Genomic DNA, 72089 nt, shown 5'->3' on the forward strand with positions numbered 1-72089 from the left:
CTCTATGATGTCAACTCTTACTTACAACAAAGATGCAATTTGAAACTTTAATGAATTATCTCTTGGTTCTGGAAGTTAACCAGAGATAACCGATATTCATTCTCTTGGTTAGCAAAGCAAAGGAAACACACACACAATCATACACAATTTTTCTTTTTTCTTCCTGAAGTGATTACAGAAACTGCTATCAAAAAGAACTGGAAATTAATAAAACTCTTTTGTGTCAACCATTTATTACTTCTATCTATTTACATATAGAATGATCTACCCATTTATCTTCATGTGTACTTATGTATAAAAAATTAAATGTGAAAATATTCTCCAACACAGTCATCCTTCTTTTGGGAACTTAATATATAAGGAGAAAGCTCAAGAGGAAGAAAAAAATAGAAGGTGACTATTTTTAATATAGCGTATGTGTAAAAAAACTAAATGAAAATGATAAGGTGCTAGTTAATGAGTTTTGAAACATAAGCACAGAATAAAACTGAAAAGCAGTAGGCAAGATTGAAAAAGTCTGATTTGTGTACGATGGTTGGGGTTAAGGACATTTTTAAATTCTATTTTCTTTCAATGTTATTATAAAGTTAAAACTAAATCTTGAGAAATTCAGAGACATTTGCAGCAAAGAATGTTACTCACTCTTTGGGAGAACTGCTCGAAACTGGTTCTGTCTCTGCAGATCCAGTGAAGATCAGGTTGTGACATAGATATGCTGCAGCCATTTGGCCATCCTGAGTGAAGTCCACCTGTAGGATGAAAATGACACGACGGAGGGATAAGCATGGGGATGAAAGGAAACTAGCGTTTTTTGTTTTTATTTTTATGCCACTTTATCAAAATAATATTGAAGAATGGCAAACATCTTTTTGTGGATTATTCAGGAGAATTTTAGTTTATTTTTAAATTTTTTACTTAGTTTATTTTTTAAGCAGAGGTTTTGACACCACTCCACGTTCCACGAATAGAAACAAATTTACACCATCAAAATAGAATAAACAGGTATCTGCCCACCTTCCCCCAACCAGCTCTGGACACTTCTATGACAATGGTAATCAGTTTAAGGATAAGTGAGGTTAACAATTTAGTCCAATGAGAAATGAGAAATGTTTCCTGGAAGGTGCTTGACCTCTGGTGTGGTCTCAAGCATTGCTTATGAAGTTGACTGAGATGCCAGCTGCCAAGTATCCATCAGCCAATAGGCGAGCCCTGGTTTCCTCCAGTTGGGTCACATCAATTTTCTTGGGCCTTTTCCATACTTTTTTTTTTTTTCCTCCTGCACTACTTCAAATGCATGTGAGTTTTCACTCTTTATAATAAAGAGTGTGATTCTACTCTCTTTTGGATTGACTTTGATATTTCGTCTCCTGCTGCTTCTTTCCAATTTGTCTCAGATGTAATGCTCTGAAGTGATTCTGAAACTCGGCTGCATTTTGCATTTTCCTGAAGTAATTAAATATAAAGCTGTTGATTGTTGCATTTTTTATTTCATTGGTTGGGTTGTGGACTGAGCGTAGGGATGTTTCAAGCACTCTAAGCGCTTGAAGGTAGCACTACTACCCTACTGGAACCTGCTTCAGTGTTCTACGGATAGCGTTCCCTTCTCCAGCTGGGGAATCCTAAACAATGTGGGAGATTCGGACTGTAGATATGCCAAAGGACTTGGCATGGGATTTAATGTTGTCCTAATGCTTCTATGGAAACCATGACTGGCATGCATACTACTAGCAGTATTCAAGACAGTTTTGCACACACAAGTAGACAAATACATAAATGTACAAATACATAAACATACAAATAATTTTGGTACTCGCACACTTACTTTAAGATATTTATTAAAGTATTCACAAATGATTCCAAACTTGTGATTTCACTCCATCATAAAGGAGCAAGTTAACTTTCTTATTCTAAATTTCCAGTCCTTGTGATTGACAATACTACCCACCAGATGTTCAAGCCTGAAAAATGGGTGAGATCCACATGGCTTCTTTCACCATCTCTCACAAAGTCAACAACTGAGCGTTCTTGTTGATTCTAACTCCTTAGTAACTTCGTAATATGTATCCCGTATTTATTTATTTACTTATTTAATTTTATTTTTCTTATTCCCACTTCAAGGCTTTTGTTCTCATTCTACCTATAGCTAAAATAGCATCTATATTATCTTCCTATCTCTGATACATAGATCTTAAATTCTCTCTCACAGCCTGCAAATATCATTTTTCCACCACTCAATAATAGTGATAATAAATCATATTCCCCTCCTGTTTAAAAAGCTTTGTTTCTTCCCCATAAAATTTCAATCAAAAATTCAAACCTTTTCTTAAATTCATATACAAGAATTTTAGAACCTTTCTTACAACTTTAGCTTCATTGCCTGATACTCTCCCATGCAAACTCTTGTCTCTAGACATACTACCAAGCAACAGTGCCCTTTGTGAAGATGACTTTTCAAAGTGAATTTTTCTTCTTGGGTCTTTACCAACCTAAATGTAGAAAGTGGCAGCTTTGGTGTTTATGAAGAATAAAAAAAGTCGCTCTGTCTCAGGAAAGGTGATAACAGCAGAGGGTCTCTGAGTTGGATTTGAAGCTGACTGATGTCAGGGAAGGGAAGTGCTCCTTCCTTGGGCCTTTGACAGGCATGGCAACTTTCAGCATTGCATGTTCGGAGCCAGATGCTGCCTTCATCTGTTTGACAGAGGCAGAGAGAGACTGTGGAAGGGCTGCCAAGTTTTTAACAGAGGGGCTTTCAGATCCAGAGCAGGGACCCTCAAGGGCTAGTGGGCCTAGTTCGCCAACTTCATGCCCAAGGACTTGGCAGGCAGTGAGCTGTCCTCATTAAAATCCAGTTTGGATCATGGCACTTTTTCATGCCCACCCAGCTGGTAGCCAAAAATAAATAAACAAACAGAAAACAACAATAACAACAAAAAACCAACCCAAAACAAAACAGGTAACAGGAGATAACTCACATCTCCAATACACACACACGCGCGCACACACACACACATACTGCAAACCAAAATGTAAACTGGAAATGGGCAAAATAATAATCTCATTTTTAATAGCTGTCAGTGAAATACTATCCAGGTAGCTCTATGCCTCCAGATCCTTCCTTTAATCATCTTCTGGTTTCTTTCTTTCTTTTTTTTTTCTGTCTTAATTATTCCCCACTTTTAATATCCCCCCACTGCCTTTAATTAAACTTTCTGTAGTTGCAGCCTGTTTGCCAGGCAGGTTCACTTTCACTTTCAAAGCCCAGCTCAATCCTTGTGTCCAGGCAGTCAAGGTTATCAGAAAAGTTTGTCAGATCCTGGGTTCCTCAGGAGCTTCTCTCATCCTTGCTCTGTGATTTCTGTGATGAGTCAATATGAACTCAGCCCAAAGGAGAGGCTCTGTTTTCCAAGATTAGAGAGGCTGAGGCCCTGCACACATTTTCTCCCTTGTCACTTCCTGTCCTCATTCCCTACTAATTGAAATGTACTTTCATCACATTTTGATTTCACAAAATCTATTTAATCTTCTATTCAGTCTTCTGTGGTCTTTGTACTCTTGGAGGAAATATCTGCAATGAGCTCGGGGATGCCGGGTGAGCTGCTGAGGCCTTTGGGAAAGTGAGAGTTATTTTTATTATTGGCACAATGCTATTTTGCTACCTGTTTACACTCATTATAATGCCACAATCACAAAGCTATTGCTAAGGTCATGAAAGGTGTTCCATTATGGAAACTACATTTTTAGGTTTTATGTTCTTCATCAAGTAAAATCTTCTAAGGCTAAATTCTAACGGGGATTGTCTCGTGATGAACCTATCTTTCTTCAGGGGAGTTGAGGAATAATATCTTTAGGGAAAATGTTGATTGTCAAATGAGAAAAAGAAAATGTCTTGCAGTTTTTTGTGGGAAACATTTATTCATTTATTCATTCAAAGTATATTTGTTAAGCATTCCAGTGGCAGGCACAGTAATGGGCATTAAAGTTTGAGAATATGAAACCATTCCTCCTTTCAGTATGTTCACAGGAAATTGAGAAACAGATATGTAGACACATAGTCACAAATGGGTGAGGTAGGTACTGAAATAGATGCAAGTAGATGGAGACAGCAGAATACTGGAGGTGAGAAAGGTCAATGAACCAGAAATCTGGGGAGTTTATCTGAATGATAAAAAATTGATGGGAACTAATGGAAGTGAAGAAATCATAGTCTCAAATATTTACCAGAGAAATTTGGTGTAGAATGAGTTGTGTGAAAGAACTCTGACCCTACAACTAAGAGATTGTGAAGTAGGAGGTGTTAAAGACAATAGGTCCAAAATGGAGTCACTTGTGTTCAGTCCCATGCCACCAAATTGAGAATTAACTTAATTACAGTGTTGGTTCTTTCAGAAATGGCATCTTAAGCCAGTCAATCAGGAATTACCTGATAAGTATTAGTTTTGTAATCTGCCTGATAAACCCTTGTCATCTCTTATGAGGAAGATACCCCAGTAATAATAAAATATGCTTTTTTGCCTAGTACAACATCCTTGTTTATACTCCCTCTGCCTATAAAATCTCTTGCCTTATATAGCTCTTTGAAGCTTCTTTTTATTTGCTAGGTTAGATATTGCCTAACTCATGAATCAGTGAATAAAGCCAATAAGATCTTTGAGATATACTCAGTTAACTTTTTGTTGTTGTTGTTCTTTAAGAGAGGTAATGGGACATCCCCTGAATTATTAAAAAGGGGCTTACTCAGACAACCACCACTGCATTTTCCTATGACTTATGCAGTGAGTATGGGCCCCGGGACGAAAAGGGCAGGACAGTGTCCCAGAGGAGTAATGATTCCAAGGCATATTGAATCTTTTCATAAAGAAGAAAAAAACCACTGGAAGACCACTTTCCACAGTACCTCTACAATCACAAGACAGACACCACTTAATACAGCACAGTAAATACCCTAAAAAAGGGTATTTTCAGTGAATATCTTTGAAAAAAAGAGAGGGATAAGAGAAGGCATAACAGAAATATCTATAAAAATTAACTATGATAAACAATATTGTTGTCAGACACACAAAAAGTATGGAAAAGGCATTAAGTGGGAAGGCATAGAATATTTTTAATTGCTAAAAATTCAATACACAAAGAAGATATAATATCATTGACTTCATTTAAATTTAATGGGTTCAACACATCAGAAATAATTTTTTAAATGTATATTTCTTCTTAACATACCTCTCTAAAAATTCAATAGTTCAGATAGAACAATAATTGAATAAGAAAATAAGATGTGGAACACTCAAATAACTCAACAAGATTTACTAATATGTATGTACATATGTGATATTCATATATATATTTATGCATATAAATAAATTTGAACCATATGTAATCAGGTAGCATTTGTTCCCAAACTATATATATATATAATATATATATATATATATATATATGCAATATTTTCAAATACACATGAAACATTACCTGAAAAAAATGGATCATGTGGATTCCATTAACAGAAATAAATTCCAAAAAGCAGGGAAACACAACAAAAGAGTATGTTATGTAAGCACGGAAGAGAGACAGCTATAGCCACTAAGGATCAGAGAGGGCAACATGGAAAGGTGGTTTTGGAAGATGAAGGACAATGACAAGTGGACCACAGGGGAAGGAATGTCTTAGAGAAGGCTGTTTTATTCAGGAATTTTTCAGCTTCAAGCAACTCAAACTCATTCAAACAAGCTACAGAAAAAAGTGACAGTTTTTTCCCAAGGAGAGAGGGATAATTCTATGTAGGTATGGTTGGTACACAAAGACAGGTTTCCTATAGTCAGGAGCAGCAACTGAATCAAGGGCTAAGATCATCCCTGTCTTTGTCTTTTTCCCTTTTCCCCATCTTTCACCTTATGGTATCTCACATTTTCTGATCCTTATCTGTTTTATTGGTTTCCCTTCCCTGATTATTTTCCCTTGCTTCTCTTTGCAGAGAAATATCCCATAAGTCTTAGAGATTCTCTCAAGACAAATACATAACAGGGAAAAAAAATTTCTGAATATCAATTCTAAATTTTTGAAAATCACGTATGGTTAATTTGGGTCAAGGGCTCATTCCCAGTTGAAGAGACTATGGGGACTCAGAGAGGGAAACAAGGCCCCTACCTATTTAGTAGATGCTGTGAGGATAAATTCTTTGGGGGGGGGAGGGTAACAGTAAATGTGATTTGAATATGGAGTAGAAACAAAATCGTTACAGACCTTGGTTTTAGCCACCCTCCCCCCACCTTGGGTAAAAGAATACTTGAAAGATTCCAAAGCAGAGATATGGCATTCCTAGGAGCTTAGAAAATGGAAGAGAGAAGCTAGGAACTGAGAAATACAGAGCATGTAAAACACTAGGGATGGAAAGAAGGAATCATACTCAAAGAACATTTTTCAATCTTTCAGGCTACCTTGGGGCTAATGACTAGGACCCATTTGGCCTGAGTTATCTAACAGTAGCATGATGACCTGGCTCATTCAGGTCTTAAACACCTACAACATGAAAAGTAAAATACTGATAGTGAGCCTTTTAATCTAAAAATTTAGATATAAACAATGTGAGTTATTAGGCTGATTATTTGAATAACTGGAATGAGTATTCGCATTCCTGGTTATTAACCTTGGTTATTCCTCCTTGAATTTGAACTGGCTTATTTTCTTGTCAAAATAAACGTAATGGGAAATTTTGTTTCATAACACACTGAAACAATAAAAATTAGCTCCTAAGAAGCTACATTTACACTTATTACACTTCTATGCAGCTTTACATTTTTTTTTCTAAGTCACAAGTTCACAGTGTTTTCCAACACAATGGCCTTTCTTTCTTTATCCAAGGCAACTCTTAACTCCGAAATTATAAATGTTAAGACCCCAGACATATTGATAAGCATCCAGTATCCAATAGTAAGCCCCTTTGAAATACCTTTGTGGTACATATGATCAGAGGCATGTAAGTTACTGTATCCCCAAGAAGTTCACTCCATCTGAGAAGTTCTGACTCAGAACAGTTTTCTTCCTACTGGACCAAAATCAGTATTCTTGCAAAATGCTGGAAAATTATTTTTCTTGAATAATATACAATGATCAAATATTAAAATTTTATCTGTCTAATGAAAATGATGGGTTTTTAAATTATACTAGTTGAGTCTACTTTTCATGGACTCCATCCTCTATCTCATTATCTATTCTACTACTGCTTACACATCCCCAGTGACTTCAGCAATCCTACTGAACGTTTTTTTCCGAATCTCTCAGGATGCTAATTCTTCTGTTACGGACATATTGTGATATTTCAGCATTCCCTTTAAGGTAGGATGCTCTGAACCCAATAAAATTGCAACTGCGCATTTAAGTTTGATTCCAGGATTTGATGAAAGCTTGTTCTTTATAGTCCAAAAAACTTTCTAGTTCTGAAATTCTGTGATTCCATGACAAGACCAATAGTGTCACTCTAGTGGCCCTTGACATGGCTTCATTTTCAACATGGAACAAACTCATTACTCCACGATATGTAAACATAACACCATGTCAGGAGACATCAGCTGTTGCTTTTCCACAGATACGGGTAACAGCTGTTTGTCTGACAATGTAGAAGACTGTCTGCCCTGTGTGGCTCTGGAGTCCTGAAGCAGCTTTCTGTCTCGAGCATAAAGATGACTCTTTACCCTTTGGAGATTCGGATGACAAAATTTCATAAGGTAGAAACGGTCAGCCTTCAGAATGATGATAATTTTGAAACACTGTATTTCCTTTCCCTAGCCTGGTAGGTGGAAACCACCTGGCTATTTGCTTCTCTGTGCTATTGTTAAAGATTGTTCCTTGAGTTAGCTTCAGAGGACTTTTATCTGGTCAATTATTTTTATTTCCTTTTTAAATCTCAGGCATAAATGTTTCTTATTGTGTTATGTCTGTGCAATGCTGGTGATTCATCTAACCAAGATATTAACACATGACATTGTGATGTTCTCTGATAATCCTGTGGATAAGGTTAGATAAACATTGGCGAGATTCTTAATCCTTTGCATGATGTGATAGTTAATTTTATGTAACAACTGGACTAGATGAAGAGGTGTCCAGATATCTTGTTAAACATTATTTCTGTTATGTATCGTGTTCCTGGATGAGATTAGCATTTGAGCTGGAAAGCTGAGTAAAGTGGATTGCCCTCCCTAACATTGGCTTCCAATCCATTGAACTAGAACACAACATGGAAGCAGGGAAAATACACATTCTCTCTACTTTGCTGTTGATCTGGGGCACCCATCTCCTGTCCCTGCTACTCTTGCTTCTCAGACCTTCAGATTCAGACTGGAATCTACACCAGCAGCTCCTAGTTCTCAAGCCTTCCAACCATACCACCAGCTTTTCTGGGTCTCAAGATTACAGATGGCAGATTGTGGGACTCGTTGGCTTCTCTAGTCATGCCTTAAAATAGCTCTCATACTCTCTATCTTGAATGCATTTCGTTTGTTTGTTGGTCCTAGAGAACCCTGACTAATACAGATTGCTGGTATAAAAAGAATGCTAGTTAATCACTCTGTATATATTGTAGGGAGATTGCCCTGCAAAGTTCTTTACTTAGAGAGTGAAATAAAGAACTGTTGTTATTTATAGAGAAGGCAAAACTTGGGTCAACTGTCTAGTTGTTGCACTACACAGAGACACCAACATCAACAACTCATTAGAACAAAAGAGGTAGGAGTGAACACCTATGAAAATCAATTTTAATAAGAAAAACTCTTATTTGTAAGGTTTTCTCCTTTATTTTCCTTATCCCATTTCCTATCTTTCCTTCATACAGCATCATTTCCAGTAAAAGCATCATGTGGTTATTTTGTTTCTGTGTCTTTTCTTCACTCATTCCTACAACCTAAAATATCCTTCCCATATTGTCAAATAAATGAAGTGCACTCACCTTTTAGAACTCTGTGCAATGTATGTATAAATCTGTGTGTATACACATACATGCACACACAGACACACACATGCAGTGTAGTGCAGATAGAGTGGGCAAGAGAGATCTGAGATCTCTTTTGTATCAAAGTATTCCTAACTTCCTCAGGGTATATTATATGAAGTGTGTGAAAGAAAGAGTAAGCAGAATGTCTCCTTGATGCTCTACTTGGACAACTAGATAGATGGTGGTAGATAGGTGGTGGGGGTGCAAATCAAATTAAGTTTGAGATACATGTAGGACTATCTCAGGGCAGACATAAAGTAAGAACTCTAGATAAACACATATGAAAATCATAGAGATGTCTGGACGGAATTTGTAAATCTGGAAGTAATTAGTGTTAATGATGATGTTTGAATCCTTGGGAATTAATGAAATTATTGGGAATGGACAAAGTGTAGTCTGAAAAAGTGACTAAAACTAAGTCCTGGGGAAACACAACATATAGTTTTGAAACAGAGTACAGCCAGCAAAGGAAAATGAGAAAGAAAAAAGCCAAGGAGTTAACAAGTGAATGAGTAGAGAAGGGAGTTCTAAAAGTCAAGATAGAAGACTGTTTCAAGAAGAAAGTTATGGTTTATTCTTTAGAAAGATAATCAACAATCCAGTGTGATGAGGACAGGGAGAGCCCCTTCTTTGTCAGTAAGGAAGAGTTAAGTGACTTCAGTGAACGAATATGGCCAAAGTAGATCTGAATGGTTTGAAGACTGAGTAACAAGGATGGAAGCAAATGGAGAGAGCATGTGTACACACATACTTTTGAGAAGCCCGAATATATCAGACAGCAGCGGGCACTCACAAAATAAATGACATCTAAGCTTAAACTTCTGGATTGTATTTAGACAGTGAACATATAATGGGCAATCTAAACAGAGAAAACAGAGTAAGGGAGCAGTAAGCGAGAAGGGTCTTTGGAAAAATTCAGATTTTGATCATTCAGAATCATAGATCAGAGAGAAGACCTGTGATGAGTAGTGAGTGGAGACAGGACAGAGAAGGCTATGAGTACATATTTAGCAATACTAGAGGAAGCAAAAATATATCTATCAGAAATCAGCTTAACAGATTAGACGGGGCTGTGGCCTTTTGCCTTGAAAAGCACATCTATCTTTTAAAAATTCTATGTTGAGTGTTTTGTGGGTTTCTGTTCCAGTGAATCTGTTCCTCTCCTTTTTCTTTCCTGTAGAACTGATCTGAATAAAATTCCGCTGAAGGAACAGATTGCAAAAGCCACCTTTAGCAGCTTCAAACTTTTCAAGACTTGCAAAATTTTCATTTTCTGGTGACCAGCCAGAAAGCATTTTATGTCTTAATCTTGAAGAGCAATAACAAATTTCCACTTACCTAAGAAGAGGAACTTTGTTCCTTAGGACGGATATTCAAGCCAACATTGAGGGGAGCCTGGTATCCCAGCAGAAAAGAACTCCTTGCCAATCCCGAATGTCTTTGCCAGAACAGTACTATGCCATTGTGATAGGGGCCATGGAAATAAGAAAGTGATGCTTTGCAATCCCCTAAACTCCAGAAATAAGCTACCTATTACATAAGTTACAGCAGAGATTAAGAAAATTGTAGTAAACTTTATCAAAGTTCCTAGGTAGTGATGCAGTCAAGAGTTAATAAATGCATAGACTTGAGCTTTTGGTATGGCTAAATTTAATTATATGGTACATGCAAGCATTCAATTTTATGAAGGTGAAAATAGGATACCTTGCAATAAAATGAACATTGGCATCAAAGTGTTCAAATTTGCAGATTTAATGTGCTTCAAAATAGCTTCATTTTATCACCATTCAACTGAAAAAAAATCAAACTCATCTAGGAATTAATATCTAGTATAGAAAATGACAACATGAAGCTTTCTTTTCTATTTCAGAATGCATGGCAAGTAAATGGATGTAAGAATGATCATATGAAATTTATTTGATGACAGTTAACAGCCTCTCCCCAAGTGGTCTTTAAAATACACACACACACACACACACACACACACACACACAGATATCATTTAAGATATCCCTAGATTGAGAAAAAAGAGGTGCTAAATTACAACAGAAGTAACTCATTGGGGCACCTGGGTCTGCCTTTGGCTCAGGGTGTGATCCTGGCATTCTGGGATCGAGCCCCACATCAGCCTCCTCTGCTAGGAGCCTGCTTCTTCCTCTCCCACTCCCCCTGCTTGTGTTCGCTGGCTGTCTCTCTCTGTCAAATAAATAAATAAAATCTCAAAAAAAAAAAAAAGAAGCGACTCACTTTCCAGCCCTTTGACCTTCTTCCTCCCACTCCCCTCATCACCTAACCTGCTACTTAGTGTGTGAAGTTCTAATTCTACCATATGCTCAAATGCATAACACATGATCTTTGAAAGTGGTGAAGAATCAGTCTATACATGAGCCAAAATAATATGTGATAACAAGCAAATATTATTTAAGACAGAATATCCAAATGGCACACCAGGTTGAATAAGAGATAATTTAATGATAGGCAGTTGGATGTGGCTAGGCAGGGCTCAGTGAAGAATCTGTGATTATCCAGTTCCCTCAATAGATGCAGACAACCAAATCAAAATTTCAGGCCAAATAAAATTTATTTTGAAGCCTTACTGCTTCACTGAAATTAACAGGATTAACCAGATAATTGGCAAAACTTTGTTTCTGTTTCTGTGATGTGAAATGGTTTCAGGTGACACTGCTTTCCCAGGTGTATATTAGACACAGCTGGGATACCATCTGTGGTCCTCATTGCCTTGTTATTTGGGTTACAGAATCGGAATCTATTTTGGTTTTCTAAGGAAGTATATGGCATCATTTTAAAGATCATATTTGCATCAAACTGTTCTGGGTTTCATCACTTGAGACTGGACAAGATTCTTAACCCCTGTGGTCTTAGTTTCCTCATCTATAAAATGGAAGAAAATAATCATGCCAAGCTAATAGGGTTGTGGGGATAATTAAATGTGTTGTCATATGAAAATCACCTAGTATAATCTTTTGCATGCAGTCAACATCCGGTGTATTATTGTTAATACATCTGTGAAATCTAAGAACTCTCACACAGGTTGCTGAGTTCCCTATTAGATGATGATCCTAGGGCATTTAAACCACCAACTAGTGGATGATAGGAATCTAGCTAATTTGGGAAAGCAAGTCAATACTTTTTAAATGAAATTAAAAAATTTATTGATATCCTGTAAATTGGACTATTTAGTGTTTAACTATTTTTTTCTTACTAAAAAAGACATGTCAAGTTAGCACTTTAGAGAAAAATAAACTAATTCCATACTTCAGACTCAGTTTTAACAGAGAGATACATATATAAGCTTCATGTATCATGAACATCTTTCTCATCTCTACATATCCCTCTATAATGAATGCTTAATTTTTAATGGTTACCAGAAAAAAATGGAAGAGTTTTGAATGGAAACAAATGTAAAACACTACACTGAAAAACAAAAAAGAAAAAAAGAAAAAGAAGTTGTTAACTTTCTAGCATTTATTACTGGACTAAAAAGTGAAAGAAAACCTTGTAATAAAGCTTAGTCAGGGCCTCTGTATGAGTATCTTTTGTGCCTTTGGGTTTATTCCTGCATTAGGTGTTTAACAGAGAGATGTAAGTCACTCTAAAGTTGACTCGAGAATCAGACCCATTCTTTCAATTTGTTTATGAGTCATTCAGGACCCTGAAACAGAATTATTAGTGACTTCAATTAATGCTAAAACTTGATTTTTACTTATAAGTCTTATCAGCCTTCCACTCAATGTAATGTTTACTTTTGACCCCTAAATGTGAAAACATTTCACGATCTTCTGATTTCCTGAAGGGGGAGCTTGGATACGGACCATCTGAATAAACTATCTCTGGAGAAATTATTTATTTTCTTGCTACCAGCATTTTCAAAATTTGCTTTTGCCATCCTTCTCTGACTTTGCCTTAAAATTAATTTGTTGTTTTCTTTTTTCTCGTTAACTTTTTTTTTTTTTCTGATGGATCCAGATAAAACCTGTGGCTTAGAAACCAAACTGGTTTCCTTTGAGGAGGAATCAAATTCATTTGTTTTTCACAATTAAGAAAATATGAATATATAATATGGGCACTGTAATGTTATGATCTAAACATAGCTAAACGTGTATCTGGAATGAATCTGGGAAGCAAATAGGGAAATGCCGAAAGAAAATCCTAACCAAGTCTTTTTTCTATACTGAAGGTTAATTAATGCACATTTGGCTAATATCTCACCTCAACTGCTATGGTATATCAGTATTTTGAAGAATATATATATATATATATATATATATATATACATATTTATTTATTTATTTATTTATTTATTTTAGAGAGCAGCGGGAGGGGAAGATGGGGGAGGGAGAAAAATTTCAAGCAGACTCTCTTGCTGAGCATGGAACCAGCCAGACATGGGGATGGATCTCAGGACCCTGAGATCATGACCTAAGCAGTAACCAAGAGTTCGAAGCTTAACTGACTGAGTCACCCAGGCATCCCTAAAGAATATTTTTAAAGATATTCAGGAAACATGATTTTTTGCTTTAGAATCACTCTTCACATTTTGCATACAAAACTTGAAAAGTTCTTTAAAAACATAAAGAATGTAAACCATTTAGACTTTAAAATTTGCACTTAATTAGAGAAATATAAATCTGATATTTTAATTCTTCCTGATTTGTAATAATGATAATCAAATTCCAAATCCGATGGTCAATTGACAATGAAAGCTAGAGAATAAAAGATGATCTGAATTAATGTCATCCAGAGACAAAACCATTTTTGATATATTTCACAAAATGAAAAATTAAGAGTATTGAAGGAATCTTTTAGGGAGATAGTTGAATATGTTGTACATCATGAAGAACTGTCTCTGGCATCTGCAGATTAGAAATTTGGGGCTCAGATAAGTCAAGTGACTTGCTAAATGTCATTCTAGTTTTTAAACTATAGCTGGGTTTCACTTCTATTTTCCTTAACCCCATGTCTCAGGTATTTTAATTTGTCTCCACCCTGTCACGATACTGCTATTTACTGATTTCTAGTATTTAAATGAAAGACAACTTCTGTATGGATCTGGGGAGGGGAAGTAAGGAGTGCTACCATTGGAGATAACATTTCAGTGGGGTAGGGCAGTCTTGCCATTGTCCCAGCTCAGCTTGTCTCATGTGGTCCTTCCTTGGACAAATGAGCTCTTCTGTTCCACCCACCTCCACCATCACATTCAGGTTACTATGTGGTGGTTGTGGGACATGGCTCGTTGCCTGGGTGAAGGTATGGTGCTTGCAGTTCAAGAGGTGGGAGAGGAGGAAACACACATTAGTTAATATTTTCAAGGATAACAGTATGGATAAGCAGTACCACATGCTGGTACATATAGGAAAAAAAGAAACTCTTGGACACTATAGGAGTATACATCATGCAATCACTTTAGAAAAGCACTTGACAATATCTACCAAAGTTGAATGACACTAACCTGTGTGACTCTCGATTGCACCAGGAGCTGTAAAGCCAAAAGAAATGACAGAAAGAGGCAAACACTAGAATGTTCACAAGATGACTAGTAAGAGCCCCCAAATAATAGCTACTCACATACCATTCAGAAGTAGAATAGTTTGTGAAATATTCACATACTGGAATTCTACATATATAAAAAAAATCCTTTATATACAATGTAGGTGAGTTTCAGAAACAATGTTGAGCAACACCGACCGGACAGAAGAGTGAACCTCGAGGCTTGTTTTATGTGAAGCTCCAACACGAACATTAATCTACGCTATTAGGTGACAGTATGGTGATTACCCTTGAGGATATGGGGTATGGGGTGGGTAATAAACAGAAGAGGCTAGAAAGGACTTTCTGAATGTAGGTAATAGTCTTTTTTTTTTTTCTCAGTTTGAGGTGCTGAATAAAAGGTGTATTTACTTTGTGAAAATTCACTGAGCTAATTAAATTATGATTTGTGTACTTTTCTGTATGCCAATAAAATTTGTAAAAATAAAAACAGCTCCCCCGATTTCGGTAAAATGAGGTTTAATTTTTATTATTATAGAGAAATGTTCATTTATTTTTTAAACTTTTTTCAATCTTGTTTTCCCTCTCCCATTTTTGTATTTCATGCTCTAGATTTAAAGCTGCAATCCATTCCTCTCAGCTGATTTCTGATTAGATACATTTTCCTCTGGCATTCAGGTTTCTTTTGTAGCTCTGTCTGCCCCACACATCCCTCTCCTAACAGGTCTCTGGCCCTCTGGGCAGGCAGCCTATTCCTGCATTTTCCCACCCACTGCCAATCAGTGCCCTGTCAATTCTCCTGCCTCCCATTGTCATAGCGGAGCGAAGCTTTCAGAGCCCGCCATGTTGGCAGCCTTCAATGCTTCTCCCTGGGGTTTTGCAATCTCATTCCTGTGATGGCCCCAGGGCCTGCCAGGCCTGGGTCATTTCCAGCGCCTCTCCTGTGAGAGGTTCCCTCCCTCAGCATTGTCCAGCTGGGTTTGTATTATTATGATTATGGGTAATGGGCTTTCCATCCTTCAGCTGTCAAAAGCTCTCCCCACACTTTAGTCCCACAGTCTTTTAATTTTCACTTTGTAACTGAAAGCAAAACAAAACAAACAAGAGGTTTATAATCACCTCAATTTAACATTCGTAGTGACAAAAAAAAAAAAAAGAAAGAAAAGGAAAAAGAAAAATTGGCAGTATCTGAGGGCCTTTGAAAGCCTCAGCTGCCTGTTGGCTTCCCCTGTTTTGTTCTATTTTCCTCTTTATCCCCTTCCCCAGACTGCCCTCCCCCTTCCTCCCTTCCTGGAGCCTGAGAACTGTCCACGTGGTGATAGTTTTCAATACCACTCACCCGAAACATTTAACCATGGGTTTTAACCTCTGGTTTCTAGCAGCTTGGTGCACCATTAAATCAGTAGTCTTGTCGCAGCACCAACCAAGGGGTTGGAGAGCTATTAAATTCAAATAATTGTTTTGAAAATTGTGATTGTATGCTGTACCCACTACTGCAGTCATAGAGCTTTAATCTGTTTTTCCTTCACAACCAAGTGTTTTGCAGAACTTTGTAACTTGGCATATTGCATTACCCAGGCCCAGTACTAGATAAGAGCTTCATGTAAGAGAAGTTATGAAATATTCCTTACACTTTAATATAATCAGGAAAATACACACTCAAATGTATAAGGAAATGGGAGCTCTAAAACTGGAGTTAAGTGTTTATTTTGCCTTCAAGTAAATATTTGAGACTCCTTTTAAAGGAAAATGCCTTGACCAATGCCCAGAATTTTAGGGAAGCACAATTTTAAAAATTGCGTAGTAATGACTATGATAGGCAGCCTCCAAGATGACTTCCAACAACCTCCACTTCTTGGAATTCACAACCCTCGTGCAATACCCTCTACTAGAGTGTGAATCATGCTCAATGAAGTCTCCTAATCAACAGACTACAATGAAAATGATGGTATGACATTTCCAAGATCAAGTTACAGGGAGACTGTGGCTTTTATCTTGGATACCCTCTCTTGCAGTCTTGTGTGCTTGCTCTGAAGGAAGCCAGCCGCCATGTTGTAAACTGCCCTATGGAGATAGCCACAGGACAGAAAATGGAGGATGGTCCCAGGGATAACAGCTAGCAGGAACTGAGTCCCACGCCAACTGCCTTCAAGGAAATGAATCCTGCCAATGAGAGAGTGCATAAGCTTGGAAGTGGCTCTGCTGTAACAGAGGGTAGAGATTGCCGCCTTCTAAGATACTTGGGAGCCAGAGAACTCAGCTAACCCACACCCAGATTCCTGGTCCACAGAAGCTGTGAGGCCATACGTGTTAATTATTTTAAGCCACTATTTCTTAAGATAATTCTTCATTCATCAATATAGTCACTGCAATAGGAATATTGTTACAGTTATAGAAATTGTTATAATTGTAACAGTAAAATTATTACCATGCTTTGCATAGCGGTTTATAGCTTCACGTTTTTAATGTATATTACATCATTACATAATTTCATCTTCAAAATAAACATATAGGATAAATAGCTCATATCACTTTTAATTTTTTAGGAAACAAAAACCGAGACTTGGAAATATTAAGCAGGTTGCCACAGCTCACCCAGCTTGTAAGTGGTAAAGCTGGAGTCAGAACCCTAACTGATAACTCCGAACCTGTGTTCTTTCCAAAGGAGAGTACTTTGCAAACTGTAAAATTTATTATAAATGAAAGTAGAAAATGCCAAAGATTACAGACATTAGAAATTCTACCAACAGAGCTTGATGTTTAGAATGCAATGCTCTGAAACCTTTGATAATGCAAATTTCTCAGAGAAATGCATTACTTTTAATTCCATCAATTCCTGGCATCTCAGTATTAAGGAAAGAGTTCATTTGAAGGGGAAAATAGGCAGATAAAGAATAACAGAAGTAATATTTTATGAAATAAGGATGAAGGGGAAGTAAAGATTCAAAAGTTTTAGAAGCCCATGCCATATCTCACCTACTAGTTAAAGGCAAGTAACATTTTCAAACATTTTATGGTTATGTATCTTTTTAAATTATGCCATAAATATTCAGAAATGCCAATATGTATTAATAAATAACTAAGATTTACACCCACAAGAGAAATTTGGGTATTGTGCTTTCTACATAGTACTGGAAACACACACACACACACACATTCATACAGACCTAGGACTGTAAATATATATTTTTTAAATATTGAAACTGAACTTGAAATGCTTATTGCAGAAGGTTGTATATATGTAATGGACCACAGGAATGTGTTACATTATTTTGTTTTATACAAAGTGGCTCATGTTGCTCAAAATAATACATTATGTGTAGATCTAATAATCACCATGGCAACCAAAATATGTCTCAATGTATTATTTTAATAACATTTAATATTTATAATCCATAGAGGGTTGATAGCTTGAATCTTTGTCTTTTATTCACTTTTAGACTAATTTAAGAAGGGATATTCTTTCTTTAGAGATGGAGACTGGGACCTGTATGAAACTTCTATTTCTGCTATAACAAATTACCGCAAACTTAGTGGCTTAAAACAACACCAACTGTTGAAGTCTGAAATGGGTTAGCAGGACGATGCTCTTTCTAGAAGCTCTGGTGATGAATCTGCCCCCTTGACTTTTCCACCTTCGAGAGGCCGCAGGTTCTCCTAGACTCTCACTTTGTTTCTGCATCTCAAAGCCAGCAGGGTAGCTTTAAATTTCTCTACCTTTGCCATCTCTACTTCCATGAGCACATCTCATATTATGACGTTGGCCCACACCCCTCCTCATAAGGTCCCTTGTAATTACATTATGTCCTCCAAATAATCCAGGATTACCTTCCTATCTCAAGATCCTTAATTGAATGATATCTGTAAAATGCCTTTTGGCATACAAGGTAACATATACACAAGTTCCAGGGGTTAGGGTATGAACATCTTTGGGGACCACTGTTCAGTCTACTACAGGACCTATTTTTGGTTGATGAGAAAACTAAGAGAAAGAGGTCCAGGAGGAAGCCTTCTAATGTGAGAACCCATGGGAGGTTATTTGGCTTAGAAAGAAAACTGAGACGTAACATTTTGTCTGACCCTCCCCCCCACTGTAATGGCAGGGGATTTATTGATGCAGGAGTCTAAACATGCCTGAACGACTCAGTCATACATCCAGTGTTACATCCTTACACACTCAATGCCTTATACTGTCATCCTCTATTCAAAGAAAGTAATAAAATGTCACATTTCTGTCATCTACAGCCTACCCAGCACTATCCAGGCCCTCAGCACCAGAAGATGGGAATATTTTTTGCTAGAGGCATTTGATTGCACTGATAGTTATCAAAAAACTTTGCTACCTTTGTCTTTCTTTATTTGATATGATGTGGCCTATTTGACTTTAAACAACAGCTTGAAATTGAAAAGAACGGTAAGAAGAAACAGTTGATTTATGCTGTATATAGAAGACAGAGTAGGAAGGACTCAAAGATTAATCTATCTACTTCTCCCTTTTCAGTTGAGAAACTGAATTCCCTGATGGGAAAAAAACAAAAAACAAAAACAAAACCTCACTACCGGTAGAAAAACCAAACTTACAACCCCATATTTCTGACTCAGATTTGCTCTCCTTTATGACTTTGGGTAGAAATAACTCACGGTAAAATAACAACAAAAGCCTCCTAGTAAGCTCCATTTTTTTCCCTCACAGAAATAATGATCCAAAAGATTAAGAGATTACCTAAAGAATTCAGAATTTTCTGATAATCTGTTCTATTAAAAGTGATAGCAAGCATTTCAAAAACAGAGATACAAATAAAGAAATTTTTAAAAAATAAAGAGCTAAGGCTTCCCCTGCATGATCTCATTATTATCAATAAAAATTTATCACCTGCCAACAGTGATATGGTATTAAAGATTCAAATAAAAATGACTCAGAAAACTATTGTTACTCTCATTTTGATGGTTTATGGTTAATTAGAGAAAGTCAGAAAATCTAAGAGAGTTCCAAGCTCTGTCATTTACCTACATGTTACCTTTAGCAAGTTAATTAATATCTTGAAGTTTCATTTTTTCATCAATGCTGAAATTTAGAATTTCACCAGGAAAGGCAGGTGACTCAGTCAGATTAGTATCTTAAGTGCTTTGGGCCAGGGTTCATGCTGTTTAAAAACAACAATATGAAAAGTATCCAATCTACTTTATTTTAAATTTAAATAAAGAATAATGTTAGTTTGATTATAGAATATTCTCAAAGACTATAAAAAAGAATCAGTCTCTTGTATTTGAAATTAATGAATTTTACAATTATTTAAGCAAAAGTCTGTTGAATTCCAATGATGTGACTAACCCCCTGACAAATGCCAGGGGGGCTACGAAGAATAGTATGTGGGCCTGTCCTCAAAGAATAATACGTGAATATGCACCAAATATTCTCAGAAAATGTAAAAGGTATTTAAGAGAAAACCAGTGGGGCACCACTGGGGTGGCTCGCTGATTAAGTGTCTAACTCGGTTTCAGCTCAGGTCATGATTTCAGGGTCCTGGTATGGGGTGTTGTGTCAGGCTCCCCACTCAGAGGGGAGTCTGTTTGAGGATTCTCTCCCTCTTCCTCTGCCCCTCCCCCCTCAAAAATAAATAAATGATTTTTTTTAAATAAAGAGAGAAAACCAGGAATTTTAGATTCAGTTATTCCTTAATGCAGTAGCATTGGCCTTCTTACAGTTTTTTTAAATATAATTTTTATTTAAATTCAATTAGCTAAGGTGTAGTACATCATTCATTTTTGATATAATGTTTAATGATTCATTAGTTGAGTGTAACACCCAGTGCTCATCATATCATGTGCCCTCTTTAATGCCCATCCCCCAGTTACCCCTATTCCCCCCACCCACCTCCCTTTCCACAACAGAGCTACCCTGCCCTTCAGCAATTGCACTACTGGGTACTTACCCCAAAGATACAGATGTAGTGAAAAGAAGGTGCACATGCACCCCAGTGTTCATAGCAGCAATGTCCATAATAGCCAACTGTGGAAGGAACTGAGATGTCCTTCAATGGATGAATGGATAAAGAAGATGTGGTTCACACATACAATGGAATATTACTCAGCCATCTGAAAGGATGAATATCTACCATTTACATTAACATGGATGGAACTGGAGGGTATTATTGCTAAGTGAAATAAGTCAACCAGAGAAACACAATTATAAGGCTTCACTCATACGTGGAACATAAGGAGTAGTGCAGAGGACAATAGGGGAAAGGAGAGAAAACTTGACTCTTACAGTTTTTCTGGATGCCATACTCTTTCCCCTAAATCATTTCTTTGGCCATCTACTATTAAATAGAAGCAATTTTTTTTTAAAGATTTTATTTATTTATTTGACACAGAGAGACAGCCAGAGAGAGCGGGAACACAAGCAGAGGGAGTGGGAGAGGAAGAAGCAGGCTCATAGCGGAGGAGCCTGATGTGGGGCTCGATCCCACAACGCCGGGATCACGCCCTGAGCCGAAGGCAGTCGCTTAACAACTAAGCCACCCAGGCGCCCCTAAATAGAAGCAATTTTTAACTCAACCTAAATATCAGCTTCTATTTCACTTAGTATTTATCATAGTTTATTTATTTGCAGCACTTATTATAGGCCAATTTCGTAATCACTCTACACATATTAATTCATTTATCATTTGTTAATATATCTTTTAATTTGTTTCTGTTTGCCACTTTTCCCCCAATACAGGAACCAGTAAAAAATAGAGAAACCATAACTTCATTGAGTGAACTAAAACCTAAGGGAGTTTTCAAATTCTCTATGGAAACAAAAATGTTACATGTTAAATTGTCTAATCTTTTTCAATGAAGTCTGTGAGGCAAGTACCCATACACTTTGTACAATATTACTTCTTCAGCAGCTAGCATGGTACCGGCTATGTATCTAGCAGTTAAGTATCTATTTCTTAAATGAATAATTATATGAATGGTTTTTAAAAATTTACTTAAGGTCATGAAGATCAGAGGTATGGAATTATATTTTATTAAAAAATTACATATATTGCTTATGATATATTGATTTTTCCTTTTAAATTGTTTGATAATAATATTCATGAAACAAGTTTCCCAGGGCAGTCTTCATCAGTGACTTGTCAACTTAGTAATGCGAAAAAGTGGCCCCCCTTGCCAGTTCTTGGAACAGTTTTGAAGGAGCATGATAATTTCAGACTTTATTATAAAGATGTTTGAGGCTTCTTTTGTATCTGAATTATAGCACATCTTCTCCCTCCGGCCAATTCTACTCACCTCCCTTCCATTTACATGTGTAAGAATCTCAGGTTCCTTAGCAAATCTCTGGCACACTAATCTTCATATCAGAGTTTCCTTTTTGGAGAACTCAACTTTTTTTTTTTTTTTTTTTTTGGTGCCAGGAATAGTCTGAGAAAGGAGATTCTAGGATCATATTTTGGCTGGAAAACTTGCCACCCAAGTGGCAATAAGGGATCCATCACCCATGATAGGTGGAGCACAGAGTGCTGCGGGCAATTTCCAAAACTTTCACCAGTAATGAATGGCTTAAGCAAATGTATTAGCTGCTTCCATGTATCAAGTAGGTAAAAACTAGGAACTCTAAGAACAGTAGAATTGGGTAATCATTGCTAATCTTGATTGCTTTAGAAAAAGACCACACACATGGGCGATTGATTAATCAATGATTAGAACCTAAGTGCTATTTACTGTGAGGAAAGATTAGTAGTCTGTAGTTAGAATTTACATGAATATGAATAATGTCCAGAAGGTCAAGGACAAGAAAACTTGGTGTAGAGAAATGTAAAAAAAAAAACAGTAGGAAGAAAAGGTGTAGACATAAAGTGTGAAGATCTTCAAATCATATTTTAATATCAACTAAAGAGCACCTACCACTGAAAAGGCACAAAACAATTAGGAAGAATCTTTTTATATTTTTAAGTATGTATTTGCACTGGCTACCAGTAGGACTGCTGCCATCACCACTCTCTCATAGAGTATGTAATCCACCAATATGGAATCCCACTTGACAACATTTCAAGGGACCCACTTTATACCAAAAATGCTATAGAAATGGGCCCTTGGCTATGGGTTCCACAGATCATATGATATACCCCACTGCCCAGAAGCTGCCAGACAGAGTGGTGAAATAGCTGTTTCAAGGCACTAGCCTGAGGATAATACCTTGAGAAAACCGAGAGCCATTTCCATCCAGTATGTGCTATGCACTTTAAAGCAAAGGTCCAGAAACCCAGTACAGTTCCAGTTCCACTCAATGGAAAACAAAACAAAATAAACAAACAAAAAACACACCAAGACTCCTGATTTATTCTTTTTTTTTTTAAAGATTTTATTTATTTATTTATTCGACAGAGATAGAGACAGCCAGCGAGAGAGAGAACACAAGCAGGGGGAGTGGGAGAGGAAGGAAGCAGGCTCATAGCAGAGGAGCCTGATGTGGGGCTCGATCCCATAATGCTGGGATCACGCCCTGAGCCGAAGGCAGACGCTTAACCGCTGTGCCACCCAGGCGCCCCCCTGATTTATTCTTACATCCTTGCAACTTTGGGCTCAGAATTTAAAGATCCTGATTTCCAAAGGGAGAACGCTTCCACTACAGGACACTGGCGTCCTACTGAAATCTAAACTACAACTTGCACTTTGGTACCTTAGATTTCATGAAAAGTGACCACACTCAATAAACAGAACAATCATATTGGCAGGGGTAATTAGTCTTACTCATCAGCAGGAGGCAAGGCGGCTGTTCTCAGTGCAATTGTGAAAACGGGGGTAGATGAATGAATTTGGCACATACCCTGATTCACTCAGGTACCTCTTTGGACTCTTTTGTCCATCTTTTTTTTTTTTTTTTTTTTAAATCTCATTCATTTATTTGACAGAGAGAGAGACAGCCAGTGAGAGAGGGAACACAAGCAGGGGGAGTGGGAGAGGAAGAAGCAGGCTTCTAGCGGAGCAGGGAGCCGGACGCAGGGCCTGATCCCAGGACCCTGGGATCACAACCTGAGCCGAAGGCAGATGCTTAATGACTGAGCCACCCAGGCGCCCCCTTTGTCCACCTTCTATAGTAATTGTACAAGCTTGAAAACCCCTGCCTAAGAAGGGCATGGTGAACATGAACCCAGAGCTCCCAGAGATAGAGAACTGGCCATGCTACCAGGTAAGCCAGCTAAAGCAGTGAAGGCACTAGCTGAGGGCAGGAGGAATCTAGGATGTGAAGACAAAGGCAAAGAATACCAGTCAGCTTGACACCAGCTGTCGAGGAGGGGCTATAATTCACCCCACTAACTCTCCTATTGTTTTTCCTAAGAACACTAGAGTACTTGCTTCTAAAACTTTATACAAAAAAAATAATAATTAATAGATCAAGTCAGGTTAAAGGGTGGACTACACTGTACACTGGGATATGCTACCAGTTCCTCTTTTAGGAATGAAGGAGATTGCGAATGCTGCTGTTAGGCCCTCTGCTCTCATCCTTTTTTGAGGTTCACTTCGGCTGAAGGATACACTTCCATTCCAGGTCATTCCTTAACTAAGGATTAATCTCGTCACATTATTCAACTTGTGACAACTCATTCTAGCTTCAGAGCTCCCCCTGGGATTATCTAAGGCCTTTGTTAAGATTGTATTAGTCTAACATCTCTCTCTGCCCAAACTTGCTTTCTTCTTTTCCTTTCCACAGGGAATCACCCCAAAGTGCACTGCCCTATCAGCATCCAGCAAGCTAATCTCTACTTCAGATTCTGCTTCCTAGGGAACTCCATCTGCAGCATCCCCTCTCCATCACACAAAGTCACCACCCCCACCATCGGCCATGTTCTTAATGACTCAGTGTCTTTGATCTCTATCAACTTTAAATTTGAATGTCTGTATCTTCTCTTTTTGCAAATGCTCCTACTCTGCTGATTGCATTAGTTATGACAGAAGCTGTATGGCTCACAAGCCAAAAATATCTACAGTCTGGTCCTTTACAAGGAAAATTGTTCAATCCCTGATTTAGATGATCACTTCCCATGGTTTACCAATACTTCCACAGATTGAAGTTTTCAGTTTAACCTTATTTTTTTTTGTTTTATTTTGTTCTACTATGAATTTTTATGTTTCTGATTCTGTATTCAAATTAAAATGATACATCATAAACTTCCCTTTTTCCAAGTTCATACCACTGAAATTACTTCTGTTATTGTGTTTTTGCATAATAATATTGATTGAACATAAACTTTTAAGAAACAAAGAAAAAAAATCCTGTCTGTCTGTCTCATTCCTCTACCAGGTGAAATGTACTAACAGAGAGACACATGGGCAAGAAAAATAATACAATAACCAGTGTGATTACTTCTGAGACCTATTAGCATAAACCATCAGAAGCTTGACTTTCTGTTTGCTAAACTGTTTTAGACAAGATAATTACATTAAAGTGCTTGGTATTTCCAAGTTATTGCATAATGTCATGAGTCTTAGATGATTTAGTCTGGTTGTGCTCCTGATAGCAGAATCAATGAAAATTTGCTGAAATTAAAGGAAAGATTTTCAAAGAAGTATGTGGGAGGTCTGGGCGGAACTTCCTTTTGTTCTGGATTGTGGGAAGATTTTGCTATACATTAACGAAAGAAAGCAGCACGGACAAAGTTTTTCTGTTGTTCTAGTTACAAGAGTCAAATGATTACATAGAGCACTTTTAAAAAGTGGAATTCATTATAATTGAAATATTTGTGGTAAAGAACTGAAGCAAGAAATGGAAACTGAGGAACTAAGGAAACTGTTCTTTTTCACTACATCTTGCTCTGCCACCTGCTTTCTTTCCTCACTACTAGCTGATATCTTCTTTATACTTTGTGTATCTTTTTACCACTCCATGGTATCTACTCACTCACGGTTTCTGCTTCTCCATGACTGGCTTGCAGACTCATACAAATCTGCTTCATGGCTTTTCTCTATCTACCCCTTCCATGGATTTGTTCAGGCTTCTAATGACTTTTTTTATTCATGTAAGACCACACTGAGAAACTGGCATAGCTAGTTCTGGCATGCTAGAACACATCTTAGGATGTTGATAAGCTTATTAAGTGGCTGTTCTCATCTGCCCTATGAAACATCAAATCATAAATCTGCTGAATCTACAGACAGATAGCCATAAAATGTTGCAGAGTTTTCCCTGAATTAGGGATATAAACAAGAAACCAATACACACATGGTATGTTTCCTCAGATATTCCTTATCAACCACTACCTTGTCCTTTTTTACTCTCAGAGAAGAGCCTGAGACAAAGGCTTGCATGCAGACTGCTTATTTGGCAAATAACATACAGAAAGGGGGAGTGCAGGACAAGGCAAGTGACACAGAGAAGAAAGAAAAGCCAATGTAAAAATGTGTTGGTCGCAGCTATGGGTGAGTGGCTGCTCCATCACCAGGGATCTTCTGAGTTGCTTTATGGAATGTGTCTCAGAACTAATAGGGATGAAGGGAAGAAGCATTTATCCATCACTGTCTCCTGGCTATTGATGGCTTTGAGGTCATTAGCTTTCCACACTTTGGAGTTGCACATACATTTATATAGAACACATTTTACAGGTATCCCTTGATACAGGGTCAGAAGAACTTCAGATCAGGAAAGGAGAGGTTTAAAGCATAGGCCAAGATGAGGCATTGTTTGATTTCTTCTGTGCCAAAACGATTTTGAAATGGTGCACAGGAGTGTTTAAATCACTTGGTTAATGTGTTCTATTCATATGGCAACCCTTGAATAGTTATTGTATCCCCTCTATTACTGTTTCTACTTTAATTGGCTCATATCTTTTTTTGTCTAGAATGTTTTAATGTTCCTTCTGATTTACCCAATTCCCATCTATTCACCATATCATTTCCAGAACAGTTAAAACTTGATGATGACATTAATTACCATTATTATTTGTATTATTGTTGACATTTTGCTTAAAATTCTTTAAAAATATCCTTATTCTCTCTAGAAAACAAATCTTACCTCTTTGCGGGGCTCACAACAAACTTATGTTGTCTTTTTTTTTTTTTTAATTAGAGAGAGAGCACAAGCAGGGTAAGGGGCAGAGGAAGAAGCAGGCTCCCTGCTGAGCATAGAGCCCAATGTGGGGCTCGATCCCAGGACACTGTGATTATGACCTGAGCCAAAGGCAGACATTTAGCTGACTGAACCACCCAGGAGCCCCAAACTTAGTTGTCTTTGCCTGCCTCTAGTTCAGTGCCTACTTCTCTTCTGAGTATTGCCTAATCTCAATTCAAAGCAGAGTACAAATGTCACTTCCTGTGCAAAAACAAACCCAGCTTGTTTTGATATCATCTTTCCCTACCAGGACATGCTACATTATGACAAAGCCATCTCTTTTTCCATGAGACCACAAACTCTAAGTTCTATATATTATTTCCATGTGCACCTGAATGTCCTGGCACTAAATGTGTCATAAGAGTATGTGTCAATAATATATACTGAATAAATACGTTAAAAGAAATGAAATAGAATAATTGTCCTTTATCCCAGGCATTTTTGATACGTCTCCTAATTTTTCATGTCTTAATAATTTTCTGTACAACTGACCTTTGTGAGCTAAGAGGATAAGACTACTTTTTCTTTCACTTTAGAAGTTACTAAAAGCAGGGGTGCCTGGATGGCTCAGTTGGTTAAGTGTCTGGCTCTTGATTTTGGGTCAGGTCATGATATCAGGGTTGTGAGATAGAGCCCTGTGTTGGGCTCCACGCTCAGCGCACAGTCTGTTTGAGATTCTCTCCTTCTCCCTCTGCCCCTTCTTGCTCTCTCTTTCTCAAGTAAATAAATAAATAAATAATCTTAAAGGAGGGGGGAAAAAAAGGTTACCAAAAGCTTGCCAGCAGTAAATGTACTAATCCATATCTTAACAGCTACGGAATAAAAACTCAAAACCACTTTGGTTGCTGGGTCATAGCATCCAGCTGAGTTTATTGGGTTGCATTTTATACACTAAATAAAAAAAAAAGATGTTGGGGCAAGTTGCTCATTTTTATGTGAATTGAAATCCCTACAAGCTAAATAAATAAATGAGAAATACTTTTATGTATCATAATGTACTCAGCTAACACCTAACTTGATGATACCATTCTGTGTATGTATGGAAAGATTCTTAGGAATACCATTATGCTAATGAATAATCTATTATATATGTGTATGAAGACTAAAAATATGAAAATAAGACTAATAGATTATGATCACTCTTAGTAATCAATCACTCTTGGCAGAAGACAGTTTGAATTCACCTTCATATACAGAAGAGCTTTCCAAATGAAAAAAAAAATGATTTCAACATTTGGGGAGCCTGACATCACTGGAGCTGTTCAAGGAATGTGCTTTTGTGGATGCAGGCAGACCTCACATATTCTGGAACTGACCTGTCTGGCTTTGGGCGAGTCAGTTTCCTTCTTTAAATCTAGGTTATTTATCTGAAAAACAGCAACAACATCTTTGAATGATACACATAAGTGTATTCATCAGAAGTTAACATATAAATGCATGCCTAGAACATCATAGCACTCGATAATAATATAAATAACATTCTTTTAATCAGTTATATTTTTATTCCTAGTAATGTTTTGCTATTAGTAATGTACAGTAAACAACAGAGGTTGGGATTTGTTAGAAATATTTACAAAAGAATTAAAGTATTAAGTGCTTGATAGGAGATTAGTGTCCCTAGTCCCGTTTATGCTGGCAGTATAAACCACCTAGATTCCCCTGTGCAGAGGTGTAAGACACTGAGAGAATGTAAGGAAAATAAGAGAATATAAAATAAAGATGTAAGCGAAGATGTAAAGAGTTGAAGGAACAGACAAGAAGTATATCAGTGTTCATAAAACCCTTAGGTGAACTTTTGTTCTATTTTCAAAGTTCCATGAGTTTGTGATGCTAAGTTTTTGAGAAATTCCAAGGAATATCTTTCTACTCTAACTTTCTACCTTAAAGGTTGTTATTTGTTTTCACTTGGGTCATGTCTAGAATTATCCCAAATCATGGGATTTATCGAACCAATCAGATGGAACCCTTCAGATTTCAGATAGACAGATGGCTTAGAATACAACTGTATCTAAAGGATTATTTATGTTAATTTATGCATTAGTCTTTTCCAAGGGTATACTCAAAATATCGGAGTATTACACAGGCTAAAATTAGATTTAGGAAAGTAAAGGCAGGGGCAGATAAACTAAAAGAAAGGAAACTCATGAATATGCATATTTGAAATGAATACATCTTAAGCTTCAAAGCCTGGGTCTGAGAGGAAGCATCACTTTTTTATTTCTGTAAGAGCTGAGCAGATAAAATGTGACTATACTGCCTAACAAGGAGGTTGATATCTTGGTCACTTTAAAGAATTGATTGGACTGTCACATAACTGATTAGCTGAATTATATCCACACAGAAAAAGCATAGATGGCCACAGTCAAGTTTAGACAATTACCAACATGCAGTTACATATCTTATTTTTTGGTATGCCTACAACGGATTTCAAGATGAATCCTTGGAAATAATCACTCATATCTGAGATGTTACAGAATGGCAACTCTACTCAAACTTCCTTCAGAGCTCACAGTCATGTGAAGGGTGCCTCCCAGAGTAATTTTATAAATACTATAGCCATCAGGCGTTACACAATGCTTAAAATCCATTTCAAGAATTTTCTCAGAACACTGACTCCAGTTAATTTTCTTTCCCAAGAAAAGTACATGCAAATGGCTTGTTTTCTTTGAAAATCGAGCTTGAGGCAGAGTGAGATAAACTAATAAGCACCCAAATCTCTTATTTTATTGATCCATTTTTTTCAATAATTACATCTTATCTTCAAAGATACAAAAGACAACATATGGAGTGTTCAAAATCGATAACACTAAGGATATGAAAGCAAACAGTTTGAGCTGACTTTTGTATTTTTATTAGAGGAAAAGAAATGTATTAAAGGGTAGCATTGATGGGAAGGTGATATTAACAACATCACATCTTAGCGAGGTATCTCAGTATTTCACATAAGAAAGATCACATCTTATTTATGAGTTAATAATACACATGTATAGGCACATGCACATATATATATGCATTCACAAACACACATGTGTGTGTATAAAAAACCTTATTTTTCTTCCCAAATAAATTATGTAGATTTCTTATTATGCCGAATTAATAGACCACGATACTTAGAGTCTCATCCTTGGACTTTTCTAACCTTTCTCACACTTCACTATTCTAAAAATAAGGGATTCACATTATCCTGCATTTAGCTTCCAAAACTAGTAATTAAGAATTAATCACAAACAGGATAAAAATTCTCTTGAATGTGTTTCTAAAGATAAGTAGACACACTGGACCTACTGAAATTGAATACAATACTAACAAGAGATAAAAGGAATCAGACACATCTGTTGGAGAGCCAAGGGTTAAGACACATCTTTTGGTTTGGGGTTAGACAGTATCATGATCAGAAGTGGTTCAACTTTCTCAGGAAAAAAACGCAGATAGGACTACGACCAAATTTGTCTTTTAGGAGGCTAAAAAGTGAGAGAAAAGAAACAACAACAACAACAACAAAAGAATGGCTGAGGAGTTAAGGGTATGAGATGCTCCTGGTGGAGGGGATGGAAGGTATTACAATGGGCACATGTTGTACTGGGAAAGGTAAAGTGGGTAAATAAATATGAAGTGACCCCTGGGTCACTATATAATACAGAGATATTTATAGAGTCTACAAAAGGTGAACGTAGTAACCCATTAGGGTCTTTATACATAACTGATGATTTCAAATAGGCACATATCAAATATTTTTGTTCACATCTGCTTGGTTTCTCTTTTTTAGTCTCTGTCCTTGGAGATAATGATGCAGGGGTGAACAAAATGAATTTACTTTTACTCTCATTAAGCATATATTTTAATAGTAAAGACAGAGGAAAACCCAAAGTGGTCAAACAAAGCAAGCTATTAGAAATCTAGCTAAGTACTGGAAAGAGGAAAATGCAGGCCCGATATGGAAAGTAAGGACAATGACATCTAGGTGGCAATGTGGGCAATGGCATCTCAGAGAAAGAAGCATGTACAGTTTTCAATGAATAAGAGCTGGACATTTGAACAGTAGGACAAATGTCCCAAGTAAGAGGATCAGAAGTGCACAGGTTCAGAGGCAGCAAAGAGTTTAGTGTGTATCTTCTAAGTGACTTGCCCAGATCTCCTTCACACGCCCTTGTACTCATTCCCTAGCTTTTGTGATACTTGCTAACAATTCACGGGTTTCCCCTTCTTTAGATAATTGCCCTTGGCCAAAGAAGAGACCCAGCGGGCACTTAAATGACTCCACTAGAGCACCACTGGTATTCTCATGCCCAGGAGACCACATCTTGCTACCTCTTGGGAAGGGTAGACTGCTTGAAATTTATAATGGCATTTACCAAGTCTTCTCCTATAAAATGTCAGAGAATACTTCAGGATGACGTAGAGTGATTTTAATAACAAAATGATACTGTTTCTACCAACATTAAATGTGTCTAAGTAGCACCATTTCCACCCCTCCTTTTCCACGTAAGAGCCAAACCTACATCAAGCCTTTCTGAAGCCCATGCTGAGATTATGCAGCAAACTGAGTTACTCCCCCTACACACTTCCACAGCTTTTGTTGATTAATCTATTAACTTACGAACTCATTAGCCAAATATTTTTGAGCACCTATAATATGCCAAGCATTTGTTCAAAGTACTGAGACACATCACAGAAAGCAAACCTTTTGTATATTCTCATGGACTTTGTAGTCTAGTATGCATCCTTCTATTAGAGCATAGGCTCACATGATTTAGTAATCATGTATTTGTGTTGAAGTGTTAAGTGTTTGTTTCTTCCACAGCAGCCTGTGTGCTCAACAAAGGTTATGGTTTTGCCTGCATCAGACAATGATCAGAGAAATATACCCACCACAAATTTGTATTAATAATAGTGGTTCAGGTTCACCACCAAAGGTCAATAACATGTAGTAACCTGGCTCATTTGCAATTATAACAGGCTGCTCTTTCTTTTGCTCAAAAATGATTTAGTCTTATAGAACTTTCATATAACAAACTTCTGAAAAGTCATAAACCATAGGGGAAGAAGTACAGACACAAAAAAGGACAGATTTTCTGGAGCAGATTTATTAGTGTATTAAATATTAAAGGGATAATCTCTATTGCTTTGTAGTTTAAGCAGCGATAAATGGGTGTTAGGATTGATTAAATGCTTGCACTTTGCTTCAATGTTTAATTTGTTTTGAACTGTTTATGGAAAGAATATGTAAAAGGAATAGAAATGCTACTATCAAGGAGAATTTCTTCTACTAGATTCACTTGGAGGTGATATATTCATATCCACAGATATTTTTGAATTAGGTGAGTCTGGTTACCAAATCAAAATCAGGACGTAGATTGCAATCATAGGAAGCACATGCTTTAGAGTTAAATTGCCTGGTTTTAATTTTGGTCTGATCATCTTCTGAACATATGGCTTTATAATTTACTTAAATCCTCAGATCCTCTACTTAATCATCTGTAAAATTATTGCAAAAATCAAACTTGTATGCGTATTTATATATAAAATATTGCAAATATATACATATATATAAGCAAAGCTTATACATATATATAAGTTAATGAGTTAAGTCATGCAAACTTTTTAACATAGATTTTGATATGCAGTAAGTGCTCAATGGATATTTGTCCTTATAATTATTCTTAAACATTGGATTAACTCAATGCTTACTCTGTAACATATTTTGCCCTTAGTCCTTTAATGGATTAAGATATTATATCCTCCAAAATTCCATGCAGGTACTGCCTTCATTCCTCCATCTAATATGAGTTTTAGAGAACATAAGTTACTTGCCCAAAGATAAATCATATGGAAGAATAAACCTGATCCCAGATAATTTGCATCCAAAGTCCATGAACATGACTACTCTGGAAGCAGCAGCATCAGAATAATTATGGCAATATTGAGCTAAGTGGATGAATGCATGCATGAATGAGTGAATGCAAGAATGAATGCATGATAGTTGGATTTACAAGACAGCAAATATTTGGATCATTTTCTTGGTGACAAAAAAGGAAGCCAAAGTATGGAATAAAATGAACAGTCTCATATACATGATAAATGACATTTGAAATCTAAAAGCCTGTTGCAACCTTTAAACTAATAAATAAAAAAAAACCTAAAATAATTCCACTCCTAGAAAATTTTCAGAAAAGATAATGTGTGTAAATAGATTCAGAATCATCAAAAATTCCCCAAAAAGAAAAATAATTAAATATATCTTTTCCCCCCTATTTTGTATGATTGAATTTAATTATCAAGTTACTTGAACATGTATTTGGTATAGTGGTATGAAATAAACATGAAACAAATTATTTTTAACAAGTAGCTAATTATCTTATAATGTATATAATTTTTTTCCTGTCTTTTTGTTTTCTATATCATGCCCAATTTTGACTATCAATTTATTTAAAAATCAATTGCCAGGGCTTTCTGTAATGATCCGTGCATTTGTATATGCTTGCATCATTACCAATTTAGTTACTGTCCCTTAATAATATATTTTAATGCATTAGAGAAATAAAATGAGAGAATAATCATTTAGTAACTAAACTTGCAGCAGTACAGAGTGATCAGTAGAGCTTAATGACAACAAACAGAATAGTGAAGATTTCCAGAAAATGAATCTTCAAATCATTTTTTGAGGGCCTCTTTTATTATTCTTATTTAAAAAAATTCTAAACTACTGTGTTAGGGACGATCTGGGTTAAACAAAATTATAGAGGTACTTTATTTTAGAACTTCTAGAACTTGTACTATGCCATCAGGTCTTCCTATTAACAGGCAATAGATTATGACACATTTGATCACAAAGTTATTGATGTTTTCCCCTAGTGTATCTCTAGAGATTAGGTTTCTGTAGAAAAACATTGGAAACCACATCTATTACACTAAGTAACCATTATCTTCTCATGCACAGATTAACAATGGACCATTATATCCATTCCTGAAGTGTTAGGATTATGCAAATAGTAGCCAGGTTTTCATTCTAAAATATCTACGGGAGACTTCAGAGCTCAGATTAACACTCCTTTGAAATACAGAAATTATATATTTAAATAGGTCATCTGATTTGTTTAACTTTTTTTGAATATCATAGTTATGGGATATGGGGAATGTTATCAGGTATTTTGTCCTCTATGATTGTGTATGGGTAAGGAGAATCCCCTTCTTGCACAAGCACTCAAGTGCACAGGGTGGATGGGTGGCTCAGTTGGTTAGGTTAAGCGTCTGCCTTCAGCTCAGGTCATGATCCCAGGGTGCTGGGATGGAGTCTGCATCTCTCTCTGCCCCTCCCCCCACTCATGCTCTCTCCTGTGTGTGCGCACATGCCCACTCTCTCGCACGCGCACGTGCACAAAAATAAATAATCTTTAAAAACAAAAACAAGCACACATATGCAGAGAAAATACTTTTTACTGACCATCTTATCTGGTTTAATAGAAAAATTATTTAAAAAATATGGACCTCTGTTTTATGAATCATATTGTACCTTACACTACAATAGTATTGCATTTTAGTCTCAAAGTAGGGCAGGAATGATTGTACCATTCTGTGTGTGGAGAAACCAAGATTATACAGTGCAAGTAGGTACCATTTCACAATCTCCTTGTTATGATTTCTACTGTGCTCAGTTTCTGGTTACATCAGTTCATTTTGGAATGCCTGTGTAGGCTGAGCTATGCAGCTTTAGTGGTGGGAAGAAAGAGCTTGGGTTCTTTTATATTCCCCTCAGTTTATTGTAAAGTTGTTTTCACCAGAAAAGCATGTGAGAAGTGTATGGGGGACTTGAGGGCATCGGATCCTCCGTTGTTCCATGACTACTCTCAGAATCTTTCTTACAAGTCCTTGTTTAACTGGGAAACAAATCATAGGCCACCTCTTAATGGCTGGAAGTTAAACTTGAAGGCCTTCATTTCTCCATGAATATGGAAAGGACTTGCTATTTGTACCCCGACTTTCTCATCTGTGGTTATGCCAACCCAATACTATTTAAGATGGACTGCGATTATGCTTTTTAGTCACTGGTCCAGACCAGACTTGATCAACTTTCCATGCTCTGGATCATGGAGGAATGCAGCCCAGGGCAAACAAGTTTTTCTTAGTGTTCTTTGGGCATTTCAGTTACTCTTCCATTTTATAGCCAAGGGCTTCTAAACGTTGATACCACCCCCCTTCCTCTCTTTTTGTCTTTTCTAAGCTTCTTCACTTACAACTTGCTTGCTCCTATTTTAAGAGATGCTTCCTTTAAATCCTAGCTGATAATTGGAGGAAATCAACAAATTAAAAGGAAAAAAATAGAAAAGAGACTTAATATAGTTTCTTTGAAAGCGTCAAAGAGAGAAACAAAGCTGGATACCTGAAAAAACTGTAAGGTAGAGTATATTCAGACCAATGCAGTAAGGGAGAGAGACTTCAGTATAGAACTCAGCTCTAGTCCACCAAAACTTTTTTAAATGCTGGGGTGTGTTAATGGAAAAGTGGTGAGCGGAGTTAAGGGTTGTCAGTCAATGTGACTGGGCCACCTAAGTTTTTTAATTGCCCTTATATGGCGGAGAAACAAACTTTTCATATCTTCAGGACAGGAGGTGGTTTTCTAAATTGAAGCAAGGGATACATCATAAGTAAGCTCTTACCTCCCCACAGGAACTGGGAGAGAAAAGAGCTATAGCCCTGCTTGTCTGCATTTCTAAGAGATAGTTCCCAGGTCCTTGTGGAGACATTCCAGGGTGGTAGGAGATTTATATCTTAAATGTGCAGAGAAAGGATTTATAATTGTAAGCTTTCTAAAGTAAATGACCTCAGAAAAGAGAGGTCAGGATCCTATAGTCATGTTTTGGCTGGAATAAACAGCAAATTCTTTCAGCAGCATTGAGCTTTCTCAGGCATTTTAAGAAGGCGTGGGATCATCCTAGGGACTTGGTGTTGGTCTGATAGAAGACATACTAGAGCTTGGTCAAATCTTTCAGTGCAGGAAGTTGGATGGAGTCATCTGTGCTGAGAGTTTTCTCAGAAGCCAACCGCATTTTAACTCTATCAAATAGAGCCCATCCTCAGGCTTTATAATCATGGAAAATATATGCTTAATACATAGATTTTTTTAAAAAAAGATTTTCATCTCTTAATAGCAATCTCTACTCTACCCTATATAAGTTGTTGATTTGCTGAGTCATGGGCCAAACAATAGAGGAAGCTTCTGAGCTGAAGAATATCCTACGCTGGTTGCTAAAGAAGTCATTGAATATAAGAAAAAAAATGAGTCAAACCTTTGGATACACTGCACCTTTCAAGTGACAGATCACAGATGTTTAGGGCAGCCTTTCAATTTACATGAACCAGAAATTACAGCATTTTTGGCACCAAGTGCATATTGTGCATACTTTATTGACTACAAGGACCATCTGCTCGATATCACTGATTGACTATGCCCTGACTAATCATGGTTGATGAAGGCAGAATGTACTGTCTGTGTCTCTCTGTACTCTGTGATTTCCTCCCTTTTCTGTGTTTCAAAGTAATTCTGAGTTATGTTGTCCAAACTAAACATATATTGCTGCCCATATATATGGAGGACTGTCAAGATTTGCACGCACCTTCGGAATTGGTCCTCACTTTTCAAATTCATACTGAACTATCTGTGGTTCTTTAAATATGCCATTCTTGCCTATGTCCTTTCTTGAAAAAGCCCATGGTCCTGCCAGGAATATCTTCCTCTTTTTGTCCATCTGAAAATTTTAACATTATTTCTCCAACGTATGTCTCAAAGATCATGTTTCTAAAGCTTCCCAACCACAAAGCCCAAGTCCCACAGTTGGATCAAGGGCTCATCAACTTCATTCTTCTGTTTATGTTCTATGATAATTGCTGATACCTGCTTCTTCCCACTATATAAGTGAATTCCATGAGGTTAGGAATCAATACATATTACATCATTATACACAATGGGAGCTGTTACTACCCCAAAATGGATTCAGAAATTGAAATGCTAAGAAAAGAAAAAGGCATAATAACCACACCTAATGTAACTTCATTGGATTTGCATTTCTCCTGCCTTAAATGGTACCTAGAATGGTCAAGGATTGGCATATTTTCTTAGAATGAACTATGGATGGGTAAGGAGGCATCAGGATATAAGTTAGATTTCTTGATCTTGGAAACCACAACTCAAACTACTGTGACAATTTACCTGTCAAACAGTTTTGAGGATCACAGAGATAACTTTGGGTTGAAGAGAAGGTAAATTTTCACATCCACATACTTCAAATCACCCAGAGAAAATACGAAGAGGGGTTATTTAGAGTATAATATATAATTAACAAGAAAATGAATCAATGGTTTCTAGGAAACATTAACTCAACCAAGAACAAATTATGGCAGACCAGCTTCATTTCCTTTGGAATGGGGAATGGTAAATGGGACTTATGTTTAATGTCACTTATATACCAGGCAAAGTACCATACTCATTTATATTGTCTCATTCAATTCTTGTACTTAATCACTGCATAAATTATTACCCCAAAATCAAATATGAGGAAGGTGAGTGTAGACAGTTTCAATGATTATCCTTTTATGATACAATTCAGCTCATAAGTAGCATAGCAGGAACTCAAGGAGAGATCTGAAATGAATATGAATGGCCTTTTAAAAAGAGTCAGCCATTTTCTCTAACTTTCCCACATAAAATGCATTACAGGGCTGTCTCATTCTTTCCTACCTAAAAGATCAATATGATTCAGATTTTGTGATGAACAGCAAAACAATGCCATGACAACACTGGTTCCATGATATTTTAGAGGTCTGTGAATTCTTGATTGACTCATGGTTAGCTAAATAATATTTACTTACCCACACATATTCATCCACCCACCCATACACACACACACCATACATACATACATACATACACACATCAATTTTAAAGGTTATTGCAATTAAACAATAGGTATGTTTTAAAGAATAAACAAGATTAATCAAAATGCTCCTCCTAAATGAATTAGATCAAAACATGTTAAAGAGTCTATGAAATTTGTCTACACTTCAAATAGTATTTATCAAAAGAATAATAGCTATTATTATTAACACTATTAAATGCTTCATATGCATTATCTCATTTAATGGCATAGTATCCCACTGAGGTAGGTTTTTTTCCCCATTATTTCCCATTATACAGGTAAGGAAACTAAAACTCTGACAAGTTAAGAGTCAGGCATAGAGTGAGGACTCAAATCTCAGTGTCATTATTCATTAATCCATGCTCTTATCTTCTATATTCCTTTAAAAAATGTTTTTAAAAGTTTATTTAAATTCAATTAATTAACATATAGTGTATTATTAGTTTCAGAGGTAGAGTTCAGTGATTCATCAGTTGCATATAACACCCAGTGCTCATTACATCACATGCCCTCCTTAAGGCCCATCACCCAGTTACCCCATCCCCAACCCACCTCCCCTCCAGCAACCCTCAGTTTGTTTCCTGTAGTTAAAGAGTTTCTTATGGTTTGTCTCCCTCTCTGATTTCCTTATTTTATTTTTCCTTCCCTTCCCCTATGATCCTCTGTTTTGTTTAAATTCCACATGAGTGAAATCATATGATAATTGTCTTTCTCTGATTGACTTATTTCACTTAGTATAATACCCTCTAGTTTCATCCACGTCATTACAAATAGTAAGATTTCATTTTTTTTTGATGGCGGAGTAATATTCCATTGTATGTATATACCGCATTTTCTTTATCCATTCATTTGTCAATGGACATCTGGGCTCTTTCCATTGTTTGGCTATTGTGGATAATGCTTCTATAAACTGGGGTGAAGGTGCCCCTTCCGATCACGTTTGTATCCTTTGGGTAAGTATCAAGTAATGCAATTTCTGGGTCATAGGGTAGCTTTATTTTTACTTTTTGAGGAAACTCCATACTGTTTTCCACATTCGCTGTACCAGTTAGTATTCCCACCAGCAATGTAAGAGGGTTCCCCTTTCTCCACATCCTTGCCAACACTTGTTGTTTCCTGACTTGTTAACTTCAGCCATTCTGACTGGCATCAGATGGCATCTCATTCTGGTGTTAATTTGTGTTGCCCCGAATAGGTATTAGTTCTTCTTTAAAGGTTTGGTAGAATTCCCCTGGGAAGCCATCTGGTCCTGGACTCTTGTTTGTTGGAAGATTTTTTTTATTTTTTTAAAGATTTTATTTATTCATTTGACAGGGAGAGAGACAGCCAGCAAGAGCGGGAACACAAGCAGGGGGAGTGGGAGAGGAAGAAGCAGGCTCATAGCGGAGGAGCCTGATGTGGGACTCGATCCCATAACGCCGCCGGGATCACGCCCTGAGCCGAAGGCAGACGCTTAACAGCTGTGCCACCCAGGCGCCCCTGGAAGATTTTTGATTACTGCTTCAATTTCTTTGCTGGTTATGGGTCTGTTCAAGTTTTCTATTTCTTCCTGGCTCAGTTTTGGTAGTTCATATGTTTCTAGGAATGCATCCATTTCTTCCAGATTGCCTAATTTGTTGGCATATGGCTGCTCATAATATGTTCCTATAATTGTTTGTATTTCTTCAGTGTTGGTTGTTATCTCTCCTTTGTCATTTATGATTTTATTTATTTGGGTCCTTTCTCTTTTCTTCATGATATGTCTGCCTAGGGGGTTACCAATCTTACCAATTCTTTCAAAGAACCAGCTCTTAGTTTTGTTGATCTGTTTTACTGTTCTTTTGGTTTCTATTTCATTGATTTTTGCTCTAATCAGGCAAACCTCTGATTTTGCGCTTTGCTGCTTATAACACTTGCTGGTACCCGGCTTACAGAGGCTCCATCCTCCTGCAGTTTATCTTCCCATATATCACCTTGGATTCATATCTCCACACCTACCTTGCAAAAAGCGGTCGCTTTTCTATTTATAGAATTGCAGAAATTCTTTACTCAGATATCCAGCTGATTTTGCAGGTTTTCAGAATGATTTCATAACTAGCTGATTTCCATGACCAGATGAGACTAAGTTCCCTACTCCTCCACTGTCTTATCTCTCCCCTCCTTTAAATATGTTTAATCATTCACAAAACCTGTCAGAAATTTTTGTAATTACTTTTAGATGTGTTTTACATTGCATCAACTATACATTTTGTCCCTAAAAATTGTATATAAATATCAAGGTCGTGGAAAGATTTTTAAACTCCTTAAAGACCATTCAGGGACCTAGCGTAAGTTCTAATCTATCTAGTTTCCTATACCATATGTTGTCATTTGTCTTTTCAGTATTTGTTATTGTTGTAAGAGTATTTTTTCTTCAGTTTGCACAGTATCACTTATAAAAATGATGTAAACATTGTTTTTCCTTAAAAAATATCACTTAAAAAATCAAATAACTTGTCAAAAGAAAGAAAAAATGGAGGACTTCAAGTTTCCTTGAAGCCTTCAAAACTTTCTAAAAACACGTTGAATCCATTTTTTGTTTGCTTGTTTGTTCTAGAATCCTTTCCCAGTGTTATGTAGCTTTTTACTTTTATTTTTTAAATGTCAACAGGGAATTAACATTTACTGTCTTGCAGCAATCCTTTCTTCAGGTAGCTCTATTAATAGTTAATTATCTGAGTCTTTCAGTGTCTTATACCAGGAATAAGTACATGTCAGAACAAATAACTTTTATAAAATAATCAACTTTTACATTAAAACATGTACTTATATATTTAAAACTTATTTTAAATGTATTTTTTAAATTTTATTAAGATACAATTTATATAATGTACAATTCATCCATTTAATATGTACAGTAGTATATTCACAGGGCTTGCATCTGTCACCACAATCAGATTTTATATTTTAATTACCCTAAAAAGAAACCTGGACCATTTAGTAGTTATTTCCCAAGGCCCCTTCTGCCACCCTTCTCAGACCACAGCAACCATTAATCTAATTTCTGTCTCTACATAATTGCTGAGTCTGAACATTTCATATAATGGAATCATACAATATGTGGTCCTTTGTTACTGACATCTTGCACTTAGCATAATGTTTTCAAGTTTCACCCATGCTGTAACATGTATCATTACTTCATCTTCTTATTGCAGAATGATACTACATGGTATGGATATATCAAACTTTATTATTTGTCCTTCCATCAGTTGATGGATATTTGACTTATTTCCAGTTTTGGCTATTATGAATAATGCTGCTCTGAATATCCATAAACAAATTTTTGTGTGGATATATATATATGTTTTTTCATTTCTCTTGTGTGTATTTGCAGGTGTGAAATTGTTAAATCATATAGTAACTATGTTTAGCCATCTAACAAACTGCTAAACAGTTTTCCAGTTTCCAAAGTGGGCACATCATTTTTTGTCCCACCACTTTTTTTTTTTTTTTTTTATCCCCCCCCCCTTTGGNGGCTTGATTTCTAATCCATTCATATTTAATTTGTATTGGTTTAGTTGAATTTACTTTTGCCATTTCATTTTTGTTTCTTATATGTCTAATGCTCTTTTTGTTCCTAATTTTCCCTTTAATTCTTTCCTTTGCATTAAGTAATTTTTTTTTCTAGTTCATCATTTAAATTCCTTTAACTACTTTTTTTCACTATTTTTTGGTTATTTTCTTAGTTGTGGCTTGGGAGCTTACTATATATATCTAACTTACCAGAATATGCTTCAAATTTATGATAAATTAATTCCAGGGAGAGATACAAATATTACTTTTGTGGAAGTCTATTTCTCCTCTCTTTTTAATGCTATAATTGTTTTACATATTACATCTATATATGTTACAAACCAAATAGCACTGTTATAAGTAGTGTTTATACATTTTATGCCTATTAAACAAGCTAAGAAAAGACAGTAGAGCCAAAATATATTTATAGAGTTAGTTTTATTTATATTCTTACTTACTATTTCTGATTCTCTTCATTTGTTCTTTGGGTTCAGGTTATTCTCAGGAGTCTTTTTTTTTTAAAGATTTTATTTATTTATTTGACAGAGATAGCCAGCGAGAGAGGGAACACAAGCAGGGGGAGTGGGAGAGGAAGAAGCAGGCTCCTAGTGGAGGAGCCTGATGTGGGGCTCAATCCCAGAATGCTGGGATCATGCCCTGAGCCGAAGGCAGATGCTTAACGACTGCACCACCCAGGCGCCCCTCAGGAGTCATTTCTTTACCCCAATACAACTCTGTTCTCCCTCCCCTCCTTTGTGTCATGACAGTCAAATACATTATATTTCTATATGTTATAAGACCAACAATACAATTATATACTTATTATTTTATACAACTCCATTTTAAACCAGTTAAGAGAAGAAAAATATACAGTTATACTGTCTTTTATAAATATAAAATTACCTTATCATTGTTGTTGTTTTTCATATGGATTTACATTATTTTCTGGGTTTATTTGATTTAAATATGAAGAACTTCCTTTAGCACTTCTTGTAAGGTGAGATAGCTTGCAATAAATTCTTTTAGTTGTTTGTTTGAATCTGAGAATGTATTTAATTCACCTCCATTTCCAAAAGATAACTTTGCTGGACACAGGATGCTTGGCTGACAGTCTCCCCACCCCACTTCAGCCCTTTGAATATACTATCTTACTACCTCTAGACTCCATTGTTTCTAAAGAGAAGTCAACTGTTGATTTTATTAGAGAGTCCTTTATACATGATTAGTCTTTTTTCTCTTGATGCTTTCAAGATTTTCTTTTTTGTCTTTCAGCATTTTTACTATGATGTGTCTCATGAAGGATCACTTTGCATTTAAATTAGAGTTAGTTGAACTTGGATGTGTAGATTCATCCTTTTAGCAATTTGGGGAAGTTTTCAGTCATTATTACATCAAATACGTATTTTCTGTAATTTTTTTCTCTTCTTCTAATACTGCCATTATGCATATGTTAGTGTGCTTGAAAGTGTGCTATATTGCTCAGGCTCTGATGACTTTTCTTTATTCTAAAATTTCTTTTTCAGATTCTATAATGTTATTGACCTACCTTCAAGTTCACTGATTTTTTCTGTCCACTCCTTAAGATTTACAGAAATCCCCTTTATTCTGGTTACTGCTCATTCATTCCCAGAATTTCCATATTTCTTTTACATAATTTCTCTCTCTTTGTTATTCTCTATTTGATTTCATTGTTTTCATGCTTTCTTTACATCTTTAACCCTGAATTCCTTTAGTTCTTTGAACATATTTATAATGTTTTTGTTGGACTTACTATCTACTAAATTAACATCTGGTTTCTCTCATTGAGGGTTTCTCTTGCCTGATTTTATCCTGTGCATTGTTCACATGTTCAATTTTCTTACATATTCCATCATTTTTGTTGCCGTTGTTGAAAGGTGAATATTTAAAGTATTATATTTTAGCAACTCTAGATACTGACACCTTCATTGTCGTCTCCCCCACTTCCCAGAGCTTCTTATTATTTTTGCTTAGTGGTTTTTGTATGTGTGTGTGACTTATGTAGACCGTTTTAGTGATGTGTATTTAGTCTGTAGCCTGTAGCCTAAAGCCTGTGGTGTCACTTTTCAAAGTTGCCATGCTAGACAATATGCACAGTAATGCTGGGATGGTAGTCTTTGTTTTGTTCTCTTACCCTGATTTCTCTGTTAAGCTCTTTACTTCATTTGATAGTACACTCAGTCTGTTTGGCTGTCCACTAATTATGGACAGACTTGGGACATAAATTGTGGAGCTGTCTGATCCAACTAAATTCAGGCAGGGATAAATTTTGGGGTCAGTCTTTGAGCTTAGTCCTGACCTCAGTAGTGTTCTTCCTGGTTCTCTATTTCCCTTGTTCTCTCTGGTGAATCAATTGGTCTATGATTTAACTTGCTGCCCTTAATTAAGAGCACTCTTAGACTTGAAATTCACTCCAATTTGCTTCAAACACTGTCAAGATCTTGGGGGAGAGCTCGGAGCTTCCTTTTCTTATGGACTACCTCTAACCATGGACAAACTCCCTAAGCCACTACTCTAGACACTGGATGAGATGGTAGCATCTATATTTTTTTAGCTTGGTACTGCCATTTTAGAACTTTTGTCATAATAGTAACATGGGGAAAGGATGATTGGGGCACCAGTCTGCTGCACTTATAGGTAAGGACTAAGTAGAGAAAGGGAGTTCCTGACTTCTTGGCAGCACCTATCAGGAACTTATCCACTTGAACTTAAAGGTGCCTGTGTGGGGGAGGGGGATAAGAAGTGCTGTGGCCTGCTCCTTCAAGTAAGAGATAAGACTTGATTAAGGGCTGAGGAAAGAGGGAGCCCTGTCTTCTAGGCTGTTTCCACCCAGAGTGGAGCTACAGTCAAGCTAAGCTGCGGAGTAACAGAGTACTACAGATTCTCACTACTCTTACCAGATGAATGAGATGGTAATTGACTTCCTTGAATAAAAGTTTCTTCATTTACTGGATGCTCTTAAAACAATTCCCAGGTTCTTTCTTTCGTTTTAAAAATATTTTTCACTAGTTATGGTTGCTTCATTGGCAGCACATCTTTGGAGTTCTTCATGTTTTAATGTCTCAGAGATCAGCTTTTCAATACTGAGCATTTAATGATAGGCAAGTTATCAAATACATACTGTGGACAATTTATTGACAACTGTCAATTTTCTCAGTGTATTCAGGCCCATTTTACAAGTAAGAAAATTTGAGCTCAGAAGAAAAAAAAAGATAATATGTGCAAGAACAGTGAGTTAGAAGGAGCCATATTTGAACTTTGATGTACCTGTTTCCAAACTGTCTTCTTGCCATTGCTCACAACACTGTGCAAGCTGGAGCATTTTGTAGGGCAAGATTTCAAATAAGCGCAAAAAAAAAAAAATGGAGTAGGCATGACAAGTCTAAAGAGCACAGAAGCCTACCTGAAAGTGTTCCCAATGGCCAAGTTGGGATTAAAAGAATGGCCAAGGAAATAAGTGATAGTAGGATTGCATTATTAGCCAGGTAATAAAGTACGTATCCATGAGTCCATACTAATAACAAACTAAACAATTAAATAACTAAAATAAAAGGAAGAGAAGAAAAATAACCCTTCTCACTGAAAAATTACAACTGATAATTTTTTTTTAAAAAAGAAAATAAAAAATCATAGTAATATAATGGAATAAAATTTGATGATTTTATTTAAAAAGTAATTTCATAAAACTATACCACTGTAATAACTTTTAGGTGAGATCCAGTGGTGAATCCTAAAATGACTGGGCAGGGTTGTAAGGAAAATTAGTTTATCTTCATAGTCTCAGAGTTTCTCCCACAGAGTATTTAGTAATTAGAAAGGGAGAAAATAATTTTACATCAGGCTTCCTGGCAGATACCACCTTAATCAAATAATCAAGTTTAATATCATCAGTAATCTATATAAATATCAAATGCTCCCATATCATGATACATCATTGTCTCTTCGGTGCTTTTGAGACAAATGCATAAACTCAATCTAATCATAAGAAAACATCAGACAAACTCAATTTGAGAGACATGTATAAGGTAACTGACCAGTATTCTTCACAAGTGTCAAGATCATAGGAGACAAGGAAGAGTGAGAAAGTATCACAGAATAGAGCATACAAAAGAGAATGACGATCAAACGCAACATGGGTCCCTAAATCAGACACTAGAACAGAAAAAAGAATATTAGTAAAAAAAAAAAAGGTGAAATCCAAACAAATTATTTCCATTAATACTATCATGCCAAGGTTACTTTCTTAATTTTGACAATTGTTCTGTGGTTATATAAAGTGTTAACATTAGAGGAAGCCTAGGTGAAGGTTATATAGGATTTTTCTGTACTAGTTTTGCAACTCTTTCCTAAGTCTAAGTCTTTCTCAATTTTTATATTTTTTCTTTTTTTCACGTAATGGCTTAGGCTTGTGTAATATTTCAGTGCACCCCCATCTTCAGGAAATTATTTTATCAAGTGGATCTGAGAATAATGCACACAATTCATCATTAGGGATGGATATCAAATGCTACAGAAGCACAGAGGGAAGAGGGAAGTTAATTTGGATTACAACGAGTATATGAGAATGGAATTAAGGAAGGCCCCATGCAGGAGGTGACTTTGAGAAGGACTGGAAAGCAGCTAGGTTTTCACTGGTTACAGAAAAAGGGCAGTTAAAAATAGCAATGGCACATACATCAAGCTTTGAAGATACATGACTTAATGAGAAGTTGGGTATTTCTGTGAAATGAAGTATGTGAAGGAATCACACATGAAATAAAGTCAGAGAGGCTGATTGAGATCAAATCATGAACAATGTCAAAAACCTAGACTACAGGTTGGGACTTGAGTATAGTAAAGGTAGTCATCTGAGATTATTTAGGTAGTAGAAAACACTATGCAATTAGAGTAATTAGTACAGATCCATGAATGCTGGGTTTATTTGCTGAAAAGTTGCAGATACTCTCTATGCTTTTAAAATATGTCAGTCAAAATGCAATTATTCTCAGTAGTTTGTTTTTTTTTTTTTTTTGAGACAATTGTGTGTATCAATTGATTTTATATTCACGCTGCAAAGTTTATAAATGAGTGGGCATTTTTTTCACCAGTTCCTTTCAATCCCACTTCGAAAAAGATCACTGAGGCCAAATCTGAAAGGGGCTTACAATTTTGATGTTCTTTTGGGGGATTATATTGTGTGTGATAGTTTGTGTCTTTTAAAAAATGCACCTTGGGGCGCCTGGGTGGCACAGCTGTTAAGCGTCTGCCTTCGGCTCAGGGCGTGATCCCGGCGTTATGGGATCAAGCCCCACATCAGGCTCCTCTGCTATGAGCCTGCTTCTTCCTCTCCCACTCCCCCTGCCTGTGTTCCCTCTCTTGCTGGCTGTTTCTATCTCTGTCAAATAAATAAATAAAATCTTTAAAAAAAATGCACCTTTACTCACTTTTTCTAAGGTGTTTTTCCCCTACCTTCTATTTCTCTTGTTGAGTGTATGATCATCTTAAGCATCATCCACAAGAAAGCATTATTTGTGGTTTATCAGGATTAATCAACCTTTTGCAAACACAGCTATATTTCCTGTTCTATGAACTGAATAGGAGTAGATGGAAAATAGCTTTTGAAAAGTACTGCCCTCAAGGCTTTTTCCTTTAATTTTCTTATTTTTCCTTTAATTTATTTCAGTTTGGTGGTGGTGATGATGATGATGATGGTGTGTCATGCTTTATTTACTCACCAGCTATTTATAGAAGACCTAAACCATTTCAGGCCCTCTACTGTTGGCTGTGAAACAAGCTGAGTAAATTATTCAGCTGTCATATTCGAGGTCCTTAGAGTTCAATATGCACATATAGGAGAAAGTATATACAATCAGTTGATTCTTAAGAAAACACGCATATTAATCTATTCTTTCCTTGGGATTTTCTTACTTTGAATCCCCTTATCCTTCAATTTTATTTTCAGTGCCTCTCACTGAGGGAGAGCTATTAGACAGTTTCCTGATTCCTACAAAAGACCATTTCTACAAAGCCTTCTTAGAACTAATCCATCACCTGCTAACTTGTACCAGTTACATATTCTTTTGCACTTACATTTTATTCTCTCCTGTTTTCATTGTTCTTTGGATTAGCCATCTCAAGCAGACAATGAGTTCCTAGAAAATGGAGATGTATCTTTCTTTTCCCCCTCTTCACCCCACGTCCCGAGTTCCTAATACATTGCTGGGTACTTGATTAGAAGCAGAAAATGTTGATTGATTAGCTATCTTACAGGAACCACATACTTGATTTTCTCGATAAGCAGTTATTTCGGTTGTTGGTTTTTGTAGCTTCCAAAATACAGAAGATATTAATCTGAATTTCAACTAGAGAGCAATGAGATAATATTCTTATTTATGTACAATGGAGACAAATTCCATTCCCGGGATATTGAATCAATAAGTCATCAAGTGGTTGTTTGGGTAAAACCAAAACTGTATTGTAGCTTACAATAATGAACATATAATTCATAAATAGGGAGAATACATAAATTGAAGCATATTCATACAATACAATGTGATACAGCAATGAAGATGCATGAATTAGCTCTAAGTATGCATAAACATTGTTGGGTCTTTAAAATACAACATTGAGTGAAACACAAAAAGTACTAATAAGATAAACTCTATAAGATAGCATTTATAGAAAATGTAAAAACATACACTGAAATATCTAATGTTTATGGAAATGCATAGTAAATATCATGAATAGGTATTAAAAGCATTAATATATGAATGGAAGTATACATGGCAATTTCTTGGAATTAATTACATTTAGGGAGAAAGGAAAATGAGATGTACATGGAGGGGTGTTAAATTCTATGTGTAGCCTGTAATTATTTTTTTTAAAAAATGGAAAATACATGAAATGTGATTGTTCAATCATTTGTGCAATGGGCATATGTTATATTATTATTTGTATTCCTGGATGTTTAAAATAGCCTACTTAAAAAAGGATGTGTATCCATGCATATATATTAATATAATTACATATATGCATGTCTGTATACATAAATGTCTTAATACAATTAAACATGCATATACACGTAAAATAGAAGTATTTTAAGCTGAAGTAAAAGCATCAATAATATACAAAATTCTTGTAACATGAACGTACAAAGCAAAGTGTTCTGATGGCATAGTTCACTTTAAATGAGCAATGTCAAAAAGTTACAAAGGACCTTAGTAAAGTACAGTTGGTAGAATTCACAAAAACTATCTCCTACAGAAATGGAGGGATTAAAGATACTTTGCTCCTACAGTATTACAAGTACTGCGGCAAACGCTGTTTCCTCAAATGAACAGTGAATATTTGGGGTGCATGATCGGGAAATTAACAATACTGGTATGTGCCCTCAACTGACTGGTGCATTTAACTGTATCAGGTTTGCTTCTACTTGGATGAGCCCAAAAGTGCCCACAAGAAACTACTTTATGATAGCTCTATGGTCTCTTTCTGTTACAGGTTATGTGAGAATCAGAAAACTTTTCATATAAAAGAAGTGTAGTCCTAGACATCAATTATTAGTGTGGCCTACTTAAGTAACAAAGGCAATAAAATGATGTTGCTTATACTTCGTTCATGTTTTGGGTGGTGAATAGGAAAGTAAAGAGGGCAACAGGGCATTAGAAACCCAGCTTATCCTGTATATGGAAGTGTTCAGTGATTGTGAATCTCTTTCATAAAGTATTGTAGCCAGAAAATAAACAAAAAGCATTCTCATTAATTGACATTTTTTTCAATCATAGCTATCCTTTTTTTTTTAGATTTTATTTATTTGTTTGACAGAGATAGAGACAGCCAAGAGAGAGAGGGAACACAAGCAGGAGGAGTGGGAGAGGAAGAAACAGGCTTCCAGCGGAGGAGCCTGATGTGGGGCTCGAACCCAGAATGCCGGGATCACGCCCTGAGCCGAAGGCAGACGCTTAACGACTGAGCCACTCAGGCGCCCCCATTTTTGTTTTGATTAACATTTCCCTAATGACAAATCATATTGAAGATATTTCATGTGTTTGCTAGCCATTTGTCTCTCTCCGTCAGATAAGCGTCTTTTCAAGTTCTTTGCCTGTTTTTTAACTGACATGTTTATTCTTTTGTTGTTGAGCTGTTCTTTAAAAATTCTGTATAGTAGAGACTTATTAGATATAGAATTTGTAAATATGTTCTCCTATTTTGTAAACTGTACTTTCACATTCTTTCTTTTTTTTTTTTTTAAGATTTTATTTATTTATTTGACAGAGATAGAGACAGCCAATGAGAGAGGGAACACAGCAGGGGGAGTGGGAGAGGAAGAAGCAGGCTCATAGCAGAGGAGCCTGATGTGGGGCTCGATCCCACAATGCCACGATCACCCCCTGAGCGGAAGGCAGATGCTTAACAGCTGTGCCACCCAGGCGCCCCTGTACTTTCACTTTCTTGATAATGTGTTTTGATGCTCAGAAGGTTTTTTTTTTTTAGCAATCATTTCTTCTAATATTATTTCTTCTCCCTTTTCTCTCTACTAGGTATCTCATCATCCATGTACAGATGCTCTACGGTGTCCCACATTTCCCACGAACTCTCTTCATTTTTCTTCATTCTTTCAAATTTCTGACTCTCAGAATGAACAATTTAAACTGCCCCATCCTGAAGTTCACTGATCTTTTCTTCTGCCTGTTCTAACCTACTGTGGAACCTTTAGTGAATTTTCATTCTATCCCTTGTCCTTTTCAGCTCTGAATTTCCATTTGGTTCCTTTTTATGATTTTGTTCTCTTTGATATTCTCATTTTATTCACACATAGTTGTTCTTGTTTCATTTATATCTTTGTCTATGGTTTTGGCTCTTTCAATGTATTTAAGACAGTTGATTCAGCTTTGTCTATTAAATCCAATGTCTCGACTTTCTCAGGGATGTTGTCCATCAATTCATTCTTTCCTCTAAAAAGGGGACTTATTTTCTTGTTTCATTGTATACTTTGCAGGTTTTGGTTGAAAACAGGATATTCAAATGTTAGAATGCGGTTACTCTGGAAATCAGATTCTCTCCCCTGTCTAGGTTCTGCTGTTTTTGATTGCTGAAGGCTATAGATGTACACGTGTTTAGTGATTTTCTAATACTTTTGCAACAGCTGTATTTTGTCATGGGTGGTTGCTGAAATCTCTTTTCCTTTAGCTTGTGTTCAACAAGTATTTTCATATAGGCCTTCTGGAATGTTAGGGATGTAAAAATGAAATCAAACAACAACGACAAAAACAACTCTTCCACGGTAGACAGAGGGGCATTATGCTGGGACACTCCTTTAACACTTAGCCAGGCTACTGACAAATCTGTGTCAACCTTCACTTCCTGCTTTCAGGGAACCTACAAATCAGCCAGAAGTGAAAACTTTGTATCTTCTCAGATCCTTCCTGAGCATGTATCCTATCCTGGGTATGTTTGTGGCTTTCAAAATTCCTCATTATATACAGACACTTTCGAGTGCCCTAAAACCTAAAGAAACCTTCTCCCCAACTTTTCCTCCATGCTTTAGGAGGTCTACCCTATGCCTCAACCATCATCTTTCGCCTTAGGAAGTTGTGGGGTTTTTGTGTGCTTTACGATGTTTTTTGAGGAATGCCTGCTGGTTTTTTTCACTCTGAGTTCTGAGTAAGGCAAACAGAGACCAGCACTTTACATTACTTTCAGGTAAACCCCAGATAGATTATAATAGACACAGACAATAATTTGCATGTAAGTCTGCTCTGTTTTCTCTGGAAATGTGGACCACAGTCCCACACTGGGGACATAGGCTATAGTCTTTAAGACTGATGCTGAGATGAGGAGGGGGTGGGGCAAGGGCAAATAAAAATGCCTCAAAGCTCTTCTACCATTTTTTATTCGCATTTTTTTCTATTCAGAATTCTCTTGGTTGTTGTGAACATCTGACTGCGTTTCAGAATTCAGACAAATTTGGTTCTAGCAGTTTGTTTTTCAGTATTTCTGTGGAGTGATGTGTGCTTGAAGCTATATACTCTGGTCATTAAGTCATTTACACATTTTTGATTAACGATAGTTAACAAATAAAAGAGAGGTCACTTGCCTTATCTCTTGACACACATGTTAAATAAGGGTTCCATACAGAATCCAGGTCTATCTGACTTTAAAGTAATGTATTTTTGTCCATGCCATACACCACCCTCATATCATTTTGCATACAATTTTTTTTCACTCAACATAAATTCATTGATTAAATGTTAACTGCATGTCAGACAGTCTAACGGTGTTGATAATAAAAGGATGGACAAGTCTGGTCTTTATTCTCAAGAAATATATAATCTTTCTTAGGGTGCTGTCCCAACCTTTGTAAGGTAAGCAGGGAATTTTACTACAGCTCAGGTACAATAAGGTAAGGACAAGATACTATTTTAGAAAGGCTTTCCTTAGCTTCTTCTTTTTTTTTTTTTTAACCACAAGAACAGCAGTCACATGAAATAGCAAACTACAAGAAAGAAAAAAATATGTGTGTGTGTGTGTGTGTGTGTGTACATACATTGGCCTGTGAATATAAATACTGTGAGTAAGGACTAATATGTCATTTTTAGTTTTTGTTCTCTGCTTCACACTTAATTTCAAACTCACCACAAATTTTAGTACTCAGAAATAATGTTTCTCATGATTAAAATATTAAAAGAATTAAGGAAGAACTGATCATCAAAAACTGTAATTAGTAAACTGCCTTCTTTTATAAAATGTCTGTAATTAGTGAATAAGTTTACCATGCTTACAAAACACTAGTGATTTTTGGCCTCTAGCTCTGAGAATTAGTTCCATAGAAAGGAAATGAAAAATTCTTCAAGGACCAAAAATAAAAATGTATACACTCACTACAATTTGGTTTACACATTGACATGTATCTGTATAATTCACCCTTAGTTTTATTTATAAATCACTGATACATGGTATAACCAGACTCATGATAAAAAAATATTCAGTAAAATCATATGCTGGCTGTGCCTTTTAAAAATGAATTTGGGCCCTAAATTAACTTTTGACTGATAGTTATGCGCAGGGAAATGCTTCTGCAAAAACAAAGACTAGAGTAGTCTATAATTTAAATTGGCATATTGATGAGCTCTGTAGACGGATTTGATACATAGTGAGCAAGAATAAAATTATGTATGCAAATATAACATTGCAGGTGTTGCATTTCCTGATGAAAATATATTACAGGAATACAAGTTTGGCTATAGAGTATGGGGTACACCTGTTATGCACCAAGATTTTATATTTCCTTCCATGAAATTACTCATGTAGAATGAGTATGTGTATGTATGTGTATTGCACTAATTTTAAGAGTACCTTAGAGAGAAGAAGTGTATGTCACAAGATGCTCCCAGTTGCAAAGCACTATATTTGAAACAATGGAGCTCTGCTTTTGCCACCAAGATGCTCAGCTCTGGGTCTTATTTCTGCTATGATCAAGCCATATGACTTTGCAAGTGACCTAATCCTCTGATCTGCATTTACAGAGGGGGAAATCTAATAACCACTTCTTCAGATTGTAACAAATATGAAATCAATGACAAAGTGTCTCCTTGAGAGTAAATCATACAAATATAAATGAATCATAAGAAGTAAGTTTTTAGAGTTTAACCTTAAATACACATTTTAATTCCACATTCAGCAAAGCATTTTAATTCTGCCTTTTACACGGAATATTTCTAGCACGGAAAAGCTCCTTTCTCTCAGCTTCATCCTTTCCAATCATTTCCATGATTCAAGGCCCAGTGTACATTTATAATACTCTAGAAATCCTTTTTCAGTTATTGTTAGTAGACACTGACCTTGGAAATACAGATACATGTATGATATATCGCATATATATCATATATAATCCTAAAGCCTCAAGTTACATGGAAATGTATCTAAGTTCAACCTACACATTTTGCCAATAAGGACTCTGAATTCCAAAACAGATGAGTGTTTTATCATATTTGTCATATGTTACCAAATGTTTACCGTAGCCATATATACATTCGTACCTGTTGTTGGCTTTGCCAGGTGACCAGGCTATATAACACGAGACATAAAAGAGATAAAACATATCTGCCCATTGACACATACAGAGATAATGATATCAATAATAATCCCTGGCATAGAATGAGAAGTATAAATGATAGCAGTCAGAGAGACATTTAGAAATAAGGATTCAGTTCCAGAGTAAATTTAGCAGTTGCAAAATCACTAAAGTTGTTGTAGGCCAACCTAGAATCCAATCTATGTCTCCCACTTGCTAACTATGAAGACTTAGATGAGTCTGGCCACCATCGAACTTATAAATCAGATATATTGATAATATACCATCCTAGATGAGTTTTGATTTTATCAGTAAGTGAACTTGGTTTGGCAGTGGTTGGCATAGTAAGGGACTTAATAAATGTTAGTCAGAAATGCTTGAGAGCCTCAATTACCTGCTTTTGAACAAATAAATTCTTCCTGGCAAGACTCCATTTATATCAATGACTAACCTAATCACAAGTCTGTCCATTTTCATCTCCATAATATATCTCAAATGCACCCATTCCCTTCTCCATCCATTAATCCTGCCCTCATCCAACCCAGCATCATAACTTATATGGAGTTCTTCAATATATTCTGTCTGTGCCCTGATTCTATGTTAACACTGTTCAAACTATTTCCCACAAAATAGTTGGGAGTGATTTCTTCCTCCCTGCTTCCATCCCTCTCTCCCTCTCTCCTTTCATCCTTACCCCTTTCCCTTCCTTTATTCCTAAAACATCTATTTAAGCATGCTACTCCCTTCTCTACTTCTCATTGCATTTACAGTGCAAAATAGAGTCTGTCTATGAAGGTCTCTCATGTCCGGCAAGATCTGGACCCTGATGTCAATTTCCACATCATGTCATTCTTCCCTATGTGGGTTTTCTTTTACTTCTTTCATAGTCTGGGCACCTACTGACCCCTCAGTCACTCCCCAACATACCTTCAGTCTAAAGGACAGCACTTCAGGGAATCATTCTCTGTCACTGTAACCATATTCTCCTTTTGTCACTCACCATTTTTCTCCTTCACTGAATCCTATGCATTTCCTTTTTAGCATGTAACCTAAATTGTAATTCTATGTGTATTTAGGGGGCCACTTTTTCATTGTTTTCTTCTTTCATTAGATTGACAGCTTTGAGAGGCAGGGACATTGCTTCATTCATTAAGGTATACTCAGTATCTGGGATAATGCCTACAAAACTCATGAAGGATCCTCTCTAATGCTGAATCTTACTACTGGGTTTGGATTCAACAAAAACAGAGTTATGAAGGGGCTGCACACCTTGAATTCTCCAAGTTTGTATACATAACTTCAGGTTAAAATTTGAGTGTGACTTTTGATTTTTAAGAAGTATTGCATGAAGAGATACTAAAAGTTAAAAAAAAAATAAAAGTCTTCATTGCATATAAACACATAAAGAATGAGATTTATTTGCCTGGTATGCACAAATTATTTTCTTGATTTTTCTATTTTGTGGTATGACTGCTGGTATGGCTACCTAATATGATGGTAAGAAAGGCCTCTGGAGTGGACCAGCACTATGCCACCAGTGATGTCCCACGTTTCCCACCAAAGGTTCTTGCCTTCATAGAATCACAAAAATTCAAGGAGGTTATTTCCTTCAAAGAACTTAGTCAATGATTCTCCTACAGTCAGATCACATACGAGACAATTCCTAGAGAAAGGGCTCCATACTAGCTTTGATAGATGATTTACTTCAAGCTTCTCTCATCCATTGTCTTTGCCTTCTAGTCGCTGGTCCCTATTTTATCCTACAAATTTCAACCTATAGCTCCACAGACAATTAGCAACATTAAACCACTCTTCTTTCTTTTCCTCCTCCTACCAAGTAAATTTTAATGTAAAATGGCATGCTTTCTTTTATATAATCTCCATGCAGAGTTTAGCTATAGCAGGAACATATGGAATTTGGGTCCTCAGAGAATCAGGGTTTTTTTTTTTTTATTATTTCAGAATATTTGGAAACAGACAGAAAAATAAACACAGCTTTGGTGAAGCAGTCACCACAGAAACAATTGCTGCTCTCATTTATCTATTTTTATAGGGTATATTGTAGTTATAGTCAGAGATACATATATTTATTGTGGGACCTGGGTATGCATTTATTTTCACAGATGGTATAGGAAATTTTTCCATTACATCCTGGTGTTAGTCACTGGATGACTAAAATGTGACCATATTTAATGATTTAAATGAAAAACAATGAAAGTGGAGTTCTCAGTATTCCTTCAAAAATTAATAAATCTCTTTGCACATAACAGATCATCTCCTTCTGGGAAATATGTTTGGTTTCGTGAAGGGCTTAACTTATAAAGAAGTTCACACCAAGACAAAATAACTTTTAATAAGTAAGAAATAGCTCCTGACATGGGGGGATGGAGGAATCATTTCATTTAGAATTAGTTCTTTGGGCTCTTTTTGTGCAGCAAAATAAGTTTGGGGATGCTAGTCAATGGAATTCACTTTTTAAAGGAATCTCTTAACTCAGTCTTAGCCCAGTCATCCTCCTTATGACATACTGGGGAAAAGGCACAGAAGGAAAATAGCAAATCAACACCCTGTATTATTAGTTGGGCTTCTTCCTTAGGCCCTCATGCAGAGCTCTGGTAAACTGGGCTGGAGAATGTGGATTGTTAGTTAAGTCTCAGCCCTAAAGAACACCTAGTCTCCCTGAGCTCCATTTAAAAACCTTGGATGTTAGCAGCTTCTGGTTTGTACCAGGAACAGAAGACCAAATAGGTAAGAAAGCCAAGAAATGGGTACAGAGGACCCTGACCCAAATAAGGCAGCCTCTGGTTTTTAGTTAATCTCCAACCTCACTGATGGGAGAACAAGACCCAGTAATAAATGTGGACCAACCAGGATTCTAGAAAGGCAGTCAGTTTCCTTTGGAAAAATCTAAGAATAAATGGGGAGGAAATGGACTCTAATGCCACACTTCTCACTAAGCCCCCTTTGAATCCCCTAAATGTAAAAGACACAGAAGATTCAAGCACAATTTTGTGTTTTTGCTTCTGTTTTTTGTTTGGTTTTATTTTAGGCAGAGAAACAGGGTATTATTTCTTTTAAAGATTTATTTATTTATTTGAGAGAGAGAGCAGGAGAGTGCACATGGGTGGGGGGAGGGGCAGAGGGAGCGAGAGAAATATTGGAAGCACACTTCCCACTGAATGAGGAACCTAACCCAGGGGTCCATCTCAGGACCCTGAGGTCACTGACCTGAGCTGAAACCAAGAGTTGGATGCTTAACTGACCTTGCCACCCAGGCGCCTGAGAAACAGGGTATTATTAAACACCGTACGTGCACTAGATTCAAATAATTACTCTCTGGTTCATTATAGAGCAGAATTGATGCTCCAAAGTACTTTTCCTGCAGATAGAAGCACAATGAATTACTCTGAAAAGCTAGTTTGGGAACAAACCATAACCTGTTCATTGGTCAGTAAGACCAAACTTCCATCTCAGCACCACAGCAAGACTTATACAAATATATTCTTGCCACATAACTAAGGTGCCTGGATGAGTGCTGGGAGAACATTCCTGCTGGCCTGAATGCCTTCAGCTAGAAAATGAATGCTGACAGTAGTTATTCTGGGAAGTGATTAATTAAATCTCTTTTCTGGCAGTTCCATTAATATCAACACAACATGGCAGAAATATTGACATAGTGAGAAAACATTGCTCTCAACAATAGGGCTTTGTTGACAAAACAGTGAAATGTCTAGACCATTAACAACAATTCAAGAATCCATCTTCTCCATCAATCTCATTTAGCTTACACATAACACACACATACACACGCAAGCACACACACATTCTTTTAAAATGTGAAGCAGTTACACAGAGAAATGAAGTAGAATTATCATTAAATATGAATGCAGTTTGCAACACCCTAGACCAACTCATTCTCATTCTTTCTCTCTCTCCACATACACACATACATAACTGGGAAGGGGGAACCATCTGAGGTTGACTGATAATATTATTTAATGTATCATCGAACAGAGAATGACATCACTTACTAACGGTCTACTTTGCGTCCGACACTTCAAAAATATTATCTCAAGTCCTCACAAAAGTTTATTGAATTGTTTTATTGCCCTTAATTTTCAGCAGAACAAACTGTAGTTAAAAGAAGTTAGGGAACATTCGAGAAGTTACACGGCTTATAAAGCAGAGTTGAGATTTAACTTTACATTGGTCTTATTCCAAAGTCTTTACCCTTTCCATACTGGCATCCTCCCTTACTTCTTGCCCCCAGAGAACACTGCAATCTTCCCTTTCAGTTCCCTTCCATGCCTGAGCATCTGTGATCTGTTAAACAGGATTACATAATTAATGCAATGTTGCCATTAATTCCATCAGAGGTCCTGCTTAGTTACTTATGTGACTGTTCTACAAAGATCACTAGCTTCTGAGGGAAATTTGATTGACTTATAAACATTCACACCTTGTTCTAAGTGTCTAGTACTTTGTCACAAGTATGTGGAATGAGTGGACATAAATGTTTCCAAGGAATCACATCAAAATAAAATTAGAGAGGTCCAAAATGTCCATCATTGTCTAATTTTATGTTAATTTATTATATACTCCATCTTCTGACCTCTGATCTCCAAAGTCGCCTAGAAATCACCATCCTTATGACTTACAGGTCTTTCTTTCAAATAGTGTGCTTCCCACATACTCATGCTTCTATTCCCTCCCCCCTTCCTCTCTCCCTTTCTTCCCTCTTACCTACCTTCCTTCCTTCCAAAAACTTCTATGTGCAAGTATCTAGCAGTCAATTATTCAAAATTCTCATGAGAAATAGCCAATTTGGTGACAGTGTGATCAGTACAAAGTCAGAGGAGTGTGTAGGATACACTGAGAACACAGGAGACTTCTGCTGTTTGGGGGCTCAAGAAGGACTACTTGGAGGAGGTAATTAGTGGACTAGATTTTGAAATATAGGAAATAATAAGGCAGGAGCTAATAGAATGTTAAGTGTTTTTTGTTTTGAGAAAAGAGAGACTAACATATTTAAAAGCTTTTTTTAAAAAGATTTATTTATTTGAGGGAGAGAGAGTGGGGGAAGGGGCAGAGGGAGAGGATCTCAAGCAGACTCCCCACGGAGCTCGAAGCCCCACACAGGGCTCAATCTCAGGACTCATGAGATCACAACCTGAGCCAAAACTAAGAGTTGGAAGTCTGACTGAGCCACTCAGACACCCCTGTTTAAAAGCTTTGGGTACGTGCACCCCAATGTTTATAGCAGCAATGTCCACAATAGCCAAACTATGGAAAGAGCCCAGATGTCCATCGACAGATGAATGGATAAGGAAGATGTAGTATATATATACAAAGGAATGTTACGCAACCATCAAAAAATGAAATCTTGTCACTGCAATGTCCTGGATGGAATTAGAGGGTATTACTAAGTGAAATAAGTCCATCAGGGAAAGACAACTATTATATGATCTCGCTGATGTGCGCAATTTAAGAAACAAAACAGAGGATTATAGGGGAAAACAAGACAAAACCATAGAGGGAGACAAACCATAAAGACACTCTTAATCCAGGAAACAAACTGAGGGTTGCTGGAGGGGAGAAGAGTGGGGGGATGGGGTAACTGGGTGATGGACATTAAGGAGGGCATGTGATGTAACCCGCACTGGGTATTATATAAGACCGATGAATCACAGGCCTGTGCCTCTGAAAACAAAAATATATTGTATGTAATTAATTGAATTTAAATAAAATAAACTAAAATAAAAGTAAAGAAAAATAGTTATTTAAAAATAAGTTTCACTCAGGAGCTCCAGATTAAAGGACTAAGGAGACACAACAGACAGGATTTTCTGCAGACCTGTTCCATTATTTTTTTTTCCTAGGCCACACACTTGAATAAGGGTGCATATTCAATGTGAAAAGGTGTATTTGGCCTGCCAAAGTTCAAGCACAAGGTTATAGTGTTAATTCCCACCACTCAAGGCTGGGAAGCTTGAAAACAAACTATCATCAGGGAAAATCCCAGCACGGAGCAAAGGGCATGATGTGTTCACTGGGAATGGGGAATGGCTACCATCTATGGATTTGGCTGACTTGGCAGACTTGGGTTGGGATACCATCTGTGTCATTCACTGGTTGTGAGGCCTTGAGCAAGTTATTTCGCTTCTGAGCTTCAGGTTCCCTACTTACAAAGTGATGATTATAAGCTACCGGCAACATTTAAAGTTTTGATGGGAAAACATATGTTAAATACCGTGTGTAAGTTCTAGCACACTACGTTCAACAAATAATATATATTACTACACTATTAATTATTATTATTGACTCTATTTGCTGTTCTCCACCCTGGGTACATGTCAAAACTACTTTAGTGCTTTTGTACAAATTTGGAAGTCTTTTCCTAGAATCTGCTTGATCACAGTATCTGTAGAATGAATTTGGACATCTACGATTTAAAAAAAGTACTCTAGACAGTTTCTATGTATAACTAGAAAAGTGCTGGAATGTAAAAATGACCTCTTAAAACTCCATCACACAGTAGCTCTGAAAAAGTCTGTGGCCTGCAAGTGGACATATTTTCTGCAGTTGCTAGAGATAATAAAAAAGAGGGCTCAGTCAGTGTTTCTCAAATTCTTTCCCAAATTATTTGTTCCCTACCATAAATCTTACTGAAAAAATAATAGGTAACAGTTATAGATTTATAGCTATTATTTTTAAGAACTACCTATGTGCTTATATCATTCTATTTACACAAGTCTAAATACATTATTCTTCATGGTCTCTGTGTTATAGTTGAGGAAAATAATCAGAGACATCAACATACTTTTCTAAATCCCACAGCTATTGAGTATAAAGTGTAGGGTAGAGGTGGGTACAGGCTTTCCTCCACCATGCCAGGCTGCCTTTGGGTGTTACAAATGGATATGATTTTATATTATACTTTGTCTGTGGGACTGTATTGGGTACACATTTACAGTTGGGAAATATCAGGTGAAAAATCCTAAGTAGCATCCACCGGAATGGCATCTGAAGTGCAGTCCAACTGGACTATTATTTGGGAACTCAAGAGCCTCAGTCAGTTTAAACACCTGTACCCAGCATGGAGCCATCCATTTCTGAAACATCCTGTACTTTCTCACTCACTTCTCTATTAAGTCCATTATTTAAGCATTCTTGCTTTTCTGTGTGTGCCATTCTACTCCACTGAGCTGCTTCTGTGTGGATTACAGGCACAGCATCGTTGTGACTCAAACCTAATTGACTTCCATGGTAAATATTAAAGGAAGGTGGCAAATGTGACTAGTTGTCCATTCAATATGACATGAGGTGGCTAATGTGTGTGTGTAATGAGGGGAAACTCTTCTGAGCGTCAACTCATGCTTTATGGAGAAAAGGAGGTGAATCCTCAAGTGACTGTTGACAAGTCTATGGCAAATGTGTGCACCAAGTGAGAAGTTGAAATAAAAAGCGCCGTACGAAGTCGTTAAACATCAAGCCTGATGAATTATTCATTTAATGGCTTCAAAGTTGGACTTGGAAAAATGTAAATAAAACACACCGAAAACTCTCTTTTCTGGAAATGATTTTATAGTCATGAACTAAATGCGAGGAGCACTTAAAGTGTCGAACTGCATTGTATATTTTATGTAAATTAAGAATATTGAACAAATTCCCCATTTGGTACAAAAGAGAGAAAGAAAATAGACCTCTCCTGATGATCAATGTCTCTGAGAAAATGAATTATCTTTATTTTCTCCATTATCTTTTATTGTCATTTTATATACTCTATAAAATATCGACCTGCAAGGTATTCAAATGAAATGTGATGTAATTTTTCTGATTCACGAGCCTTTTTTATACCCTTCAGGCATGACTGCGACCTTCTCTACATCCCTGAATATGCCTCATAGCTAGACTCTGCCTTAGTAATAGAAAGTACTCTAGTAATAGAGTGTATTATAAAGGGAAATGTAGTCCTTGGAGTCCAAAGGGATGGGTTCAAATCCCAATTCTGCAATTGAATGTGTAGCTTTTGAAATGTTAATTGTAATGACTAACTCAAAGTATTGCAAAGCTGAAGACAGAATGCACATTCATGAAGCACATGGTAGGATCATAACAAGAATTAGTAAATGAAACGGATTCTGGAGAAATTCTTTCAGGGACTGTGGCCACAGGATCCCTCTTGAATCCACAATAACAGCTTTTCCCCGAAGCTTAATATTCATTAGCCACATACTTTTATGCACCTATGCACCATATAGGGTAAAACAGAGAAAGTTATCATTCAGAAAAATGATGTGATTGACCTATAAGAAGGCAGCATTCCAAAACCTTACTGAAAGCCAACGCATACCCAGAAACCATATCAAATGCCAAGTCTTCAGTGGAAATACCCCAATATAGCCTAGGACTGCAACAGAATGTAGTCCGTGGTCAAGTTTCCAATGATAGCAGGAAAATGAAAATAATACACACATATATGTGTCTATTTTTTTTTAAAGAAGCACTTAAATTGAATTGTTTTAACCTAAGTTCCCTGAAACCATAGCCTGATACAAAAACCTTGCACACTGGTAGTTTATTTGGGAATTTATTCCAGAGTACAAGAGTGAGTAACCTAGGAATACAATTAAGAAAGAAGAAAAACCAGTGAAGTGCCTTTCTGGTTGTTGCTCTGTGCCCCAACTGCTTGGTCTTGCCTTCTGAGGAGCCTGGTGCAATGGCTCACAGAAACGATGGTATGGCACCAAAAGCAAAGGCATTTATCCATGAGTGTCCATATTGTGCCGCTCAAGGGAGCCCCAAGGTTTTACCTCCTATACACTTCTTGCTTGCACCTGCATGAATGTCACTAGAGTTCCCTTGGGCATGTCATATGCTCCAAAGAAATCCTTGGATAGGAAGAAAGAATTTCTTGGTCTAAAACAAAGTGGTACCTGGGTAAAGCTCATGGAGCTAGCAGGGAATTATTTGCCTCAACAGGGGCCAGAGTAAGAAGTGTCCAGTACAGCTCTCTTTTCAACACTTAGATTGCCTTACATCATTTAAGTTCAGCCTCTCAGAGAGTACCCTTCAGAGCTGGCAGTCTCTGCAAATGTTGATTATAGAAGTTTATAGGACACCTTACAAACCCCACTGCTATGGGCGGTACAGAAACACTAACTGAAATCCATCATTTGTATACATTAGTTACTCCTTATCTGTGGTTTTGCTTTCCACAGTTTTAGCTAACCACAGCCAACTGGAGTTTGGATGCAAATGACTTCTAACTGGATCATCAGAAGGTCAGTAGTAGCCTAATGCTATGTCACAGCACCTCTGTCATTCACCTCACTTTATCTCATCACACAGGGATCTTATCATCTCACATTATCACAAGAAGGATGCATCTGGTACAATAATACATTCTGATAGAGAAACCACATTCATATAAGTTTGATTATAATATATTGCTATAATCATTCTATTTTATCATCAGTTATTGTTAATCTCTTACTGCACTTAATCTCTAAATTAAACTTTATCATAGGTACATATGCATAGGAAAAAACATAGTATATATAGAATTTGGTACTATCTGTGGTTTCAGGCATCCACTGGGGGTCGGGAAATATATCACCTATGCATAAGGAGGGACTACTATCCTCCAACACTCATTTTATATTTCCCTTACCTTTGGCCAGCACTGTTGCTGCTCTAGGATGCTTGTCTAGGGCTGGGTGATTTAAACTCTTTATCTCCAAAGAGGATCTGACCCCTTGATTATCTTGCCCTTATGAGCTGTGGTTCCTACAATTTCCTTTTCATCGGTATTACCAGATATGGAAGTGTAAAAAGACAACCCAATAACAGGACTGTGATTCAACCTAACCAGGGGCAATTACCTCTGCCAGGATAGCAACTCTTGCTTGTCTACTGGGCCAGTGTCAGGATTGCAAGGTGGGAGCATTAGCTTGGGTGGAAGTGATTCACTCTGGTGGAAGTGAACCCTCCCCCCAGCCCAAATGAGTAGAGTAGCCATTAAAATAAGCTTGTCTATGATCACAGGAATGGAAAACATAATTTTATATATTCCCTAATTAGGTAAAATTAGTAAAATTATGTCAAATTAGATCAAACAGAAAGATGAAAAGAGTTGTTCCTGATTTCACAATCTGGTTCCTGAACTTATGTATTATAGCTGCTGTAGACATAGCACCATAAAAGAGTGGTCAATTCAGCAAATATCTCACATATGAGTGGACAGCACCTAAATCCTGCAGGGACTCATCTCTGAATTGATGCTTTGGATGAACTTTTAGTGGACTACTCCACTGTTCTTTGAGTTGTCTATTTTTACATCCTGAGAGGTATGGTAGGAACAATGGGTCATAGTCACAGGTTTACTGTTGTGCATTTGCTGCCAAAAAATCGGTCCCTTGGTCTGAGGAATTATTGTGCAGAATATCATGGAAATGGCTAAAGAATTCTGCAAGTATTTGGATGGTGATACTTCCATAGGCATGCAAGCAGAAAAGGCAAACTTTTATGTGAAAAATCACCGCATCTTCAGTATAGATTTCCAATGGAGCTAACCTGCCATCAAGTGACTGCTGATTCATTTAAGAGAGGGGTACTTTTGAGGATGTAGTCTTGGGGTCTGCTCCTTGTGGGTTACGTAGGCATTGAGTGTTCACAGTGGCTAGGTCATAAATTTTGAAGAGAAGGCCATGACGTCTGGCCCATTGTTCATCTTCATCTTTGCCACAATGGCCATTCCATTCATGGGCCATTGCACTAACACTGGTTTGACTGAAGGAAAATGCTAGCAGATATCCACAGGATCAGACATCCATTTGTTAGCTGAATGCCTCTTCTGAATCTAGTCAGGTGCCTCTTTCACAGATTTCCTTGTTCTAATCTTTCAGTCTTGCTCCTTCTGAGTCTTCTAGTAACAGGCCAAGCATACTCTTCGGGGGGGTCCTTATATGTTCACACCTGAGACTCCTTACTCCTTCCCACAAAGTTGATGACCAGGCATACCACAGAAAGCTCTACTCACTGGGAGTATTTCCACCACTCATCTTTGGGGACACCCTGGGTGGTTCTTGGTAAGGCAGGAGTCCATTTGGGGCTTATACCAACTTATCACACTGGCCTGTTTGTGAACAAGGCCCAAGTGTTTTCCTCCCCATTAGTGGTCATCAAAACAGACAAAGATGTGTTTGTGAAGGGAGTATTCGGGTTGAGGGACTGGCAATAATGAGATACAGACAGGTGATGTGGGAGACTGAGCTACATGTACATGTGACTTATATATGCTCCCTGAACCAACCTGGCCTCATGCAGGACATATTTCCATTGCCTGCCCTGGAGGATTGCTGCTGCACCATTGTGACCTCATAACAAGACTGGAAGGGCAGCTCTGGACATATGGATACTTGCTGTTTTCCACTTACAGGCTCTCAGTCTCTACAAGGGCCCAGTAGCATATTAAGAGCTTCTTTTTAGATTCCAAGGAGTTTTCTGCCATAGAAGGCATGGCTTTCTCTAGGCTCTAGGAATCTCAACTAAGATTCCCCTCTTGCAGTTTTCTGCACACCATTCTAATCCAGCCTAGATAACTGTGTATTATTGAATGTGCTGGGTCATGTGGCAGCACAGCTGGCATCACCATCTGGACCTCCTAGAAAGCTTCCTTGCTCTAGGCCTTGCTCAAAATCAGCAAGATTCAGGGTTGTGCAGCCCGGAGCACTGAGTGAGTCTGTACTTGCTCCCTGTGCCTTCGTGTCAGAGAAGCCTTGAAGCAGGACACAAGGGATCGTGGCAAAGACCCCAGGGAGGTGCTGCTGCACAGTGGTTGCCAAGGTGGTGGCTGGAGGGAGAGGTGGGACCATGGAAATATGAATTGGTATGCAACGGGTGTCTACTATAATGTGATAATGAAGACATATCATTATTCAACTTAAGTAACTACTTTCATTTTAAAATTAATGCCTTTCCATCTTTTGATAGTCACTGGGCTTTTCACTTGTTTCTGGAAAAGAGTAAAATGAAAAAACATTGCCAACCATATATCATTTTTTTCTCATTTCATACACACACATATATGCACATGTGCATGCATAAACACACCACACAAACATACACACATCTACAAAAATAAAAAAAATTATATATGAAGGGGCATGCAGTCACTTCAGACAATTAATTTATTAATTAATTACAGTAGGCTCCATGCCCAGCGTGGAGCCCAACATGGGGCTTGAACTCACAAACCTGAGATCAGACCTGAGTTGAGATCGTCGGACACTTAACCAACTCAGCCACACAGGAGCCCTGACAATCTGAAATTTAAATCTTCAATTCTGTTGATTAGAAATATTTCTGACCTTTAATTTCTTTATATGTAAAACAATAGATAAAACTTATATTTTACTGCAAAAAGTAGCTTGGAGCACACAGAGGCATACATACACTTCAGAAAGGACATAGGAATGCTTTGGAAATCTGTCAATCTGCTGCAATGGAATGTAAAATCTGGATGTATACCAGTGTACAAGTACATATATGAAATTTTCCCTAGGCCTCAGTTTTCCTGAGACTAACAGAGAACACTCAGTTTATTTTAGTACCCTCTCTCCTCTTTTTATTTTTTCTTCCTTCACTAATTCACCCATCTTCTACAACTTTCTTACTAAAAAGGTTTCTGCTAGAATGCAACGACTTTAAATCACTTTCTGGTTTTTACCTTACCACAGAATTTCCTGCATATTGTCTTCCTTCCTATCCTTTTTAATGTTTTTTTGTTTACTTTATTCTATTTATTTAATTGTTATTTTTGCCTTCAGTCACAATTCTTGCCAATAGAAAGGTTGGAGTTTCAAGAGAAAATGATAAATTTTCAGTGGACAAAAAAAAAAAAATCTTAACTCTGCTTTATTTTTATGAGATGAAGGCAGTAGTGGGGTCTGAGTGAAGGATAAATACTTAGGAAATATCACTTCCTTGCCTTTTGGTGTGAAATATTAGGAAGGCAAAGTTGATTCAAAACTTTTAAAATTCCAAAGTAGTTACAGTTTGCAAAATTATCTTTCAGCCTTTTCATCTGAAACAATAATCAGACTTCCAAGAATAGGTTTCATAGGTTGGTCTTCATTACAACATAGTATATTTCAGATGAAAAATGTATTTTGCAGCACAATCAAAATGATAATTTTTTTTCCAATATGCCTTTTGAAGCAGCCTTTGCCACAGAAGACAACAGCATATACAAACGGTATTGCGCAAACCGCTGTTAGTCAAGATTCTATGGAGAAACAGAATTCATTCTCCTGGGTATTTTACAATATTTGTTCTCCTTGTATTCCTATATCCATGCCCTTGGTGGATTTCAATGGGCATCTAAATCTATAATCCAATGGAATTGTAGTGTAGTAATTTAATTTATTTTTCATACAGTGTTTGGCTTTACTTACATCGCTTTTAAAAAGTAGAACAAACAGAGTAAGGAAGGTCTAGAAGTTGATTTTGATTTTCTGTGAAAACAACGCAATGTTTAGAGTTATTAATATCAGGATGGTTTTTTTTGTTTTTTTTTTAAACAGTACTTTTTTTTTTTTTTAAAGATTTTATTTATTTATTCGACAGAGAGACAGCCAGCGAGAGAGGGAACACAAGCAGGGGGAGTGGGGGAGGAAGAAGCAGGCTCATAGCAGAAGAGCCTGATGTGGGGCCCGATCCCATAATGCCAGGATCACGCCCTGAGCCAAAGGCAGACGCTTAACCGCTGTGCCACCCTTGGGTAACAGCCTTGGGCAAGATATTTCAATATTACACTCAGTTTTCTCACTTCTTAAATTAGGGTAATCATATCTCCTTCAGATTGTTTTTTTGTTTTTTTTTGTTTTAAAGTTTTAAAGTTTGAATGAGACAATATACGTGAAGTGATGAGCACAGTCCCTGGCTTATGGGGGGAAAATCATTATTATTTAATGATATTGCTGTTACCACCAAAAATTATAATACTACTTTCCTATCTCTCTTTCTTAGAACCAAATACTTCCAGGGCTTATCATTCCATCTAAAACCGATCACTCAAGACCCTGTTGAGGGTAATGCTTAAAGGTGATGCAGTCACGATGGTGAAGGAACTAGGTATTGTGCCCAATGATAAAAAGCTGATGAGACAGAGTGTGTAGTCTAGACACTAGATATAATTAATATAAACAGGCACTTAACAGTACTCATGTGGAAAATACAGGAAATTTAAACTCTATGATCCCAAATGGCAGAATTTGGACCTACAATTCTGAAGAGTAGAATATTAGTTCTGGGTTTGAAAAGGGCTTTACCAATGCAGTTTTCTAATAATGCAAATTATACAAGGAACAGTCAGTCATTCGTTTGTGTGTTTCATTCAGGTCTAGAGTAACTTGGACCTTGGGAGAATGTATCTATTACAAACAAGCAGTTGATAGGGAGAGAGATGAAGCAATATTTATTTTTCCCCATCAGCATACTCTCTTGAGGTCTATAGCAAAGGAGAGAATAAAAGAATTTTTGTTTGTCTTTATGTATAATTCCTGCTTGGTAGGTGTCGAAAACAATCATTCCACACCCAGTAGATTCGGCCCTTCATTCGGTCACTCACTCTCTTTTGTTCCATGTCCCATCCTTGTCCCTGGATACATAAAGGTGAATCAGACATGGGACTTCTTCCTGAACACAGGCAGAGTTGTAAACCCATAATTGCAACATGGTGAAAATTTAAGAGAGATGTGTAAATGTGTAAACATGATCTGCAAAACAAAAACAGCTATCCATGCTGACACTTGGGATTAATTCAGGAGAGATTCCAAAGGGACGGTGTATTCTGGATAGTGTGCTAAATTAGGCATAGTTTTTCTAGCAAGGCAAAAGTGGCATGCATCAAACAATGGCTTGATTAAGCAAAACTACAGAAACATGAAAAAGAATTGGAATGCTCATGGGTCAGCGCGTAATCTGGTAGCTGTGGAGCCAGAGGCTACGTGGAATTACTATGGGAGATCATCCTACAGAGTGAGGCTGGGTCCACCCCAGGAAAGACCTTCAACACTGAAACAAGCAGCTTAGAGTATGTCACGTGCTTTAAGAACATGGCATTTTACTCCGGAAATATGAAGATAGGACTAGGAGGTCAAGAAAGAAGGCTGGGTAAAGAATTCAGCAAATACTGGAATATTAGAGGTAACAGGTGATGAGGTGGTGGCCATGGCAGTGGGACAAGGAGCAGACAGAGAATGAGACCACTGATCCTCAAGCCCTCTTTGCTAAGAGGTACCATTCCAACACTCATGGGGAAAATGATAGAGTGAGAAGGAAGAGCATAAGCGAGGGCTTTGTCTCTGACTCACTGTGTTAATTGGGACTAGATGACTCTCTGTGATCCTTTTTGGTCCCATATTCTCTGTTTTTCTGACACAGAATGCTATTATTTACTAAATATTTACTGTATTTCTTCTTTGCTCCATGAATTTAAAAGATCAATGCAAAAGCCTTGAGTGTATGAGTTTTGAGTGCATGACTTAAAATTTTGTCATTTTGATCTTTTTACCATGCCTAATTTAACTCCTCCTATTAAATTCATTAAACAGTTGTGTTTAAAGGATACATTTTTCTTCTCTCTCTGACCCTTCTTAAATGACTGTTAAAAAAATGTCTTACTTGACTCTAATTAATAAGCTACAACTATTCAATTAACAAAATATATTTAAAAACAAAAAACTTGGACCATTTTCAAAGCAAAAGCCTGCTGCACACAATTTCAGACCTCCACCAGGAATTAGCAACTGATGTGCTGACATAGTACATGCATATTTACTTTTGTTATCCCCCAAAATGCACTGTTACCATGGTAACCCATGTAGTACCGCTGCTACCAAGAGACAGAAGTTCTTGGTGGCTATAAAGGAAAAAAAAAAAAGAGGAAGAAACAAAGAAAAAAATAATCAATGAAAATTACTTTAAATGCAAAGCCATTTTTATGAACCACCATGTAAAAGGCTGTAAGTTATCTTGGGAAAATCTAGGGAAGGGGGACCACCACCAAGGAAATGCTTCATTTCAGCACACGGGTCCTAAGTGTCCCTTTATCAGGGTAGAAATATTGCAAAGAACCCTATTGGCTATTTGTCAAATTGTTTGAGTAGCTTCATTAATGTTCACTTTATTTTATGCACCATAAGGGAAGAGACCTTGAATGTTCTGCTTAACATTGTAGGGCCAGCAGCTGGTATAATATCCTATACACAAAAAGCACTTGAAAAATTGTGAAATAAATGAGTAAATGAATAACAGCAAGCTTACGGCAATGCCTACAAAACAGAATTAGAGAAAATCCTGTGGAGTAAAAAGAGCAACTTCCTAATTTTTAATGTACATTAAAAAATAACATAAGGAGTTAATAAAATGCAAAATCCTGGGTCCTGCTCCAGATGATTTTGATTCAGTAAATCTAAGATGTGCCTCAGGATCCTTTAGCATCTGTTTATCATGTGTTATAGGTAAGTATGATGGATTTGCTGTAGGAACTTCCCTTTGAACACATTTGGGACGTAATTAAACTCTAAGTTAAAGGCTCTAAATTTGCTCTACTACTGAACAACTCTATAGAATCATATAGAATTTCCTGGTTAGGATTCTCTACTCAGAAAGAAACAAGTTGAATTTCAATCATTTTCAAAATAGATGCAATCTAAGGTCCCCACTAAATTTTATTTAAAATAGCTCTGACTGAAATAGGGTCTTTTTTTTTTTTTTCTTTTTTAACCGTTGGGTCTTACATAAGGTTTTTTTTCCCACCAAATTTTCCTATTGAACATAATGACATATTGACATAATGACAATAATGACCTGAAATGCAAAAACAAAACAACTTTGACAATTTTAGGAATATGTAAGTTTCAAAAAAAAAAATCTAAGTTTTAGAAATTACACAATTGATTTGATTAAGGCAGGTGCCCTAGACCAAAATAAGATCTGCTGAAGGACTATCAATACACTTTCTTTACAAATTCTATTTACCAAATAACTGCCAAATCAACATTGTTAGCTTATTACACATAGAAATACAGAATAAGAGATTTTATTTTCAAACAGATTTCCTTTGTTTTTCCCAGGAAGAGCACCTCTTCCTTCATTCTGTTACTAAAACGGCAAAAGCAAGATGTTATTTTTGGCCTATTGAAATATTCTAGGTAGTAAGTCAAAAGATGGAAAGGAAGCTTGATTTCTGATGTTCTAACTCACTAGAACCAAAATAAAGTAAAAATTAAGTTTTAAAAAAGGAAGCTAAAAAAAAGGGGAAAAAAGGAAGAAAAAAAAAGTTGAAACTTCAATCATTGTGTGTTGCATTAATTAAAATGGCTAGGAAATACCAACAAAAAAACTGTCATCAGCTATTGCTCTTGCTTGCAAAATAATTTGTCATTTTGCATCAAACTCTGCCCTGAATGTGCTCAGAGTTAAAGGTTTTGCAACTTGATCAGCTTCCAGGCAAATTGGCCCAATCTCTTCTTTGTGGTCTTGGCTGAGGGCCTGTTTCCTGTAACTCTTGTTTTTCTCTCCTCCTGTCTCCTCTCTGTTTCCTCTTCCCACCATCAGGGTCCTGAAGATTCTGAATCACTATTTCCTGGTTTGGCTTACCTCTTTCATGAGCACTTCCCACTGGTCAGACACATTGCTAATGCAGCCAGTGACCTCATAAACTGAATAAATCCGGAGATAAAAATGGATGTGCCAATTTAAAAGAGGTCAAGCAGCAAGTGGGAATCAAGTGTGAACAGCAAGCAGATGGTGATTGCATTTCAAAGAGACTAGTACTTCCAAAATATAGGCCTGCCAACACAATTACTATATTGTTGTATTTAAAGAAAATACATTTATAAAGAATTATGAATGTAAAGCTCATTTAAAATGTAAAGCACTTTAAAAAATAAAAATGTAAAGCACTTTAAGAAACTTTTATTTAAGAAGATTTTATTTATTTATTTACTTATTCATTTAGAGAGCAGGGGAGGGGCAGAGAGAAAGGGAGGGGGAAAGAATCCCAAGCAGGCTCCTCACTGAGCATGGAACCCCCACGTGGGCCTCAGTCTCACAACCCTGAGATCATAACCTTAGCCAAAATCAAGAGTCAGACACTCAACTGTCTGAGCCACCTAGGTGTCCCAGTAGCTCTTTTAAATAAAAAGTAGATATTTGAAAATTTAAATCATGATGGATTGACAAATGAATTTCCAAAAACATTTGATTCCAAGGTGTACATGTGTATTGAATACCCCACAACATGCCAAGGTTGTACCAGTGCCTTCACACACTGAGTTGCTTGTAGTTTTAATAATCAAGAGGCAAAATAAATAGATTGAAACCAACTGCATTTCAGATAAATATACAAAGGTTCAGAGAGGATAAACTACTTTCCAAGGCTAAAGTTACAGAGTTGGTTGAGGCATCACTCAAATCTAGTTATCCTTAGGTTTTTTTATATTCCCTCTCTCAAATAATAACTACATATGATAGGATAAGAAAGTTGAGAGTGACCTGAGAATAGGGTAAAAGCTTATGGTCAATTGATTTGACCCTGACTTTGAAAGATGCAGTTCAATGTTAAGGAAGTTCAAGTTAAAGAAGATCATGAACAAAAACACAAAAATGAGGGCTTTCAGTGACTGCTGGTTGAACCCTGAGGACTCTGGCCAGGAAGTAAAATGTTAGTCGAAAGATCTGAGTTGGGCTGGGAAACTTAGTAGGCCGAGACAAAGGCTTTCAGAAAAATGTTATTCATGAGCAGCTTGAGAAAAATCCAAATTTAATAATAATTGTCATAACAATAATATAAAGAGCCAATGTGGATTTGTATTTCTTGGCTCACCAGTATATCCAAACATGTATTTGTCCGTTAACCTGCTGAGGCTTTATCCAGTGCTTGCTCTATGCCAAAACAACTGTGACACTGAGGGATGAATGGACACA

The sequence above is a fragment of the Ailuropoda melanoleuca genome, chromosome 12 (assembly GCF_002007445.2).
Source record: "Ailuropoda melanoleuca isolate Jingjing chromosome 12, ASM200744v2, whole genome shotgun sequence".
NCBI classification, from domain to species: Eukaryota; Metazoa; Chordata; class Mammalia; order Carnivora; family Ursidae; genus Ailuropoda; species Ailuropoda melanoleuca.